We start from the raw sequence: 60,948 nt of genomic DNA, 5'->3' as shown, positions 1-60,948 counted from the left end.
ACCGAACTAACAGAACACCTGAACATGAATTCACTGGATATATATACCAAACTGCTTGGCTAATACTGTTGCCATTTTAAAAAACATAAAAGTTTTTCCACACTGGCAGTTGATCTCACTATGTACGGATCTAAGGATGGAAATACTTTTTGTTTTTTATTTGCAGTAAAAACCCTGCCATTTTGAGAACTTATGCTCCTTTCTGTATCATAAGAAGGTGATGGTCTAGGGTTCGAAGTATCACCTAAAAGAGAATAATAAAAAAATTACTTTGAGTCTAAACTCTACAACTAAATGTTTTATAATAAAATTAATTTATCAAACGTTACTTCTGGTCAACATGTATGTCTCAACTATTGTAATGTAGTAAATTGTTTCTGCACTACAATGCTACAGCCATTCTTAATAAATTCTTTAACAGATAATCAAATGACCCACCAACGTAAAAGAATAACCACATTTTGACTCATAGATATAACATTAAATTTCCTCACCTAAAGAATTGCTTTTACAGACAGTGAATAAATTTCAATTTTAATACATTAACTTCTGAAAGTTTCAGAAATTTGCAACAGCTTCTAAACTTATGTTTTTCAAACTTAGTTTTGAGTAGTAAATAGTGATAAAACCCTAAATGTAAACCAAATAGCTCACACTTTTTATATCTACTAATAAGACCCATTTCAGAATGCAGGCTTCTTCAAGAGCAAATGCATCTCTTTTCATATCTTTTCTAAAAATCCATGATACGGCTGCCATGGACAGTAGACACCAAACTCAGTTCAAAACTTCAATTGAATACTTTTTTGATGAGTGTGCATTTACCATTTTTTTTAAATTGCAGTAACAGAGTTAAATTTAACCCTTCTGTATAAAAAGAAATAATGTATAACTGAACTAATTTCTGACAGCTTGGAATTTTTTTCTTCTTTTAATGATATAATTATTTTATAACTTTCTCTTGCTCGGATTGTTCAGAGCATTAGAAATATTCCATGTAAAAATTTATCAATATAAAAAATTTAAGAATTACTTTAAAATTCATGGCAACTGTTCTACAAAACTGATATTAAAGAAAATTAAAAAATTAATGCTTGGTCAAAATCATCATCAAAGAATTTAAAATAAAAACAACCATTGATTTAAAAAAAATTAAATTAATTTTTTAAAAAATAAATTTAATCTAAAGCAAGGATCTAAACACACATACGCACTTAAGTAAATAATTTAAAAACCTTAAGTTTCCTTTAATTTGAAATTACAGCTGTTTAGTACTTCTGTTTTCTCATTCAATTTCCTATTCTACATTACAAGATTTTTGTCAAACTTTAAAATTCAAAATGTGCATTAAAAAAAGATGTATATATGTATGCATATGCATGTGTGTTTCAATATTTCTTCAGTTTGAGATTTAATTTTTTGAGTACTTCTGTTTTCTCATTTATTTTCTTATTCTGCATAACACTATTTCATGTCATTTAAAATCAAAACTTCCATTTTCTAAATCAAAACTCATTAAAAGTTAAGCGATTTAAAATGTACCCTTTTGCAAAATTTAAAAATATTTTAAGCAAGAGTATTTAAAATAAATTTCAATATTTAATGCTTTAAATATAAGAATATGCTAAAAGTTTCTTGATGTAAAAGTTTACTTTTTTTCAGTACTTCTGTTTTCACTTTCATTTTTGTGATTTCAAATATTAGATATATATTTCTTGATTAAAGAAAACTAATTTAATGCCACAAAACTTGAAATGCATTGAAAAATAACAAATGTAAATAACATTTAATTTTAAAATAATAGTGTGCAAATGCTGGCTATACATTTCAGTTTTGAAATCAAAATTGAAAATTTGCATGATTGTTACAAAACAATTATTTTATATTTAATAAAAAATGACTTACTTGCATCATCCGAAATGACTTCTGTTTCATGACATTTTTCAAGATGATCTTTCATCCTTTTAACTTGCCCTTCCATCTCACGACCAGTTTTTACTCTTAGCTCTTAATCCTTTTCTGGCTTCATTTTTGATTTCATCAAATGAAAGCCAGATTAGGTCTTTTTTTCTACCAGAATTAGACATTCTTTTTAAAACAATATGAGTAAGTAACTTTTGTAAACTGCACAGGTTAGCTAAGGCAAAAAGCAAATACCAAAATCCCAATTCCAATGAACAAAAGGGGGGGGGGGGGACTAAGAATTATCTGCACCCAATAGTCATAAAGCAGCATAAGTGTATAGCCAATCAAAATCTTTTGAGCACACAGAATCCAAAAAAAAAAAAAAAACACCAATGGAGAGTGTAGTTTATATGTGAAGATTTATATATTTCTCAATCAATTTTTACACATACATTTGCATTTTGTTCTGGGAATTTAAAAATTTATCTTTTAATCTTCCTACATTATAATATAAGGAACTATTATGTATCATAATATGAAGTATTAACTTTTTTTTTTAAATTTGATTCAAAAAATATTATTTGTGTTCACCTGCAGAACAAATCTTAATTTTTAGGTGTAAACAATTAAGTTAGACTGTTGATTACCTTACAAGTCAAAGTTAAAATTCCAGGAAAGTGCAAATAAATGGGCAAAAATGTCACACCCCTGCAACAGGAGTGAGCAATATAATGGATTGCATCTACAATAAAAGATTCAATCCTTAGTAAATCTTAACTAATCATGCAAATTAAGCATAATGATGGAAGTTGACTGAAATCTGCTTTATGGCACATATATGAAAATTTTTATATATTAATAATTTTTTTTCGATTAAAGCTTGTAATACATTTTGAAGAAGCAACTTTGCAATTTTAATATTTATCTCTGCAACTTAGCTAGGAACTTAACATAAATGGAATTTTACATTTTTCAATATGTGTGGGAAAATCAATGTAAACCTGTAAAATGGATTTTTTTTTGGCTTTAAAAAAAAAAAAAACATTTTTTTAAAAAACCGCATGGTTTAAAAAAAAAAAAAACAATTGGTTTAAACCATGGTTTAAACCAATGTGGTTTAAACCAAACAACCCTGAGAGCAGTGCTTCTCAACCTGTGGTGCTTGGACCACATGCGGTCCGAAAGCAGCTAGAGAGGATTAATCTTGCAGGACCGCCGAAAGCCAACACAGGAGGGACCCTTGTTAGTTTGGTTGGCCCCCCTACCCCCATAAGATTTATGCTATTCTGATTTCGAGCAGGGTCTGCACTAGACCTGGGACCTTAATTACCAATTAGACTGATATGACCTTTCGATCGTCCTCAATCTTGGATTTGGGAGTGAATATAAATGCACATGCACTTTTGGATTCATATCATTTTACCTAATATAATTTTTATGAAAATATTATTTCTATGGTATGTGGTCTGCATGGATTTGGGATGGTACAAAGTGGTCCTCGGTAGTGAAAAGGTTGAGATAAGACTGGTCTGGAGGAAAGGAAAAGACAGGCTATTTTTTCTGACAGACAGATCTGCTTGGTCCACATTATTCTTTGCAGTAGTTGGAGCTACTTAATCCTTCTCCCACAATAACAATTACAGATGCACTGAATATTCAGTTAGGATTCGGTACTGCATATTCGGCAGAGATAACGAATATTCGGTTTGGTGGACAGGGCCGCAGAGAGCCAAGGCGGGGCCCCTAGTTAGTTTTTTCGCCAAGACCTCCACCCCTTTAAAAAAAGAAAAGAAAAAGGGAAAACAAGAAAAAAATCAAAACTGCTTACTAGAAAATAAGTAATTTCATTAAATAATTAACGCTATTATTGTTATGCCACTACATTTAATGCCAGTGGAAGGGTAAATTTTACATCATCTTTACGTTTCCGATTGTTTGGAGTTTTTCTCCTTTTTCTTTTTTTTTTTGAGCAATCACGAATTGTTTTTTGTTTTCATTTGACTGTTGAATGGCGTCCGTGCTTTTTATTTTCCCCCGCTTTAATTTGCAGCACCACCGTCAACCGGACCCTCCCAATGCCGCTCCTCTGGTGAGCACTGTCTCCAGGTTGCGTCTCTATACTAAACACATTCGTACATACATACATACACACACATACACACGTGTGCACACAAATGAGCATGTTCATACAAACATGGCTACCCACATACACGCTCGTGATTGCAAAAAATATAATTTGAATTCAAGATGCCAAAAATTTAAATTATCTTTTTTTTTTTGCATCAGCGTCGCCAAGCTCTTCCCAGGCTCGGGCCTCTAGTTTCGGACTCGGCTGACATGGCCTCTCGTTGGACCTGTTGGTGGAGGAAGAAATTTTCACTTTCAAAATTGTTGAATAAACCTCTGGATTTTGAGTGAATGGATTAAATTTTTTATCCCAGTGATGATTATTCATGTTGATCATTTTATAAGGCATAACAACTGCTCCCATAGACTTATAACGTTGTACCCACCAATTATTTCTAATTTTCTCGTTCTTGTTTTAGCACGTTAAACCAACTCTTAGCAATTTTAATTTGCAAGGTCTAGAGTTTTGAATTATCAAGAGATGGTTCTTCGTATTATTCAATTTTTCAAAGTACAAAGATAGTTCATCTCTTTAAAACATTAAAAAGAAAAAAACATGCAATTTGGAACTACTAGCATGTGTGCACCAAAAAGCTACGACACCAAATTACCCTGTCAAATACCCTTCAAAACAAAACACATACAAAAGCATTCATCCTCCAATTTTATTTTAAAGAAATTCATGACTGTAAAATAGACAGACAAAAAGAGAAAATGCAATCATCAGTTATTTTCAAAAACAATCCTGAATTTAAACTATATTCAATAAATTGAAACTTTTGGTAATTTCAGTTTCAAAGTATATCCAGAGATAATTGTATTTGCTTATTTATTTATTTTGATTATACATACAAAAGAAAGTTAATCTCTTTTATGATCGTAAAGCAGATAAAAAAAATAACAAATAAAAAAATATGCAATTCCAAATAACTAAAGTATGGAAGCACCGAAAAGCTACATCAGAGGAATTATGAAACATGATATACCAAAACCAAATCTCTCTGTTGCATGACACTAACAAATGCATACAACAAACAAAATTGAATACTGCCTTGATATATTTCACACTAAGCACTTTAAAATCGATTAATGAAGGAGGAAATGACTACAAAGCGTGATTTGCGAAATGCATCTCTTACCCCCTTTTTGTCCGGCATGTTTATTTATCCCCAGTAACCCTAAAGCTGTTCAAAACGGCATCTCCAAGTATTAACCCCGACGTCACTCCATGACGTCATGAAAGAGAGTTACTCCAAAAAGGAGGAGTGACTCGGGACAGAAGTCTGAACGCAATTTTACTTGATAAATCTAAATCATTATTATAGCTATCAATAATAGATTTAAGTATTGTTATTGTAGAGTCTACATCATGTTTCTTGAACAAATAAGTATCTATATAGTAATTTATTGCATTTTTTGCAAATTCTTGTTCTATCTCTTGATTAGGAATCTTATAATTATGCATAACAGTTGATGTAGGTTGATCTGTTGTCTTTACAGGAGTTAAATAACCATGTTCAAAAATATATGAAAAGAATAAATTAATATAAGACTTATATCTTCAGCGCTATAATTAAGTACCTTTTTTAGCTTTGTATATCTTGTATTGTAGGAGTATTCTTGAATTGAAATGATATTCCTTTGTCTTTTATTAACAGATTAAACTTCTAATTTTAGTACATTTGAATAAATCTTTAACATATTCGATAGATCCACGTTGGCACCAATGATTAATGATTTGCTCTGTTTTCATATATTTCATTATAGACCACGGATTATAAATTTATAAGCTTTGCTCTATAATTTGGTAGCCATTATAATATTTTGAAAAAACATAAAGTTCATCATTTCCTATTAAACGTGAGACCTCATAATTATTAAAACCGTAATATCGTCCATATATATGGTTATCTAAGAATCTATGGACACTTACATTGTTCAATTTAGATGAAGATAAATTTTTAGCTTTAACTGATATACCAGTTATTAATCCTTTTTCAAGAAAAATATCATTATCTTTTAGTATGGCACCTAACAGGACATCTATAAAAACATTAGTACGTTGACAACAGCTCATCTGTTAAAGAACTGTGCATTATAGAGTAAATAGGCATATCATACTCATCTATTAATAGATACTTTCCGCATAAAATGATTATATAATAGTTCAGAAAGGAATTTTAAGCTGCTTTCAGTCTCTGCTTTAGTTGCATTCTCTGCATACTCTCGATAAATTTTTAAAAATTTGGTTAAGGAATCATTTGCTTTTTCTTGATCTAACAATGTTTTTGCATTTTCTGAGCGATTGTTAAGTACATTGATCATATACTCATGTTGTTGAAAAGTTATTAATTATTATTCTTGCTTTCTTGAATATTGATTCATAATTCCTGTAACATCTTTAAAACTAACAGAGAGAACGGGATATTGTCCTAGATGTTGTTTATTAAATTCTGTTTCCTTAGAGTTTAGTAAGTTTCGTTCTGCAAACAGCTTATAGTTTTTTCTATCTTTTTCAGGTGTTAGTTCTCTATTTGTATTAACTTCAATTTCTAAGGTTTTAATCATGTCCATATTAGTAGATTCACCAAATCTTCTAGGACATGTAATTAGTATTGCTATTTCACCTGATGTTGTAAAATCTTTTATAAGTAGAGTTTTATCAACAAAACTATCATTTTTTACTAATGTAGCGAAGCTAGAAGTACCAATTTGAATGTTATCTCTTCTTATAGGAGAAGATATCACATTTATTGTAAATGGAGGTACAGTAGCACTAGGCGTAGGTAGTTTAGGTTCTCCTTAATCCATAACATTATCCTGTACTTCAGCAGTACAGTTTCTTCTTTTTAGTTTAACTTGTTTTACGAAAAAATATTTATTTCAACATTGTTCAAAATCTTTTATATTCATGAAATTTGCCCCAAAAAAGCGACTAAAGGTCTTGGGTGGCATTCGAAACGTGGTCTCTCTAACTCCAAAAAGAGCAACTGTACCCCTTAAAGTGTAATAGCCGAGCTCTAAAAACATTCAATTTTGCTGATCAATTGCCTGTGGAGTAATTGTCTAATCCAGCTAATCCATCTCAGTCATCGATGTATGTGTGCGGAAATCATATCTACATTAGTTTGAAAATTTGAGATGCATTTGAATAAAAGTTTTGTTCAACAATGGTCTGATCAGCAATGAATTTCCAATTGAAGGCTCACCTAAATTTTGGCATGAAATTAGTTAAAAACAATTATATTTCATGTTCTAATTACCTTGGAACATTGGAACAAATTTTGTCTGATGCAGAAAAATTAAAGGTTTTGTAGATATTTTTAAATAATTTTTATGAGCATTTTTTAATGTTTTTTAAATTTTTCCTTTTTTACATTGTTGAATTTATGCCAAAATATTGATTAAAATTGGAGGAAACTAACAATTAAAAGAGTTAATTTGATTATAGAATATTGCATTGTCATCGGGTCTGAGGTCGCGTGCCAAATTTCAAAAGAATCCGATCGCAGGAAGTGGGCGGAATTTGAGCTGCAAGATTCCGTTACAAGATACATACATACATACATAATGGTGAAACTAATAAAAGCGTGTTTAATAACAAAAATCCAAAAAAGTTTTATTCTCATAAAAAGATTGGTCCTTTCTTCTTCATTTTCTTCAGATTTATTCTATACAGATTTGGCATTTAAAGGCTGTGGGAACTAAACTTTTAAAAACTAACAGGCACTTAGAAATAAAAGTTACTTTCAAAAAGCAGTCGTATAGCCTAAAGTTACAATGTGACGGTACTTCCCAGTATGGAGTATCTACGTATTTTTTTTTTTCTTAGATTCATTCGACATTTACAAAGAATGACGGAACTATACAGGCCCGGATCTGCGTACAGCCTACAAGGGGGGGGGGGGACTCCTTTATTGTCCTACAGATTTTGTTGCGGGGGGGGGGGGGGCAAAAATTTACGGGATCTGGGGCCTGGAACTATAGTTGTGTATATCAGTTTATGCTTTGTTGTGACAAAAAATCGCTTTGACTCAATTGTGAGAAAGTATTTTTTTGCAGTGACCAACGCTTGTTTTTCTTCTTTTTATCAAAAGCATCACATTGCTGAGGGTGTGTGTTTGTCGAATGAAGCCCCCTTCCCCCGCTTAAAGATAGCAATACAAAGAAGAAAAAATACTTAAAAGGTCCTCTTTCCCCCCCCCCCCCCCATAAAAAAAACTCTTTAAAAACTTAAACCAGATCGATTTCGAGCCGGGGCCCCCTAGTTTCCAATTAGACAAGTATCTGGTTACCAGGATATGCCAAATTCAGTTCCTTTTGATACATCCCGCGTAAAAAATGCAAAAATCATGATTCTCACGTTTTTATAGCATAATTTTTTAAGATAAATTTTTGTGATTGACTATGTTTCATGTCTTGCCATTTTTTTAATGTTGAGTTCAGTATTTTGGAAATTCTTTTGTTATTGCTTGTTTTTATCTTGCCCTTAAAGCATACTGTTATTATCTAAAGCATGATAAAAAATATAACATTTACTCTACTCTATTTCATTTTCTGCACTACTTGTGATTGAAAAGAATAATGTTTGTTTTGAGAAATATTTCGTTATTTGTTTTTAACTTAAAACAGGTTGTGTGTTACAATGTTATAATCATTTTGTAAGACTGTACAATCAACTTCTGGAAAGTGAAAATAAAGTGCTTTATATAACTTCAATTTTTTTCTCTTATTAAGAAAATAAAGTATGAATTATCTGAATGGCTCAAATATTACTCTTTCGTTACTTCTTACTGAAATCTCTACACTATTTTGTACAATTTTTTACTATAAGGCATTTGATGGAGAGAGAGGGGGGGGGAGGAATGTTGGGGAAACGATCAAAATCAAACTACACTGACAGCCGATATGAGCAAGTGACGATGTGCTTCTCTTTTCTCCTCTCTTTTTTCCCCCTCTGTCGATTAATGTCAACGATCTGTCGAACAAACAATTTTTATTTTGATTGATCTTCATTTTTAAAAGAATGCATAACCTTTAAAAGGTTTTGTTTGCCCACCTTTCTTTATATTTCTGTAGTCTCAATTATCCGCGTATAAGGCCTTACAGATTCTAAAATCTATTTTTCAAAAATTTTCCCGGGGGAGAAACCCTCAGAGCGCCTGAAATTATGGATATTTTACATCCCATTCAAGCGGCCACTGTCCTGTTATCTTTGCCACTACAAAAGGTGAATAAAAAATACTAAATTAAATTAAAAATAAAAACAGAGGAAGCATTAAAAAACGAGACAAAAACATGAGCTGTATCAGTAAAAAAGAAAAAACGTTGGAATATGGTCTGTTTCACCTGCGACAAGTGTCCGGACCGCAAGAGAAAAAACCTCAGCAATGTGATGCTTTTGATAAAAAGAAGAAAAACAAGCGTTGGTCACTGCAAAAAAATACTTTCTCACAATTGAGTCAAAGCGATTTTTTGTCACAACAAAGCATAAACTGATATACACAACTATACCTGCAGTAGCTCAGTGCCTTGTCAAATCTAAATCCGGCTGTGTAAGTGAGTTTAGAACTTTATGCGTGTATGAATGTGCGAATCCAGGCCCATCCCCGGAAAAAATTCTGGATACGGCTTTGTAGTCTTAAGACGCATTTTAGAACATTTTTGGTAATATTAAGGGGAGAAGAGCTTATAGAACGCTTCCCCATCTATTTCTCGTTTTAAAACTTAGAAAACACAATTGCTATCCTATTTTGATAAGGAACGAGGGGGGGGGGGCTTCTAGTCTATTGCCAGTTCGCCGCACCTCTTAACTATAGATAAGAAACCAGGTTCCCATGCCTACGATCTCAACCAGAAACTCGAACCATTCAAAGATGGATTATGGCGCAAGTTGCGCAGTCAAAATTTGGGGGGGGGGGGGGGATTTAAAAAATTTATTTTTTTTTATTTATTTTTTGTTTAAATTGTTTATTTTATTCCATTTATTTATTCAGTTTTATGTGTGTGTGTATTTCATTGGTGTTGCACATAACTTTTCTAATAAGACAATAAGAAAATAACATAAAATAAGAAAAAGAAGAGCTAAAAATAAAATTTGAATTTTGACATCTTGAATTCAAATTATGTTTTTCGCAATCACTTGTTTTTTTTTTTTGCATGTGTGTGGGTATGTGTGTGTGCAGACATGAGTGTGTGTGTGTGTAAGATATGGACGCAACCTGGAGACTGTTTTCGCAAGAGGAGCAGCATCGTGAGGCCGGCCGACGCAACGGTGGTGCTGGCGAGAAAATAAAATCAGTGTAACGCCAAAAACAGTCAAGTGAGAACAATAAGCAATCGTGATTGCTCAAAAAAAGGGAAAGACTGTTGAGATTTTTTCGGGGGGGGGGGGGGGATGGACACCCCTGGACAGGAAAATTACGAATCTACCTGTATCTGTGCTCAGTTTTCTGTTGTTCCCCAAGAGCAGCAATGACATAAATAGTCACACACAACAACTTTTATATATAACTAGTGGTACCTGCACGGCTTTATCCGTAATAGAAAAATTAAAAGGTCTTTTGGTTCGCCTGTATATTTACAAATGTATGGTGAATTTTCTCGCCAATTGGCTAGTACCCATGTTACGGTTCCACGTTATGATAATTTCTTATCTCGCCAATAGGCTTTGCCCATGTTACGGGTTCCACGTTATGATAATTTCGTAAATTACTCTTCCATTTTAGGATATTTTTGTTCTTAAAATTGTAATAGAAAAAGAACCACATGGAATTTTCGAAAAATCGCTTCGAGGTGCACACCCTCATGCTACAAACTAACTTTGCCAAATTTCATGAAAATCGGTCCGAACGGTCTAGGCGCGTCACAGAGATCCTGACAGACAGAGGGACATTCAGCTTTATTATTAGTAAAGAAGATAGTATGGTGTGGCTTTAATAATTTTAGCTGTGGCTATGACAATGATTGCCTATTTTTGGGGTAACAGGAAACAGAATTGGTGCTGAGTTAGTTGGGTTACTTTTGTAACAGTTTTGTAAAAGTATTCCAACTCAAATTCATGCTAATAACACGTCACTTCCACACTGAACGCCTAAAAAAAAAGTCAACATTGTCAAGGGCATTGCTCAACTTATCAGAGTCACTATATAGAAGTTACAGGAGGAGGGCACCAAATAAAGTTCATGCCCAGTGTTGTCAAAATTATTAATCAGGCCTTGCCTATCGTGGTTTACTTTGATTGGAACAGAGCAGGGCAAATCAATTATTATATATTTTGAAAAATGATTTCCAAAACATCCACACGTTGGAAAATTTGAATTTACCAGCGTGCAGGTCAACCTGTTTTTCTGGCCTGTCTACTGCTACGGTACATATTTTCACCTTATAAATCATTATGAAAAGAAAAATATTTATCTATTTACATAATTCTTCTGTTTAACAAACATTTTTTTATAAACAGAGGTCATTTTTAGATTTAATAAAAGTTCATACGTTCATGTATCTATCAACTGTATAGTTTTATTGTAAAGCAAAATATTCATACATTTTATAAAGGAAGGAATTATTGCTGAATTGAATTAAAAAAAAAAAAAAAATTCATAAAGTATTTTATTTGAAAACAAATTACAAAATCAACAACATAAAATTTCTGTAATTCAATAACTTATCTTAAGGAAAATGCAACACAATTATAATTCCTTTTCAGAACTCTACACAATGAAATGCAAATGACTGTTATCGAGGCATTGAAATGAACTGACATGTAAGATGTTTCACGTATCAGTTCTTGAGCTGCATTTCACAACTTGGATACAAGAACAATCATGAATGAATGTCTTTGACGTAATTAAGGTAGGCATCTTCTTCCATGAGGGTGTCAACTTCTTTGGGATCAGCAATTTTCATTTTATAGATCCACCCTGTAAATAAAAATGCACACAATTTGATCATGGTAGGTCTTAGATTCATTTTAGTTTGAGAAACTGAAGAGCTGGGTCATTTGTGGAACAAAAGCAGGAAATGTCCCAAACACCAAAATTTTCTCTGTTCACTATAGGGACAAAACTTTTTTTTGCTTGTCCAGCATAAAAGACATATTAGTTGATTAGACCAGTGCTAAAGTTGATGTGGGGTGAGGGGGGTCATCTTAAATTGAATGTTCAGGCTCCCAAATATGGATCCAACTTTCTATTAACCTTTTTTTTAACATTTGAAAAAATAAAAATAATAACACCCACATTATCTGGCATGCCGCAAAATTTGGGGGTCACCAGATTTTCAATAATGCTTGCCTGCTCCTTTCCGGCATGCCGGAAAAATAGAGATTAAGAAAAAAATACTATAAAAATATACATTCAGCTTAAAAATGAATATAAGTTCTATACATATCTTATTAGTATTTAATAAACAGTTTAATTTTGTAAAAATATTTACTAACAATGTCATTTGTTATTTTAACAAGAAAAAAATGTTTAATAACAAATGATTTTATAAAAATTAAATTAAAACTAAAAGCAAACATTTAAGCAGTAAGTTACCATCCCTAAACCAGTGCTAAAGAATTTACCATAGCCATTCGACATTTTTGATTTTCCAAATTTTTTTAATCAGAAATTTCTCACTACTAAGTAAGTTCAAAAGTGTTGAAATTTTTTTAGGCTCATACTTTTTTTTATGCACCATTTTAAGTTTGCTTGGTAGCCGTTTTTGGACCAAAAACAAGTTTTACGTAAATGCATCTAACTCTTAATTTTACAGCTATCAAGACAAAATAAAATCCTACATCATCAGAATGATCCCCTAGATATGACTTGCTTGCTAAATATTACTTAAATGGTAAGAAAGGTAAAGAAAAAAATCACAACTACAAACTAAAAATTAACATAAAATATGAGTTTTAGTACTGCAAAATTAGTAAAAGGAGAAGAGTCTCAGCTCTAATTTTTTTTCTTGTATAGATATAACAAAGGAGCACTTGTTGTAGCAATTTTAAGCTGGAGAACTTTGTACTTTTTTTTGCAAAATTTTTCAAAAATGGCAAAAATCATATTTTGGCAAAGTTTAAAGTAAAATATCTCAAAAGGGACAGAGTGAAAATTATGAAATCGATACAGGTAACACCTTTTTATGACATAAAAATATGATAACAGTTTGAAGACTGAGACTCAACTGGTACTAGAGTTATAGTGCATTACAGTTGGCCAAATATTGCATTTTCGCACAGTTGTAAAGGAAATATTTCAAAAGTGACACTCTTTCAACATTTTTGAACTCAATTAGAAGTAGAAATAATTAGTAAAAAAATTAGGAAAATCAAAAATGTTGAGCAACACGGTCTGGGTGATTTCTAATGGAGTGACCCAGGAATGATGATTGCTTCTGAATTGATTACTTGATTTTCATATAATTAAATCCATAACTACCTACCATAAATAACAGGTTCTAGGAAAAAACGTCCCCAGCAAAACGTCCCCGGAAGAAAAGTCCCTGGAAGTAACGTCCCCATGAAAAAACGTCCCGTTTGTCTTTGTGAATTGCTCCAACTCCCTACAATAGTACGGCTCTAGTTAACCAGCTAGCTAATAGATGGCGTCACTAAAATATTTTTTATTTCATGTGTAGTTTTCTTGGCACTTTAAGTTAAAAACTGAATTTTGAATATTTTACGGGAGATTTTTTCTGTTTTCTCTTATCGCTAAAAGTGAATTTCAGGTTTTAATATTTTAATGCTTTTGTGCGTCCCTGCTAAGGAAACTGTGCAGAGGAAAATAAAAAGCCGACGTTAAGTGCTCATACGCTTTTTTAAAAACTACATTTTTGCCGCCAAAAGAAGACTAGTGAGAGTGCTCTTCGTTGCATTTGACGACAGACGTTCATTGCTGTATTCTACCTCGTCTTCTAGTGGAAAATATTTTTGGAAATGCGAAATGCCTTTGACGTTTGCAAAATCAAATAAAAGTAGACATATTTTGCAAGATAGGGGATATTCCTATGCACAAGAAATTTCTGCATTTAAAAGTGCCTACGAGCCTACGAAAACTGCACTTTGTAATCTATTTTAGATAACCTCTTTAGCAATATGCCACTGTTGTAAACTAACAATTCATTTTTTTTTCTCACTTTACTTTATTTTTTCAATGTGATAGAGTTAAATTAGATTTTCAAAACGAGTTTGGTGTTTGAAATTTGCTAAATAGCGCCAAAGCAAAATAATTGTGTTGTCATCGTGAACGAGGTATTTGAAATATTCGGAAAACTATGTATTTTCGACAGTTTCAGAAATTTTACAATTTCAATATTGATAGCGAAACAATCGGCTCCAATACGAAAAACTACTAGGCATTTAAGAAAAATGTAATATTAATAAAATGCTTACGTGTGAAATGTGACAGTTCCTCCCTTGTCTCGTACAGCAGTAGTCTGCCATCTCGCACTTGTTATTTTGAATTAGAAATTCAACTGAACCAAAGTTTGGCAAACATGATTCCGTAGAAATCAATGACATGGAAGACGTCGTCTGCTACGACAGTCGTAAGTAATATGATTTGGTTTGTGAGCAATGAAAAGGTGGGTAAACACGAGTCATACAAAATCAAATTTATTGAATTCCAAAAAAGTGTCATTAGTACAATTAGCTATTAATAAAACAAACTTAAATACAACTTTTTAGAAAAAAAATTAAATAATGCTCTTTCATAAAAGATTAACCGCAAATAGCATCACTACAGAGACAAGCCATATAAAATTAAAAATTAAAATAAAACTCCGATTCAGTCGGAACTGTAGAATCAAGAGGGAAGATTGAAAATCCATTTAAAAGCCTTATACTATAAAAAATCAATTTCAATTATTTTATTTGCTAACTAATAGAAACTGGAAACAGATAAAAATTTTAAATCATTGCATTTAATTTCAATGTCGGCTAACAATGAATTCGGTGATCAATCCCGTGAATAAAGGCTTAGCCGTTATTAAAATCTGCTTCAAAAAACGTTGCAGGTTGAATTCTATGTAACATGGAAGTTCCAAACACATTCCATCAGACGCGGAAAAAAATTCTCTTTATTTTGGAATGAAATTTAAAAATTTTTAAATATGTTTTCTCTGCAAAAATCACGAAAAACCTTTTAGAGGTTTTTAATTAAAATCTTCGTTAATTAATGTCATCCTAAGACGCAACCTAACTAAGAACACTCTCGATCACTCTCGTTTTGAACAACATGGGCGGATTTATGGGGGGTCAGAGGGGGGCAATACCCCCCTCCCCCAGTTTTGGGAGGACTTTATGTAGTAACAACATATCTTCCAAAAAATTTTTTAAAAATCATTATTTTTTTTTTACTAGTTCATAAGGGCATGGGTGGATTTATAGGAGGGGTTGCATAGAGAGCAATGCCCCGCAGTTTTGGGAGGACTTTAAATAGTAACACCACATCTTCCAAAATCTTAAAACAAAATAATTATTTTTTTTTCTTTTTGGAATAGTTCAATGAAAATGAAGAGAATAGCGAATGTCCTTTTCTGATGGGAGAAAAAAAAAAAAATACAAATAGTACAGCTGTCACTGGGGTGCTAAAAATATGCCTCAATTCACTATTTTGGACTGAAAACCATTTGGGCAAGTATAAAAATGAAAATATACGCTAAACGAGCTATGCTTTCAGCTGTAACACTTATAATAATTGACAATTATTTTTAAATTAGAACCTAAAAAAAGGGAACCCCCCCACCCCCGTTTGCGCTAACAGAACGATCTACTTGTTATGATTTGTTTTCTTTCTTTTCAGAATGTTTATTTTCAATTTGCGTGATTTCAAAAACTAGATATTTTATATTGTTACAGACGAAAGATTTCGAAGAGCCTTCTGGATTCACACGTTCAGATTGGTAAAATTGTAAAAATCCTTTAACTGTAAAAACCGACAAATTTTCGTAAAAATTACAAAAATCTGCAGGCAAGAGTGAATTACAAATAGGGCCGGATTTGCCTATAAGATAAACAAGCTATAACTTCGGGCCACTGCTTTGAAGTGGATCCGTAACTCGTAAAAAATTGCATGATTTGTTCCTTAAAAAATGGAAAGTGCTTGGAAAAACAGACACGTCAAAATTATAACCCCCTTCCTTTGTGTGTCGGGGATTAAAAATGAAATCGATGCTTCTTTTTCTCTCGTAAAAGTTTTCAAACTGTGTAATACAGTAATACACCGACTTAGGACAACCCGAATTACACGAACTTTGAGTTTCGTGGTTTCTTACTTTTTATCACATGGCCAATACAGAATTTGTTCCACCAATGTTTTAGCGGCTTTATTTAGCTTTAATAAACAAAAAAAAATTTTTTTTTTACATAGTCTCAAATAGCCACCAGTAAAATTTGTTTACCAGGTATTAAAAGTATATATATAATACAAGGTTGAGTCCATTACATCAAAAACTACCAGTTTTTTTAATGTGATTAATATATATTTATTCTATTTGCTTGAACACTCGTGGTAGAAATTTCTTCCTGTAAGCAATGTCGGGAACATTCGTTTTCGTTCTGACAATGAATAACAATGTAAATGTCAATGGAATGACTGTTTACATGCTAGTATTCACGCACATTGATGCTATTTAATGACTAAAAAGCAGTGTTTAAACAAATACTGAACAACATGCAATTCATTAGTAGAAGTGGTAAAACACTTTGCACTCAATTTTGTTTATACGGTACGCATTTTCATCAGGGACGTTTTTTCCTAAGGGACGATTTTTCCTAGGGGACGTTTTTTCCGGGGATGTTTCATCCGGGGACGTTTTTTCCTGTCACCTAAATAACAAGCAATATGCAGGTTTTTTTTTTTTTTTTTGAAAGAAGATTACTTTTGGGATTTATTTATTTTTTTCCTTACAGCGGTTTGCTTTCTGATTGAACCAAATGGGGAAATTTACTTTTCTTTTGTTGCAAAATAAACCTCAAATTATCCGGCATGCAGGAAAATTCGAATTTCCCGGCATGCAGGAAAATTCGAATTTCCCGGCATGCTGGTTAACCTCGTTTTTTCCGGCATGCTGGATAATTTGGGGTAATATGGTACTATTTTCCGGTTTGGAATAAGTAGCAGCTGGCTCACTTTCCCTTTACTAATGCAAATCCAATCCCTTTTTATAAAAACTTTTAAGGGAAAGAAGGCCAAAAAGGCTTACATAATATGGTTGGAAAGTCAGCATTACCCACAACTAACTACTTTAACTATTTATAATGAATAACAAGACAAAACAAAAGGGGGTGATCAAACTAAAGAAGATTTAAATGTACATGCAAATAGTTTTAATAACTGAATTCAGACAATAAAATTAAAAAGAAATTGTAGAACAATATGAGGCAAAGTGAAATAGTGAAATATTTACTTTGCTTTTAGCACCACCTTATCTGGTAGTATTTTTACTATATGGTAATATATGTAGTCTATTGCAGTCAGGAAAAAGTTACCCCTGGAAATCAAAGCTACAATGAACACAAACAATTTTCAAAAATTGATACTCATATTTTGTTGTAAGTCAACATTTTTTTTTGTTATTATAAAACGATAAAGTTCTTATTAACATTTTAAATATTAATCGAGATCTAGTAATATTTAGTGGAGTATTTATTCAAAATACAGTTTATTTGTATATTTTGTACAATTCCTCAAATGCATGCAGGGCAAAGTGAAATAGTGCACTTCATTTACTTACTCAATCCTTTATCAAATCACACATCGTCGCCTCAGAGCAACAGTGAGACATCTAATCCCAGAAATAACACTAAGATTTCTTACTGTTGCTCTGTATGAAGCGAATACATATTTATTTATTCCTTTGCCATTCCTTCACTAAGTAATGCCCTTATTTATTCATTCCTTCAGTTAGTTTACTATTCATTCAGTTTTTTTCTCCAACATTAATTTGTCTATGTGTTTATTGTTTAAATTTCTTTTTATTTATTCATCCATACCCTTATTTACTTTTTCATTTTATCAAAAATATTTTTTGTAACCAAATAGATAATATTTCATGAGAAAAAGACTTGATTTTTTCACTTTGCCACATGGGAAAAAAAGTTAACCTTTTCCACTTCTGCTTGAAAGTTCAAATTTACTGCCAAAAATTAAAAATAATGTTTCAATGCAAATTTTTCTATAAAATATTGTTCTTTGTTCTTTTTTCCTGTACTGTAATTTTCAATACAAATTTACAAGTAGTTCATTTTGAAAAAGGTCAGTTATCTTAACTACTTCTATTTGCTCTACATTGCCCTACGTTTAGCCAAACTAAATGCCAAAACAGACAGCTGCAATTTGATTTGCATGTTTGTGCATTCTAATTTTAACATTGATATTACCATATTTATTTACGCATAAGTTGCCAACATTCTATTCCAACCCATAGATTTTTTGTTCCATTCTACTCACCTTTTCCATAACAGTCTTCGTTGATGGAGCCTGGCTTGTCCTCCAATGCCTGGTTCACCTCCGTGACTGTTCCAGCCACTGGGCTATAGTATTCATTGGCTGCCTTTACACTCTCCACAACACCTGCCTCTTCTAGAATACCGAAAAAAAAAAAAAAAAGATTAGAAATCAGTTTCAAGTCCAGTCATTTTCAAAAATATCAGCAGCTTTTGATTGACGTCGATGGCCTGATTAAGCCAAAGTGATGACCAGGTCCTGGTAAAATTTAATACCCCTCTCAAAAGAGAATTCACATTTTCAAAGTCCCCAAAAAAGGGAAGAAAAAATGAAATTCACCCTATTTTGGCGCATCTAAAACTAGGGCTCTAGGGTTCATGAATCTAAAACACTATCATTGAAATTTTTTTTTAAAAATGAGAAAACTTTTGATGATTTTAGATCAGGTCTTCCGGGAGCTTAAATAAAACGTGGAGCAGCAAACCAGCAAAAGAACATTCTAACAGGAGGATAAAAAAAAAAATTCCTCCAAGGTTCAATACTCTATTCAGATGAAAAAATTTCATGACTTTTTCATGACCTTGTTATATAAAGAGAACAGCATACTATTTAATGTCAAACTTGTCAATTTTTGGAAATGTTATTTAGCAAAACTTCTATAAGAATGCCTCTACCTCATCAAAGCACTTGTCTATGATTGAAAAGATATCTCAGTGCACACTGCAACAACTGAACTATTTTTATTTGTCTTCTTTATGTAAATTCAAGTTTAGTAAAAATTCAGTGATTGCAAAAAAATTAAGCTTAAGTGTCTATTTTTCTTCCTTTTAAATAAAAGGGCAGAATAATAAAGAGTAAAATAACAGAATTTAAAAAAAAAAAAAAATACTAAGCCCTTTTCATAATGCACTCAAAAGGACAAAATAACTTTTCTGAGTCAGAAAGTACATTACGTATTTAATTATTCCTGTAGTTTTCAATTATTCTAAGAATAATTGACTCCACAAACAAGAAACAGTGTGGCTCAAGTTACGTAGAGAATTTCTTAACCTTATCTAATTTTCTCTCAAAACTTTGAGTGTTGAAACATGCTTATTTTTCTGGGAAAGTTTGGTTTGAAATGACTTGAGCCACACTTTTCCTCGTTTGTGGAGTCATTTTTGTAGAATAATTGAAAACTACAGGAATACTTAAACTGTCCTTTCTGACCTAGAAAAGTTATTTTGTCCTTTTGAGTGCACTATGAAAAGTGCTTAGTGTTTTTTTAAAAATTCCGGTATTTTATTCTTTTTAGTGTAAATATATTTCAGAGTTAAACATTTTAAAGAAAACACAAAACATTTGTAGCAAAAAAAAACCCTGAAACAAATTTATTAATCTAATTAGAAAGCAGTACTGCCACTTACAAAAAGTGTGCCATGAGAAAAGACTTCTTGTTAGTGTACAATTAATTATAACTCATACTTAGCTAGTAATTAAAATTAGTTGTTCTATGGCCTTATACACTCAAAACTACAGACCCCCTCCCGCCCCCCCCCCCCAAAAAAGTTAAAGAACATACTTATAAGCAAAAAAATATTTGCTTATCATTATTACAAAACGGAGAAAAAAAAGAAAGATGCTGTAATTGTTATACAATGATAGATTATTTCTTTTTTTTACTTTCGTAAAATAAAAAAAATTTTTTTTTTGGGATTCGAGTGTTTTTAATTTAACGAATCAAGTTTTTGGGCACTAAAGTTAGAAATGCTTTCCTCAACATAAATATTTAGAAAAAAGTATCAAAGAAAAAAAAATCAAAGTTGTATTTTGAAGAAATAACTTGTTTTTATTAACACATCATGACAGGAATCATTATAAACTGATAAGTGTTTTCACACACAAAAAATTGAACTTAAAGATCTAGTTTAAAGAATAATTTGACTCTTAAGACTATTGCTGTGAGATATTTAAATAACAATAAGGATTAAAAAAAAGAAAAAGGTTCAATTCAAAAGGCAACTAATATTAGCATAAACTTATTTCCATGGGAATGTAGGGGGGGGGGGGGAGAAGGGACATCTGTTGGCGCGGAGGGGGCCCAATATTTTTTAAACTAGTGGAGAAATTTAGGGATAAACAATATAGAGGGGAGGCATGGAAAAGTCATTTGCGACAGGCCCGAAAATTTCTGAGCACGCCCATGGTTATTTCTAAGGTTTTTTACAACGACATTCAGAAACTTTTACTGATTACTAAATTTCACTTTTAAGGTTAATGAGACAAGCTTGGAGGGCACAAAAGAGATTTTACCATCCTTTTGGAGACTTCTTCCAATTTCAGGAAGTTCTACATACACAACATCACCCAGCGCCGTCTGAAAAGCAATTAAAACAATTAAACAATGAACAAGATATATTTATCCACGAAACACATCATAACAGGGTTGGCCGGATTGGACCCAATGGTTTTTTTTTGAAAAAACCCATTATTTAGCCCACTTTTGGGTTTTTTAAAATTTTCCAAGAAATTTTTAAAAAACTAATTAATTTAAATACTTTCACAATTTAAACTTCAGTAAATTACCGCCCTATAGCCCAGGGCTAAGTTAGAAATACATGAACATCACCGCCAGCTCAGTCATTTCCAGCCGAGGACTGCAGTTTCGTGCTTATTAGCACTCATCAGCATAAGAAAGTGACTAGAGGAGGGAACCTCTCACTCCTTAAGAGGTTTTCCATCTCCAGCTTAGTCACTTTCCTATGCCGGGCTGATGAGTGCTAATAAGCACGAAACTGCAGTCCTTGGCTGGAAATGACTCAGCTGGCGGTGATGTTCATGAATTTAAACTTCTTTTTTATTTCTTCTTCACCACAGCCAATGGACATAAAAAATGAATTTTGAACTTGAATAGTATTTCTTCACTCTTAACAGCATTAAAAAAATACTTCAAAGATTTTAAATAAATGTATTTAACTTTTTTCTTTAACTGGTCAATAAATAACTCAAATTATCTTGACTAAGTCCTGTCACGTCTGATTTTCTCAATATTTGTAAATTGTACAGAGGAAACAGGAAACTACTCTAGCCGAAAGGCTTTCGTATGAAATATTTTCTGGAAACCAGCACGTCACAAATCTCGAATAAACAAGGTATATTTTTTAGAAATTAACAGGTTTTACGAACGGTCGAACAGAAAACAGAATAACCGTATTTTCATTATCTTACAAAAAAAGTTTAATATTTCTTACTCTGTACGCAGAAATAGAAAAACAGGCAACATAAAATTCAAAGAAATATCTTGATAAGCTGGAATTCAGTAAAAAAGGATTTAAACTACTTGAGGTTCTACAATAATTTTGCATAACAAAATGAAATACAATAAAGTAAAATGCAAAAAAAAAAAAAAATGAAGTAATTACAAACAGTAAATTTTATTACTCGAGAAGTAACTTTGCCTTAACTATTGGTAATCATGGAATCTAAAAAATCTGAAACTTCACCATTCATGGGTTTTGTCGTCTTTTTTACTTTTCTTCAGAAAACGCTAAATTTTCCAGCCTTTTTTTACCCCAAGACAATTTTTTTGCTTTGTCCATATACTTACTCAACAATATGCTACAAGTACCCCACACTTTCTCTAAGAAAAGACAAAAAAACCCAGCTTTAGTTGGGGTTTTTTGGGGGGGGGGGTTATTTAAAAACCCTGGGTTCATGGGCTTTTTTAAAAAAACCTGGGTTTTGGCCAACCCTGCATCATAAGTATACAAACATGAGACTGAAAACCACAGCACAGTTAAAAGCTTTATTCAGAAACATGTTCACCAATTTTTCACTTGTTTTACTCAACCTGTAGGATGAACCTGACAACGAGAGAGACAACAGAATTTATAAATTATCATTACTAAGTACTTTCCAACAGCTTTACTAGTCCTCATACAAAGGGGAATGTGGGGTAAAGTCAAATTGTGAAATATTTACTTGCTTTTAGTGCCACCTATCTAGTAATATTTTAACTATGTAGTAGCATGAGCAGTCTATTACAGTCAGGAAAAAAATACATCTGAAGATTAAAACATATGATAAATCAGGCATTTTTCAAAAACTGATATTCATATTGTAATTATTTTGTTGTAAGTCAAAAATTATTTTTGTTATGAAATGATAAAGTTCTTGTTATTAACATTTTAAATATTAAGACCTAATATTCAGTGAAGTATTTATTTAGTTAATATTACGCTTATTCGTCTTTTAAATATTTTGTTCAATTAGTCAAGTATATGCGGGGCAAAGTGAAATAGTTATTTACTCAGCCAATCATGTACTAAATCACTTAGGTACGTATTCAGTTATTGATCAATTCATTTACTTTCCTTCATTTATTAATTCATTCACTTTTTTACTCAATCTTTTATTTTTCTTCATACATGAATTAATTTAATAATACATTTATTTTTTCAGTATCCTTTCATTTGTTTATTCATTCATTCAACCTCTTACTTCCAATTAATTCATTTTTAAAAAGATCAGTTACCTTAACTATTATACTTAGCCCCATGTTTTCCTATAATAGCCAAAATCACTGATCTAGTAATGCTCTGACCTCACCAGCAATGATGTTATTTATAAACAAATTACTTTGCAATTGGTAATGTTAATTGAATTCTGTATATATTTTTATGAGAAAGTAGCCGAGATTCTCGATATATCTGTTTTCAACTGTTGCCATTTTTTTGGCACTAAAAAGAGTTAATGTACTTAGACTTGGCTGATTTTGGCAGAAAGGGACAACTGCCTAAAATTATGCAACCCAAAATTTCAATGATCAAATATCCGTAAACAGGCAGTTGCTTCACTTAAATGAAGAAGCAATTTTTCACCGTCAAACCTTAATGGGCGATTTTCTAGTTATATAAATAATAGCCTAAATATTTTAATGATCCAGTAACCTCTGGTATTCTCAACAGTAAAATTCGTTTTAGTATATGCTAGAAAATAAACAGTTTTACTTTATTTTTGAAAAGGGGACCAGAAACTTAAATTTAAACCTTAAAACTTAGAATAAAATCAAGGATTTATTTTATTCTAAAAAGCAATTAGTATTTGAATTACTAGCCATACTCAAGCACAATGTCTACTCTTCAGCATTCTCTCTTTCGAGATAAAAAAATGCACCTTGCAGCACTAATAAATGCACTAATTTTAAGATGCATTTCAATGTTATTTGAATTTTATGCATTGAAAAAACTAAGTTATTCCAGAAGCATAGGTGAGCCTGAATGGGCCACTCCATCATGGTTATGGATGGGCCAACAAAATATAATTTTTCTTCCTTTTTTTAATAATTTTCTCTTTAATATGAAACATAACTTGCTGTCTTAGATTTATATTACTGTCTTATTAGAATAGTTTCATAGTAATTTCTAAAATTTGTATATCTTAACCCTAAGAAATATTAGCTATTTATTAGAAACATAAGTGAAATTCTATAAATGATTAATAAACTTTCCAGTTATTGACCAAACCTACCAGTATTTCACCATTTGGATTTGATATGAGTGATTCCATCCAGTATTTAATAAATAGGTTAGAGTAGAATTGTGTGCTTTTGCTTAATTGATTTTATATGATTTTTTGAAAATGTCCTATTGTTTGCTTTTGTAGGCTGGTATATAGTTAAATAATACTTTTTTAAAAAAATTACTTGTCTATTTGAAAATTTAAATAATAATTCTTATTTATTATTAACACTTTGTCAATAGTATTGAATTTTGTCAAAAGGAATAAAAGATTTAATTATTAAAAAAATATATAAAATTTAAAAGTAATTGTACTGAAATTGATAAAAATTTTTGTTTGTATATTTTTATTTATTTTTGAGAATTTAAAAAAAAAAATAATTCCACATGTTGTCATTGAATTCATTTAGTGGCCCATTCATTACCTTCAATGGCCCATTCAGCCCCATGGGTGGGGATGAATGGGCCAAAATTCTATATTATTATTTTCTATTATCATTCATAGACATTTTCTAATCCAACTTTAATGACTTTTTTATGTAACCAAATAAGTAAAGTAACAAAAGAGCCAATTCTGAGCTAAGAAAAAGTATTAGAAAAAATAAAAACCAAAAATTGGCCCATTCATTACCACTCTCAACTACTTACGAATGTAAAACAAGTTAGATATTACGTTAAAAAAAACTGATAACACTGTAGTATTTTACATAGTACATAAGGCTTTTGTAATCCCCCCCTCCCCCAACTACCACAAAAAAAGTGCTTCACACTGATGTTGAATTTAGTGTACATTTTGCAGATAATACAAGGTTTCATTCTCCTGAAAACGTAACTTTTGAATGCAAAATTTTTCAATTTCAAAACCTTTAGCTTTCTTTTTTTTTTTTGTTCTTACATGAAAGTGTTACCTACTAGAAGCAATCATAAACAATGGCCCAGTTAAGTTCCAATTATTTTACTAATAAATTTTAAAAAAAATGCCTTGTCCATAGAAATTAAAAAAAAAAAAATTAATATTTAAAAATAGAGACCAATTTAATATCAAAGTAGTAATTTTGTTAATTGTGCAAACAATCAGATATTTTAATGATTAGTGGAAATATAATATCAAGCTCTCTTCTTAATTAGTAGTTTCAAATGTATGTTAAAAATAGTATTTAGTAAATTTTAGGATATACTACTGGCAATTTACAATTTTGGTAGAATGCTTATTATTGATGTATTTCTCCTCCATCATTTATTTTCACCTCGGAAATAATGACATTGATAAGGTTTGTCACGGATGCGAGGAATTTTCCATTAATATAGGCCTAATACATTTTTCAGGGTAAATTTTTTTTTTTTTGTTGCTGCAATTTGCACATATTATGTATATGAAAACATGTTCTCTTCTTTTTTTGCATTAATTTACATCCCTAAGATTGAAGTTCACAGAGGTGAGAAGTCAGAATAACCATGCTCAGTTTTTGAAGCAAAATCTATCTTTTTGTTTTTCGACAAAAATCTCACTTCAACTATGGCTGAAAATAAATAAGGGGGCCCTTGTATCATGGAAAATAAAATTTGATGTCATTACTGCCACATGTTAATGAGGAATGGCATTTTGTGTTTAGGTAACGGAGGTGAGAATTTATGGCGTGACATGGCGTCTTGTTCTACTAAAACGAACTGAAACACAATATTAAAAAATTATATGTACTTAAACAATTAGTATTTGAGACACTTGTGAAAGGATTAATTAATAAATAGTATATACTTTTAATTGAACAAGTTATTAAGCAACATAAACAGCCACACAAGGTGTGTGACATGCCACAGAGGTGAGAATTCACATGTTGTGAACCAAATTATTAAGTTTTATTTACATTTACAGAAAAATGAAAATAATACAGCGGACGCTAGTAAATTGAATCAGCGGTTAGTTGAATTAACCACTTTAATGAATCAAATTGTCAAAAACAGAATGAAGTCCAGCTTTATTGAATCAGCCGCTTTATAAAATCAAAACTGTTTAGAACAAACGTGATTCATATAAGTGGCGGGCACTGTAATAAAAGACTGGATGCTATATGTTCATTAAATAATATCGTCTGAATATTGCAGTTGCATGCAGTGGCGGATTGGTTGAAAAAATCGGCCCTGGCATTAGGAGATGTAGCGGCCCCATAGCTCTTATAGATATCAAATTTTATCTAACGATTGGGATATCACTTAAATATGAGGAAATTATTTTTAACAACTAAATATGTTTTATTCAAACAAAATTTAACACATATGAACACTTCTGTGCTTTAATGGTGAACAAATTGATACAGTATTAGCTAAACCTTATTTTGGGGGGAAATTGTGATTGTAATTGTTCATTTAAGTATTTTTATAATGCCCGGAACTTGAGTGATTGGCTAGTATGTCCTTTTCTCCAGTCATAACAAGTAACTTAATTGCCCTGTTAATTACTGGGCCCTGTCATAAACATCCCCCTTTTTATACTACCATATCCAGGGCCACGCCAGGCCTGATTGGCGCCGTAGTGCAAATGTCTTTTGAGCACCTGTATGCACTGGCGTTAAAGCAAAATATAGTTAACTCCTGCAGTCAGGTTTTGTGGATAAATGTAATATGAAAAAAAATACTTTTGGCATTTAATTTATTAAAAGAAAAACAATTTGTAAATTTTCAATTTCGGAGCACAGTGTATGTTTTTACTGCACATCTCAAAGTTATTCGAGTATGGGCGGTTGTAAGGGAGAGACAATTGAAATTACTTTTGGAATCTGACTTTTTCTCTTGGAAACCGTGCATTGATCTGCCGTTAAAAAAGAGATTGACAGTTTCAGTTAATCAAAACTTTTTACCCCAACAATTTAAAAAAAGTCTTGGAATATGATTGAAATAATTATTGCTTGCAGCTTAAATTTCTAATATTTGATATACTGTCCTGAAAGCAAGATGTCTATTTCTGGACTTCATATTGATCAATATTTAAATTGTTTCTGAAGAAAATGTTTCAAAATATAGAGAATTGTGAAAAACCTACTTTACTGAGCAGTGTTAACACTGCTTTAAATATCTATCTAATTGATAAATAACTATTCAAAGTGTTATGTCTGTCAAAACATGACAACAGAGTATTGAATAGATTTCAAAATTGAAGTAGACATTATTCCCCTTAAAGCCTTAAAATCTGAAATTAAAATCACATTTCCGGTAAAATCAAAAATTCTAAAATACAGAACAATTACAAAAATCATTGAATTTAAGATCCAAAACAAATACATAGTCTCTCAAAAGTTTTTTTTTCTTTTCAATTTAATGCGAAAAAATTAACGAGATAAAAGAGGGGTGGGGAGGGGAATCGAGTAATAATGGACAACTCGTTAGTTTTTGGAACTAAAAAATTAACCTAAAACATTGTTTACAATACATAAATATTACGCACTTCTAAGTAATATGCAAATGTGCTGACCGTTTTTTTTAAATTTATTTTTTTTTTTATGTATGATAACATGAAACAGTGGAATTACAATGAATGAAAAATCACAAGAAGACTATGATTGCACCAATTATAATACAAGATATTCAGCGCAAGAACCAAAATGGGGATAAGCAAATTCATGCTCCTTGTATGCTCAACCTCGTGTAATATAGACATACCGAAATAGCATTCGCGGCTCCACATTAGGAAGGAAAATGGGCCGTGGTAGCCCGATCGGTAGAGTGTCGGATTCAGGGCCGGAGGGTCCCGAGTTCGAACCTCGATGGTCGAAGACCCACCGTCGTCATTAAATGGGGACTGGGCGACGTTAAATATGCTCGTGGTCTCAATGTCCTCCAAGTGAAACGATACCTCTGGGGGTGCTAGCACCAGGTAGCTATTAGCTCCTGGACTAGTTCTAAATTCTCATTAAGTGTTCGATCCGATGATGGTGCTGCCATCTATCGGTATATAAAATAATGGAGGCAAGGCACTTAGTATGCAGTCCTCGACATAAATACAGTTGTAGTCAGTTGTGACTCTGAATAGGATAGGAAGAAAATGCTAATGTATGCATTAATTAAGTCGCTTGTTTTCAGTGTAAAAGACAGCGCTTTTGAATAGCATATTTAGTCACAAGTCAATAATTTTTCCTTTCAGATTCTCTGCAAGTCGTATTAATTGTTTCAATTAACACTAAGCAGTATAATTTCACTTTTCACTCCAGAGTCCCGTACCTGCCACTATTTGTGGCTTAACCAGTTGAATGGGACCCTGAAGACAGCTCTGATATTTTGATCCAGACCAGAAACGAGCATTCCCTTGTCCAGCACCCCCAGAGGTATTGTTTCACTTGGAGGACTTTGCGACCACAAGAACATTTAACGTCCCCCAGTCACCATTAATGAAGACGGTGGACAGTGGGGACCGAACTCACAAGTCCGACGATCGGACGCTTTATCGCCAGTATAACTTTACTGTCTGTATAAAAGATAATGAAGAATTCCATTTTACTTTTGGTTTAGAGTTTATTTTTCCTCCATTTGAAGCATTTTTGATCGGTAGAGCTCGGCGCCTTTTTGGTTCTGGCGCCACCGTGCATCGCACGACCTTGCACATAGGGACGACACGACCCTGACCATATCCTGACGACCCCCAGACTCGATGCGAGGTCAAAAACCTGGTGGGAGGGGGTCGGGTACGAGTTTGGCAGACCCTTAATATTTTTTCAAACGCATGTATCAATACAAAGAGAGAAAGAGAGAGACCGATAGAGAGAGTGGACTTAGCTTTTCCGACTTCTGGGAGTCATTAAAGTATTAACAATATAAACTTAATGGAAAGATTAACATTGAGTCTGAAATAGGGGGGTCCCCCTCCCCGGAAAATTTTCGAAATTGTAGTCTTAAAAACTCAATTTTAGACAATATTTGGTGATGTTACGGGAACGTAGTTTCAGGTGTTCTCCTGCTCCAATTTTTCAGAAGTGGAAATCCAAAAACAGAATTTTAAATTATTTTCGAGTATATGGTATGACGAGTGGTTCCGAGGGCTCTCCTCTGAAATTTTTAAAAATATATTAGCTCTAAAAAACGCAGTTTTAGAAGATCTTTGGTGATTTTAAGTCGAGATAGATTCCAAGGCCATTCACCAGAAAATTTTCTCATAAAAGAATTTTTTAGTTAAGACTAGGACACCGGCAGTTACTTGAAAATTACGTTCCGAAAACGAAATTTTTGCTGACCTTCAGTGATGTTAGGAAAAGGAGTTTTCAGGAGGCTCACCCTGGAAAATTTTCGAAATTGAAGCACTAAAAACGAGATTTAAAACGTTCTTCATTGATGATGCCGAGAGAGAGGAGGGGACGGGGCACTTTCCCAGAAAGTTTTTGACACTGTTAATTTAAAAACAGTTTTAGACCATCTTTGGGAATGTTAAAAAAATGGGAGAGGTTCGAGTACTTTCCTCCAGCAAATTTTTGAAACTGGGTGCTCCTCAATGGTATTTTAAGATTGTATATTTTTAAATAATTTTACGGAAAAAATATTGTGTTACTTTAATTCCAATTGTTATAAACAGGGTCGCCGAGAGCAAAAACGGATCCGGGAAAAAAATGACAAAGGTCAATTTTTTCACAAACCTCCTTCGGTTGCATTTTACAGCAATTGTGAATTGTCATTTATAAATAAAAGCGTCAAAGAGACCAAATGTATTTTAACGTTTTACGACCGCTAAAGTTTCCTTTTTTTTATTTTAATTTATTAATTTATTTTTTATTATACCCCTAAAAATATATTGGCAGCCCCAGAGCCCGACTAACTAAAAGTAAGGCCCTAGGCCCACATTAGTTTGGAGGTCCCCCGAAAATAATGCAGTGTTTGATTTACATTTTTAAAGCACAAATGCACTTTTGGAGGCCTCTTTGTCTATTCACACAACTATGTATAAATCACTTATGTGCATTTATGAATCCCCTTTGGGCCCCCTCATAATCGTGGCCAAGTAAATTCGTTACTGACAGAATGATTAAAAATTCCCCCTTAAAGAAGTTTTTTTTCCAATTAATAAGTCATAATTTTTTATTTTTTTTAAAAATACGTGTATTTTTCATATCGTGTCAATGCTATGCATAATTCTTTAAAAAATGTGTTCTTTAAAAAATATGTCTTTAAAAAAATGTCCTTAGGAACATGGGGCCCAGGCCTAGTCAGCCTGTGTGGTAATCAGGCCCTGGGCAGCCCCGTTTCAGAAATTCCCCCTCCCCCCTCTTGTGGTGACGGCCCTACCTCCCTCCACCCGTAAGCTCTTTCTCATGCGTAAGGAGGAGCTGAGGCTGTGTTTTGCGAATTTGCGTTATTCTAAACACATGCGCGCAAAATTTACATTTTGCTGTTAGTAGACAAGCCCGAATGCTGTTAGTTGATCGGCCCCAAGCATGACCGGCCCACCGGGCAAATGCCCGGTTGCCCGCCGGCTGTATCCGCCACTGGTTGCATGGGGGAAAAAAAGGCAGGGTTGCCTAAAAAAGTTGGCCTGGCCCCCCATTAAACTATGCTCTGCTATTGAATCAGCATTTTTTAAAATGAAATTAAATAAGTTTGTTTGCAAAAGCTAAATTACTTCCTTCCATACCAGGAAGTATAAGGTACAAGGCTGTAATTGCAAATCCCCAAACTGAAACTATATTTGCCTTTAGAAGCTATTACTGTTGCTCATCTTGTTGGCAAGAAATATGCATTGAGTGCCTCATGAAGCCAGGAGAATAAAAAAAGAGGCTGTTTTACTTATCTTTTGTGATAAATAAGCACTAGCCCATTTTGCGCCTTTTCATGTAATTAAGCAGACTTGAGGGAGTTCAAAGTTAGAAAAAATCGACTAATGATACTTAAAGCTGCAGCTTTTTTTTTTTTACATCCATCGTATTTACATTTTAGTTGCTCTTAAGCTGAAATAGTAGGAGTTTTTTTTTTATTTTACAAAATAGTCATTTTTGTCTTAGTTTAGTCAAAAATAGTCGTCACAGTCGCCAACTCTTCAAAATACAGTCAATTTGCGATATCTTGGAGTTCGATAACTTGAATCCCTTGGTCTTTAATTCCATGCTAATTATTTTCAATATCTTGAATTTAACTTCCTTTAACTCGAAGTTTCTATAAAGATAACTTGAAATTTATTTTAAAGGAATGAAAAATAAAAGAAAGAAAAAAGTAATTCTATGAGAGAAAAATTCCTCACCTTCGAAAATCTTATAACATTGAAAGGAATCCAACAATGAAAAAGAAAGATATTGCACCGAACTATGGAATACCTCCAAATTCCTCTCTGTCAACAATATTAAAAGAATCTTCAAAAAACGGTATTAATCTACGAATCCGAATTTCAAACGAATGGAGATGTGCACCTTTCCTGATGTAGAATCAGCTGTATTCAATTAGTTCCAGCAGTATTGAAGTCAAGACCATGCCATTCCTATAAGTGGGTCTTTGCTGCCTGAGAAAGCAACAAATTTTACTATATTACTGAACATAAAAAATATTTCCAAGTTGGTGCTGGATGGCTGGAGAAGTTCAAGACCAAACACAACTTCACCTTCAGAACTCTTCGTGGAAAAACTGCATATTGCTATTAAAAACTTTTAAGTTCCGTAATTTTGTCTGTTATATGTACAGATTAATTAAAATATTTGATGGTTTTTAATATTAAAATGTCAAAAACTGAAACAAGCAGTAAGTCGAACTTCCGATAAGTCTAAGTTTATCGTCGATCCCTTTTAGATTCAAGTTATCGCGAATTGACTGTAGTTTGCTTTTTTAGTAGCCAGTGGCAGCCCTGCACTGGCCAAAAGAATTTCACTGGGAATGACAATGGGCACTCATGGGGGGGGGGCAGTGGGGGCTCAAGCACACCCCTTTACAGAAATTAGAATTTCCTTGCTTTTAGTATTTTTTTCTTTGCAAAATGTAGAAAATATTTCTTCTCTAGCCATTAATGAATAAATCATTGAAAATGTTAACTCTAATCTGTACTGAAATCGGTTTCCATAGGTAAAATATCCTGTTAAATCACTTAGAAAACTTCTGAACTCCCCTCCCTTAAAATTTTTGCATATATGTGCTGATGAGAATGAGTTCGAAGCTAGTTCCTTTTTTTTTACTGATGTTTGCCTTTCAGGCAAATTGATTGAGCTTTGAAATGATGAAAGAACTGGTTTTACAAACTAAATTTTGTGTCTCAAAGCTGACCCAATTTGGGTCCGAATCGACCCGAGTTAGTACTTATAATGAAAAAGTACCGAATTACTATATAAGCTACAAAACATTTGGATCTAATGTAATGTACCCCACCCTTGGCGGCTTTTTTCTGTTGGCGCCAAGAAAGTGTCACCAAGAAAACTACGTGTGACGACATATGTCGTACATCATTCTTAGCGATGCTTTTTTAACAGGAAAAATTCAGATAAAAAAACATGATCAAAGCACTTCAGAACACAGTATATATAAAAACATAAAACCACAACAAAAAACTTCGCGAATGTATGCTTCAGAAATACCAGAAACTAGAAAGCTTTTGTACACAAAGAACAATTGCTAGAAAGTATTTAAAATGCTTAAATTAACAAATTACTATAACAGCTTACCAATGAAATATGTACCAATAGAAATAAAAGCTATTTTCCAACATGCATTTCATCGAACAAAAACTTTTCTTATACTCTTTTTTTAGAGTATAAGCAATTCGAATTGAGATACTTAAAGCGGAGAACATTCCCAAAATCAATAACTATTTCAGCCAAAAAATAAAGCTTAGTTACTCAAACTTTGATGTATGAAAAGTAGAAATTTCTCAACAGAACATCCCAAACATAAATACAAAAATGCCATACATTAATTTGCTATCTAGACATGCTTTCACAAAATACCTATTATATTTTACATAAAATATCACCTTCATAATTTTATAAAATGCTAGAGTCAACTTATTTTCAGAAATTCAGTACCTAAAGGAGGCACGTTTATAGAATATGTCTAAATAATTCGTGACATCGATAAGAATTAACTTTTAGAATAAAATAACCGTACTATTTTTATAAAATTGATTTACATACAGCAAAAATAAAGTTAAAAACTACAAGAAACCCTTAAGATTTTGTAAAAACAAAGAATTTTGGAAGTGAGAGTTTTTTTTTAATTAAAAAAAAAAACTTGCCTTTTTATGGTATAAGTCCTCACTCAGTCTAAAACAAAACAACATATGACAATGGCACTTTACAGATACACACCAAGTTGGAGTTTACGGTTAATTAACGTTCAAGTTTGAAGAAACTGGCATTTTCTAACATTTATTCATCAAAACACAATTACTGAATTTAAACTAACACAAAATAAGCTTTCATGTAAGGTATATTGCACGAAAAAACACGAATCTCTCCTGCATGAAACCGATAACAAGTTTGAACAGATCTAAGATTGCCTTCGGGTTGCCAAACACAGGTTAGTTTCGCCAGCGATGCCATGCTTAAAAAATTATCGCCTCATTGGCCAGAAAAATATTTCAATTTTGTCCAAAAATCCGGGTATCGCCAAATGGGGGGGGGGCATATCACATCTGTATCAAACATTTATATTACAACAAAAGGGGGAAGTGGTTAAGACAAATTGGGAATGATTTTTCATTAGCAAACAGAAATCCTTAAGACAAGAAAATAAGTTAGAAAAAAAATGCACAAATGAAGAATTCGACTTACCTGAGCAAATTGTGAGACACCAACAGTTCCTGTACTGCCTTCAACAACCAACCACTCATGTCGTTCAGAGAACTTACGAGCTAAACAAAATTAAAAAAGAAAAATATTAATTTGAATTCTGAAATTTTGAATTCAAATTATGTTTTTCGCAATCACAAGTTGTGACAGGACCCTACTCATTGGAGTTGTTTCTAGAAACGGCTCCTGTCCACCCAAGCCTGCCCCTCCTCTGGGGCAGTTATGTGTGTATACTTGTGCATGTGTAGGCTTGTGTGTATGTGTAGACCTGAGTGAATGTATGTCGCTGTGTATGTGTGTAAAGGTGTGTGTGACTGCGTATGTGAGTGTATGTGTACATCTGTGCGTCTGTGTAGAACATGAACGCTACTGATTAGGATAAGCAGCTACTTGAGGAGCCACGCCTGCCGAGGTTGGTGGGGTTGAAAAAGGAACTGGAACATCAAGGAATGGCAAGTGAAAACAATTAGCAATAGGGTCATTTCCAATTATTTTTTTTTCTGAAAGAGCATATTTAAAAACATAGAATCTGACCATTTTTTAAATAATTTGACTAGTTTAATATTTTTTAAAAATTACTTTAATCAGAGCGCTTTTATTGTTTCTGCTTCTACCGATGACATCACAAATGATGAAATGCCATTCACAAATCACAAGATTTAATTTGCATCTTTACTCACAAGTACTGGCAACAATATAGTTGATAGCACAAGCGTAGAGCACAATATTTAATTCAGTTCTTGATTATCAGAACATGGAAATGCAGTAGAAAGAAGCGCCAAAGTGCATCATTTGTGACGTCATCAAGGCCTTGTTTGAAAAATCAGACATTTTAAAAGATTAATTACAAAATAACTGTTGGAAAAATGAAAGTATTTTCTGGGTACATGTTACTTTTTTTTTGGTTATTCTATCAATTTCAGTGACTAAAAATAATACTTTTAACTGAAGGAAACAACCTCATTGTGATTGCTCAAAAAAAAAAAAGTTAGGTACAGAATGATAAATTTATACAATTATATTTTTAGTGAAACATTTATATACAAATAAGAATTTAAAAAATGGAAATCTACATTTATTTGATGATTATAGTTTGTTAAGCATTTTCACTAAAAGTTGTTACAATTGTAATAAATTTGTAAAGCATCCTAGGTAATTCCTGATCAAAAATTTTAAATATCATAATGAATAAAAATAAATAAATCTTTTTAACACTTCCTCCTGTTGCATTCAGATTTTGTTCCAAATTTTAAGTACTGTCGACCAGGGGTGCCCACCTCCAAGTTTAATAGCGCATCTCCCCCCCCCCCCCCCGGTCCATTTTTCTCTAACCTTTTTTTCTTTTTTTAGCACTCTTTTCTATTTTATATTTGTTTATTTTTTTAATTAATTTATTTTTAATTATTAGAAAAGCTCTGTACTATGCCTATAACATACACACACATACAAACTAAATAAATAAATGAAATAAAATTTTAACAAAATAAAATAAAAAATTTAAATTAAAAATAAATCAATTAATAAAAGCATTTAAAAATCCCCCCCTCCCCCAAATTTTGGTGGCTCAACTTGCGACATAATCCACTCTGTGAGCACCCCTGCTGTCGACTGTCCATCAGCGAAACTTAAGGATTTCTCTTTGAAAGAGAACTAATTTTGAATTTGTGCGCATTGCAATAACACTAACTATTACACACACGGTTTTTATTTTGTCCTAAGAGAAGATCCATGGCGCATGTGGACTCTTACAAAAATGTTTTCGAAGACAAACCAAAAGAAGGATAACACCGACTCCTTCAGTTTTTATAGGTATTCAGCAATTTTCATTCTTTCTGATGTTAATTCTTTTCCAATCTACCGTTTGATCCATTTTCCATGGCATATAAAGGACTTGCAGAATGTCTAATTAATTTAAATTTTAACTTTGAAGTAAGCTAGACAAAATTCAAGGGCTTGGCGCAGAAATGTGACAAGCCACAAAGAGTGATTTTTTGATCAGAAGTTTTTTTTTCTCTTAACTAAAATTGAAATAAATATGACAATGGGTTAATGTCATTTGAAGAGAAACATACCTGGTTTTAGTATTGCAGGATATAGAATGTATAATACCTTTGAAAAATTCTACGAATGCTTTTTTATAAATTGGAAGTGGTCTACTGAAAAATTCACACTGTGTGGCATATCTTATTCTTGCTCCAAGACCTTCAATTCTTCATTCGTCAAATTATATCTACCAGATCATGACATTTTTGACATAAGCACAGGAATAAAATAACAAAAACTAGTGTTCTTGAACAGCGGTGGAATTATGACGCAGCAAGTCCTAATGCCATTCCAAGAGGTCCCCCCCAAAAAATATGTAAGAATTCATATGATAAAAGTTTGACACAGTTCTGTGATAAACGAAGAGCCTCTAAAAATGCATTGCGATGAGCTTTGCATTTGCTGTAAATCTGAACTTTACATTATTATTGAAATAGTGGATAATCCTATAGCAAGAAGGACAGATCTTATCTACTTGAGATCTCACCTACATTGACTTACTTGAAATACAATAAAATTCTATCTTATGCATCTTTAATGGGAGTAATGTAAAACAAGGTATATGAATAAAAATAATATAATGATATACCTGCAAGGAAAAGCCTTAGCAGCAAAAGACTTTGAAAATGAAATATTTAAATATTACTGTTCATATTCCTAATCCGAGACTTTTAGCGCCAATTTGCGCATTCGTCAGGTCTGCTGTGATTTTATCAAAATAAAGAGGGAAACCCGGAAGTAAAAGGTTCAAAATTAACGTGTTCAAAGACAGCAAGTGCGAGTGGTAAGTGCCCATCCTCAACCTATCACCCTTTTTTGAAATGGAATCTGTCCTGAGTGGTAGTCTTTGCTTTCGAAAACGGACAGTAAAACCAGTATATATCAATAACTCCTCTAAAATAATCTTTGCCTTTCCACAGTGGCGTAGCCACACTTTCTGCCGCCCGGGGCGGTTCCTCAATTTGCCGCCCTTTATGATGGGAACTAGTTGACACATTAAACAGTCAAAATTATTTGGGTAAGATTTTAATAAACAGGAAAATGTACTAATTTTTTCCCTTCTTATTTTTCTTACAGAAGAAAAACAAAAAGGAAGTCCCACCGAAAAATTCCATAAGTTAAGTCAAAATTCACGCCTTTTTAAAAGATGCTTGGCTCTCCCTCCAGATTTATTTATTTTTTGTTTTCAAAATTAAAATTAGTTTTATGCATTATTTGATGACGTTAGGGGGTCGGAACTTCAAGGAAATTTTCCAAAACTGAAGTGTTAAAAAAGTAATTTTAAGCTATCTTTGGATACGTGAAGATATTGCGGAAGGTACGGGGGCGCTGTCCGGAAAGCTTTCAACCGAACTGAATAACACGTAAATGTAGATTGTGTCTAGTGGTGTAAAGGCCTCCCCTAACTCTAACAAAGACTGGATTTTCCTCCTGAAATATTTTCAAACTTGAAATCAATTTTACTCCATCTTTGATAACGTCAAAGAGAATAGGGAATTTTTCGATGCCAGAGTATCAAAAACACAATTGTAGGCTATATTTGACGGCATAAGTTTCCAAAAAGTTTTTGAAGTCAGATGGTTTTTCCGTCTCCCCTAGAAACGTTTTGAAAATGACATCCTAAAGACGCGAATTCAGCCGTTGTTTGACGGACAAAGTTATGAGAGAGATTTCTGGGGGAGATTTACCACCCAAAATCTTTTTCGAAACTGTTGCTCATTTTAAGCTCTTCACTTATACTGATAAAAAAAAGGATTTTCGGTCTTCCCTCAGAAATTTCTGAAAACGAAATTTGGAGCCAACTGTATGACGTTAAGTGATTTCGTACACAGCTGGGGCCCCTACCCTAGAATTTTTCTTGAAGTTTAAGTTTAAAAAACCCAACTTTAAGCTTTTTTTTTTGAGACATTGGATGAGATGGGGATTTTAAAGTTCGAAGTTGGTATCCTAAATACACTTTAGACTATCTTTAATCATTATACAGGAAGGTACAGAGCTTGATCACCCTCAGGAAATTGTTGGTATTGAAGTTATAAAAACTCATCTGGATTTGTCAACATTAGGTGAACCGCTCAAGCACGGATCCGAAAGAGAGTTATAACTCCCTTTAGAAACCAAATTGACCCTAAATTTGCGTTTTTAAAACATTAAATTAGGAAAATTTCTCCGACCTTAATGCTTTTGCCTACTGTCACAAAGCTTAAAATGCATTTTCAGGATTTTAATTTCGAAAAATTTCCGGAGGAGAGCTAATTATCATCCCTTCTTCCCTTAATTTGGCCAAACAGAGCGTAAAAAATGGTTTTGGAGGTTGTATTTTTACTCCCTCCCCCTCATTTCACTGTCTAAAGTGTGTCAAACATAGCTTCAAAATATGTTTTAAGGATGGAGAATTTTGATCCACCGAAGAAAGCTTAAAATTGCACATTGTTAAACCCTCAATAAATGTCGTATTTTTCGGAAAGAGCAACCGAATCTTCCTATGCCTTAACGTCAACAAACAGCCCAAAAGTGCAGTTTTAGGCCTTGAGTCTCGAAACATTTCCAAGGGATAACGCCCACACCATTCAGGGTACGAGCAAGACTCTCCCCCAAATTTGGAAGATCTCCCTCAGTCTGTAGCTTCACCCAAAGGAAAAGAAAAAACAAACAATAGTGCTGAGATGTCCACAAGAAAAACACATGTTTTGTATTAGAGTAATTTTATTATCACAGTCGTACTAAAACCTTACAATTAGAAGACCTTTTTTTTCCTTTTTGCCTCGAGTAATAGAACAAAAACAATATTTCCTTATGGGGAAATGCGTGAAATTCTTTCGCATCAAAAGTGTGAAATGCTGCCCCCCCAAAAAGTGCCGCCCGGGGCGGACCGCCCCTTCCTAGCTACGCCACTGCCTTTCCATTAGAGAAGCTAATAGGGAATTTTCTAGGGCAGTCAGCTTTTAGTAAAACCAAAAACAGTAAGCCAGCTCTTTTTTTTTTAAACCACTGAAGAAAAGACCAGTATCTTCAGAAAAAGCCCGTCTTTAATGGCCTTTTAAAAATTTATATGCATAACAATTTACATTAAGACATACACATTTTCATGAATATATGAAAAGGTTTTGTTCTTCCAATGATGATTGTTTTACTGCAGGGATTTTCCTGAAATTAAAATCACTGGAAAATCCCTATCTTGGGCAATTTTGTTGTTTCGATGAAAATTCAGGATATGTTTACTTCATTAGAGTTTGGGAGAAGGCATAAAAACTAAGGAGTCTCCCATACAAAGTGGCACAGTTTGTAAGCAATACTACACTCCTTTTACAGCAAGGTTGGGCAAGACTAAATTATTCTTGAATATTTCCGAAGCAGAACATTTTTCAACTAAGATTTCAAAAAAATAAGGTGCTAGTAATGCCTAACTTGTCCAATGTATACATCTGAATTTCAAATTCTTGATAGTGTATGATCAGAAATCAACAGAAAGAAGTTGACAAAAAAATTAAGTGCAACAAGACTCCTGAAAGAACAAGCTGCCTCACGTAATTTTTTGAAAAAAGTCATCCAGGATTTGTTGGTCTCTGTATATGACAAACTTTTACAACACACTAAATTATATCCAGGGTGAGGGAAAGGATTCAACTTTCTGCCTCAGGTGTGAAATTGTTTAGAAAAATATTCACAGTAAAAACTTCATTTGAAAAAGTTTCTATTGCCATCCACTGTGAACAGTAGTCTTTCTAGAGGAGGTTGGGGGGGGGGGGGCAACAAATAAGTTATTTTGCACAGAAATGATTAAATAGTTAAATAATAATTTAATTGCATTCCTAATATCAAAATAATTTTCCCTTTAATGAAAGATAAAAAAAAAAAAGTTTTAAGAGCTTTTTAAAAAAAGTCATTTTTTTTCTAATAAAAGTCTGACTTTTCTTACTGGCTTGCACCAAAAACTGGTCGTCCGGCCTTTTTTGGTGTGGTTAAAATTAGAGTCCTGATAACGGCCAAAATTCCTAAAAAGCCAAGATAAATAACATGCAATTTTAAAAAGTAAAAGACACCATATTTTCAACCTCAATTAAAAATACCGATAGTTTAGTTTCTGCTACATGAATTCGTACAAAAATGTTCTTAATTTCAAGGTACATGCAACAATGCTTTAAGTACTAAGGATTTCGAAATAGACTATTGACGACGAAGTAAAAGGCATTTATTAGTACAAGCATTTTAACTGACTAGGCGAAAAAGCGCAAATGGTTCATTCAGCGTCAAGTATCAGTATAATACAAAAGCATAAGACACAAGAATAAAATGCATTGAGTTAATGTTAACCTACTATTATACACAGTAGTGCATTGGGAGAAACTTCTTCCCAAAGTCAGACAGCTTGTATTAAATATTTTCTTGCACTGAAGATAAACATTTTTGGTGATGAGCCTCGTTGCTACGGCCATTCTTGAAGAGTTCTCAAACTCAACAAGAAAGACTTCAAAACGGCATAACTAGATAAAATTATCTTCTTCAAACAAACCACTCACCTTCACGTAAATACAATTGATTACGAGGAGCTTTCGTCTACGGCTCCTCCTCTTCATTCTGTCATGGAGCAAGAATCGTAAGGAGTGACACCAGAGAGACCACTCCGTTTAACGGTCGAGTTCGAATAGGATAACATGTTTATTTATTTGCAGTTGAGGACGAGCTATCTCGTCCAAGATGGATGCCATTCATATGGTTGAGGACGAGATACCTCGTCCGAGCTAAACTGGTCTTATTTGGTAGAAGACGAGCGCCTGGATTTTTCAGAAATGTTTTCTCTGGAACACCATCGTCCCCCCCCCCCCCCCGAAGTATTGTTTGCTGCCGCTGTTGCTTCAAAAAGCTACGTTTGAGTAAATTCGGAACTCCAGCGCTCGAATACGCTACCTTGCGGTGATTTACAAAACTGCAAATGAAGCGTTCCACGTGTGTCTGTTGACGTAAACACAGGCAGTTTGTTCTGAGTATTTATTAACGCAATCGATGTGTCTTAGTTTGCTTTCAGCTACAGAAATTAATTCGTCCCTTAGTAGTATTCTCGAGCTTCTCAAAATAATGTTAGTTTTCATTATTTCCTTAATAATTGGTAAAAGCGAAAATACTGGATTAACAAACTTGGATAACGTTATACAAGGTAAAATTTTTTATTGTTTTGTATGAATTTGTAAGAATATGGGGTTTTTTTTAATCTTAAATTAATTAAACTTACCATATTTTACAGCAGCATTTAGTTGGAATGGACAGTATGCAAAATATTTTCTTGAATATATTATCATAGAACAAAATGAAAAATGTTTACCCGAGAAAGAATTTACTTTATTCCTTTTATTCTCAGCTGAAAGATATCGCCAAATTTGTTTAGGGTTATAGTTTTGGTATTGTGCGAGCAAAGTAGCCTTGGCGAGATTTCGCGTTTTTAGTTAAACCATTTTCAATTTTTATCATGAGTGGAATAAAATGGTAGTAAGATTACAGAATTCGATAAGTAAAAAGAAATAATTGTCCATCAACTGAAAAGAAAACTACCACCATATATCCGTGAGAATTTTGTTGATGATTTGCATAACATGACACAATTAAATCGTAACTCAGAAATTAGAAAAATCGAAACAGAAATTTTTTAAATTAACCGATTCGGGAATTCAAGAGAAATAACTCAGCTACAAATGGAAAACAAGTGCTAGCCAAAGCAAAGCAAAGAAGTATCATCTTCTTTTGGTAATAATTTGTAATGTCATATTAAATTTCCTAGCATTAATTGTTATTCTTGTCAGGCCACAATTATTATTTAGTTTTATCAAGAATTGATAAATATCGAATTCAACATCGTGAAAATGGCTGCTTAGAACTATGAACTACGTACTTTGCATTAATGTTTGACGTTTAGTAATGCTTCTTGAATTCTCATTTCTTTCTACGTGGGTCAGAATATCAACAAGACTTTGAAAATTAATTTAAAAAGAATAAAGCGAAAAAATCATACGTACGAACAAAAATCACAACACTTTCAGCATTTTCTTCGTTACCATGTGCGTTTGTTTTAGTTTTCAATTCCGCCATTAGACAGTGACTTCAGTGCCCCCTATAGTTCGTTGGAGTTGCGAATTGACTTAGATGGTCAGTTGTGAGGAAGCGCAGTTGTTTCGGCATGTTTGTTGATCTTTGAAGCGGCTTTTAAGTATGGACAAGTGTTTCTCCACTCAGGGGGAGGGGGGGGGGCTCGCAGGGGGCGGATTATGGCGCAAGTTGCTACTTTAAAGATTGGGGGGGGGGGGTTAATTTTTTTAAACTATTTGTTTTTATTTTTTATTTATTTATTTCTGTGTGTGTGTTTGAGCATGTCAAGGTGTAACACAGAACTTTTCTAATAAATAATAAAAATTAAAATTAAAAATGTTTAAACATAAATAAGTTCATAAATTAAGAATATTTGAAAATAAATCAATAAAAAATATTGAAAAATAAATTTAAAAATCTAAAAAGGATTAAAAAAAAAAAAACAGGACTAGAGGATTGAGTAAAATTCAGGGGTGGGGGATTAGCGACATTGAACTTGGAGGGGGGATGTGCACCCCTGTCTCACTTTACATCGTATGGAAATGCGGGTTGTTGATGAAAGTTTTTGTTTTACTTTTTATTTTACTAGCACACTACACAATATATGATTAGAAAACATGACTTAATAGGTTTTAATTTCTTAGTTAATCGTAATAGTGATATGTAAGATCAAATTTAGCAAAACATACATCTTTTTATATATATTCTCAAAGCATTAGGCGTGGTAATGGAGGAAAATTAGTTTTAAAAACGGAAAATTTCTAGCGAGAATAGTATAAAATAAAACTCATGCTCATGATAGTTAATTTTTATCGAACCGATGATAGTTTTTTTTTTGTAGCTTATGTAATAAAGAAATTATTAGATATTTACAATTTTTCTTCCTGATATCTAGTACATGGTATTTCTTCAGAAAAATTTAGCATAATAAATTCATTAACATAAGCATAGGTCTGGTATCCCTACCCAAACGGCTGCCCCGATTGCCGACTGCGCATTTCTCGTGATTTTGATTTTTGGAAAATGATTGAAAAATCTCAATGAATTAAAATTTTTATCTGTTGCCACCATCTGTTTGTAAAAAATTAAATATATTTGTAACTAATTTAAGAAAGGCTTTAAAATATTCAATTTTCGTTCTTTGCTTTACTTTTGAAAGGATCTATTGTGATTTTTTTTGCGTGGGGGATGGTGGATATTTATTAACATTTAAAACATTAAAATCATAGAAGAAAAGCAGAATTTGATATCAGCTTATACGTGAGCGGTTTATACGTTATATCAAATAATTCATAACATAGATATGGAAAAAAGTTTCGTGATAGCCACAACATACTACAGTCGAACCCCTCTATAAAGGTGCCGGGATATAGCTAACCTTTTAATTGGTCCGAAATGAAACCCTATGTCATTAATGCAATTTCATATGCTCATAACGATCTATAAACACATGAAAATCGGCTATAGCGATCTTCAAACGTCCAAAATTTCAAGCTTTTTTTTTTTTTTTTTTTGCATTTGTTCCAGCCAGTAACATTCTGTAGCAATTGTTCTCGCAGCAAACACCATCGGCTACCCTTTTTCTCGGGAATCCCCAATCCAAACCACATTCCTCCATTGTTCCATTGATAAGCAGCTGTTTCTTCAGAAGGAGGGTGGGGGGACAATATCCTTTGCCAGTTCCCTCAATTTTCAACTAGTTTTGGTCAAGGACAGGATGATTTTGCACTCATGCATTTGCTCTGATTTTTAATTTTCTATTCCATTGCTGATAATCATATAAACTTCACAATAGCCATGGCTAGTGAAAATAAACGAAAAACGTTTTCTGCAGATGCGAAAGTTCAATTTATTCGTAACTAATACTTAAATACATTTTACACACCTATTATTCTAATCAGCTGATAAATAACATTACATTTACTATAATATTAAATAATGTCGCCTTTAACCACCAATAAATGTCTATTTTTTATGCTTCATTCTTAGAAAATTAAGGGGAAATCATAATTCAACAATACTATGTGGAGTTAAATTTATTTCCAGAAAATCCCCCTCCCCCCAATACAGATCATTGAACAAAGCACGACTCATAATTGTTTTATTTAAAAGTGATTTTTTTTCCTTTTTTTTTTTCAGTCTTGTTTTCCAATAGAAAACAGTTAGTACTACAACACCGTAAACTAGCAATACAGGTGTTTATGAAAACTGTTCCTTTCATATGTCATATCTTTTAAAATGAAAAATATTTTTTCTTCACCTCTTCTCAAAACATTTCGATTTGTTCTACTAATAAAACACAAAGTACCTTTCTATCTGCGTCTGATCCTCGCCTCGGGTCAAGACCTTTTGGTCGCTTTTCATGAAATTCGGTACAAAGTAAGTTGAAACCTCGGCGGTATACACTTCTAAGGTTTTTTTTTTTAAATTTCGAACGTACTTTTTCCCCCCTAATTTAACCAATTTTCAGTGCCATTAGAATTACTTAAATATGTTTAAGAGATAAAAACAGAACAAAGCAAAGCTCGTAACCTAAAACTGAAATTTTGATCTAAATATTTTCTGTCAAATTGATACTCAAGAAAGATAAACATAGATAGGCACCTGTCTAAGAAAATATTGTGTGTGGAAAACGGCAAAACTTTAATTGATTAGTTGCAAAAAACTAATTAATACTAGTGTGCTTCCATACATATTCAAAATATAGTACATTATTCTAAAGAAACACTTTCAGTGCTCAGAAGTACCCCCCCCCCTCCCTTGTATGTAAAGAAATGGAAAAGAAAGGCTGCAAGTGCTTTTGATACTTGCTTTCATTACTAATTTTTGCATGACTGCACATTCGATCAATCTATTGTTGCTTACAAGGGTGACAAGTTCGTACCTCCTCCTTATACTTTGCACTTAGAGTATAAAAGGGAACTTCCTGTGATCGGGGAGCTCATATAGTCATCGAGATAACGCAGTTTGCTTTTCTACTTCTCCCAGTTCCAGAATTCTTTATTTCTTTAAAAAAAAATCATTGTAGCTGTATGTATTGAGTTCACTGAAAAACAATGGAAGATTCGGATTCGAGCTCCAATTCTGATTCCGAAAATGAATTTGAACTTTCGGACTCTGAAACAGATTCGGAAGACGAAATGTTGGAAAGTGCAAAACCTTGGTGCAAAATTAATATTAACGATTGTCCACCAGCTGCTCCACGCTTTCCATTTTTGTCAGATCCAGGAATCAAAAAGAATATACAGATACAACGGATCCCTTAAATTATTTTGAGTTGTATTTTGATCAAGAGCTGATAGATTTGATTGTAAATGAGACCAACAGTTATGCTGAATCGTATTTATTATCAAACAACATCTCTATGAATTCAAGGATGAAACAGTGGATTCCAACGGACTCAGATGAACTAAAAACCTTTCTAGCACTAATGATTCTACAAGGAGTAGTGAAGAAACCACGAGAAACCATGTACTGGTCGACGAAAGCTTCAGTGGATACACCATTTTTTGCAAAGGTAATGAGTCAGCAGCGATATAGCTTATTGATGAAGTTTCTGCATTTTGCTAAAGATGAAAACTTAGACGAAAATTCACATCCGAATTGGAAACTAAGAAAAATTTGGCCGATTTATAATTTTCTTGTGAAACGTTTCTCCGAAGTGTATGTTCCTGAGCGTGACGTAAGCATAGACGAGTCATTGTTGTTGTATAAAGGGCGCTTATCCTGGAAGCAATATATACCGACCAAGCGATCCAGGTTTGGCATCAAGCTATTTATGTTATGTGAATCATCTTCCCCGGCTACATATATAAGGAAATAATATAAACCGGTAAAGGGATTACATTTGACCCATCGTTTGCAGAGTACGGACTCTCAACGAAATCAGTTCTAACACTGATGAAAGATTTATTAGGCAAAGGGTACTGTCTGACTACAGACAACTTCTACACATCGCCAGAGTTGGCTGACATTCTCGTCGCAAATAGGTGTGACATTTTTGGTACAGTACGTTCAAACAGGAAAGGTTTACCGAAAGAATTAGTAACGGTTGGTTGGTTGGTTGGTTTGTTTATTTTTTATGGCGCAAGAGCCCTTCAGGGCTATACTGCGCCAAACGTTTTTTTGGGATAAAATATATAGATAAGTATAGGAGTAAGCGTGTTTTCAGGTGAGAGCTATAAACATACGTAGTTTAAAATAAGTAATAAAAAACAAGTAGACATTAAAAACATTTAAATAACGTATGAGATAATATGTTGGATAAAACACCTTGAATAACAAGAAAAAGACAAATCACATTTTAACGGCACAAACACTAAATTAAAAGGGAGAATCCAATCTCCTGGAGGAAGGAGTACAAATTGCAATGGGGTGGGTCCCCCAGCAACTCCTTCAAAGAGGGGTTAAAATTATTAAAAAATTTAAAACGTGTTTGGTTAAAATTAGGGCAGTTACTTAAAATATGTAACACTGTCTGATTCACATTACATGTAATGCACGTTGGAGCTGGTTCGCGACATAAGAGGTATTTGTGAGTGAACCTTGTGTGACCAATGCGAAGTCGAGCTAGTAATACTTGTTGTCTCCCGGTAAGTTGTAAAGATGTGAAACCTTTAGCCGAGGGCTGGATGGAATGTAATTTATTTTGTGTTTGAAGATTCCAGGACCGCTGCCAATGCGTGTTAAGACATTCAGAAATTACGTTTTTAATGTCGTCAAAAGGGACGGTGTCATCAACCAGGATACTTGCGGCTCTGGCAGCTGAATCGGCTGCTTCATTGCCTGCAATTCCCACATGAGAGTTAATAAGACTTGTTCTCTCCTGGTGATATTTAATAATCCAAAACCTCTAGTTGAGGGCTAGATCGAATGCAGTTTATTTTGGATTTCTGAATTCCAAGTCCCCTGCCAATACGTGTTGAGGCTTACAACGATGGCGTTTTTAATATCATTGAAAGGGACACTATTATCAACCAGGATACTTGCAGCTCTGGCAGCTGAATCGGCTGCTTCATTGCCTGCAATGCCCACATGACCAGGGATCCAACAAAAGGTAACTTGAAAATTATTTTGCATAAAGTTTTTGTATAAAAGATATGACTGGATGACTATAGGATGGCTATTATTATCGCAATGAGTGATGGCTTCCACTGAACTCTTTGAGTCAGTGAATATCACCCACTTTCTATGAACAGATTGGGCTATTGATTCTAGAGATGAAAACATAGCTTTTATTTCTGCAGTAAATACCGAGCAAGATGTGTTTAATTTTTCTGCCGTAACTTGATCATTAATTATTGTGGAAAATCCGACGTGATCGTTTGCTTTTGATCCGTCAGTGAAAATGTGTTTATAACCAGAATAATTGCTTTTGATCTCATGAAAGACTTGTTGATAAACTGTATCAGCAGTAGTTTGTTTTGGGAATTTTGAGAAATCATTGATTATAGAAGGTATGACTTCGCACCATGGTTCAATTAGTTTTATTGTGTTAACGGTTTTGAAATCTGATAGCTGCAGGTCTGAGAGTACCCGACGCATTCGGATCCAAAATGTTGGGGTCATCGAAGGCCGGTGTAGAAATAAAGCAACATTAGATGGATTAAAAATATGGAGATGTAGTGGGTGATTGGTGCAGGGTTTTGTTTTGAAGTAAAAATTTAAAGAAAGTTTGAGGCGTCTATTGTTTAGAGATTGTTCGTGTGCAAGGATATAAAGACTGTTGATAGGCGAAGTTCGAAATGCTCCTGTGCAGATGCGCAGTGCCTGATTATGTATTGGATCCAGACTTTTCAGATAGGTTTTTGCAGCGGAGCCATAAATTTGACATCCATAATCAAGTTTTGAGCGTATCAGAGCCCTGTATATTCTTAACAGAGACTCTGTATCAGCACCCCAAAAAGTGTTCGCTAAGACTTTAAGGATATTTAATTTTAGTAAACATTTCTTTTTTAACTCTTGTATATGCGGTATAAATTTTAGTTTATTATCAAATGTGAGACCAAGGAATTTTCCTTGATCTTTTACAGCTATTGGTTGATTATTGAGGAGGAGATTTGGATCAGGGTGAAGCCCTCTTTTACGGCAGAAGTGGATACAGAATGTTTTTTGAGCAGAAAAAGTGAAGCCATTTTCTTCCGCCCATTGGGTTACTTTATTGATTGCAATTTGAAGTTGTCTTTCAATGATACTCATGTTCGTTGATGAGAAAGAAATTTGAAAATCATCCACGAACATGGTACCTTTTACAGCGGGAGGCAATTGGTCAATTAAGCTATTGATTGCTATAATGAATAGAGTTACGCTTAGTACACTTCCCTGGGGTACTCCTTCTTCTTGAATGAAGGTATTTGACGGAACAGAGTTGAAGCGTACACGAAAAGAACGATGTTTCAGAAAATTTGAGAGAAAGATGGGTAAATTACCTCGCAACCCATACTCATGAAGGGTTTTGAGGATCCCATACCTCCAGGTACGGTCGTATGCTTTTTCAATATCGAAAAATACGCTCACAAGATGTTTTCGTTTAAGAAATGCTTCTCTTACTGATGTTTCGAGAAGCATTAGATTGTCTATTGTGCATCTGCCACGGCTAAACCCACTTTGATATGAGGATATGAGATGGTGTGACTCCAGAATGTGCATCAGTCTGGCGTTTACCATCCGTTCCATGACTTTACATAGGCAACTAGTGAGAGCTATAGGTCTATAGCTCTCAGGTTTATCTGATTGTTTATTTGGTTTAAGGATAGGGATAACTATTGCTTGACTCCAAGATTTTGGGAGTCTATGTTCAGAATAAATTCTGTTAAAAAGCTGCAGAATATTTTCTAACGAAGATCTGCTTAGATTTTTTAACATGCTATTTTGAATTTGATCTGGACCTGGTGATGTGTTTTTTGATTTTTGTAAGGCAGTATTTAGTTCATGAAGGGTGAATTTTGTGTTGTATTGGTTAAAAATGTTTGAATTAAAATCTAGAACTTTTTGTTCTTTGCGTGATTTGATGGTTAAAAATTTTGAGCAATAGTTATTTGCACTGGAGACTTCTGTCAAACAAGTCCCCATGCAGTCAGCCACCTCTTTGTAATCGGATAAAATACGACCATTATTCTCCAGAATGGGTGCACAAGATGTATTGTAGTTGCCAACGATTTTTTTTATTTTACCCCATACGGATGGGGTGGACGTCATAATTGTGCTGACATAGGTCTGCCACGAGTCCCGCTGGCTCTTCCGTCGAATCCTTCGAGCTTCAGCACGAGCTCGTTTAAGTGCCACGAGAGTTTGTGTGGTTGGATAACGACGAAACGTGTTCCATGCCTTTTTTTGTTTCTTATGAGCCTCCTGACAATCAAGGTTCCACCAAGGCTTAGGAAACTTGATCCTGCCTTTAGTGGTTTTGGGTATAGCAGCGTTAGCTGCGTTTAAGATGATGTCGGTTACTCGCTTTACCGCTACATCGATATCAATATCAGTCACGTCTTCTGATTTAATGTCTGCCAACTGGGTAAATGCTGCCCAATCAGCTCGATCAATGCGAAGTCGAGCTTGCTGATGCTGCTGATGGCCGCAGCGTCCAGTAGAGGTTATCCTGATCGGAAAGTGGCCACTGGAGTAGAGTCCACCCTCCACCCGAAAATCACAACGTGGCAGAAATTCTTTTCTGCTGAGCATATTACGAGATCGATGGCATGGTAAGATTGGGTAGAAAGATGAAAATAAGTGTTTTCACCGTTATTAAGGATGCAAAGATCATTGTCTTCAATAAAATTTTCTATTGTTAAACCTCTACTGTTGAAGCCTGGACTCCCCCAGAGAGGATTATGGCCATTGAAATCCCCCAAGATGACAAATGGGGGAGGAAGTTGATCAACCAGTGTCTGCAACTCCACGCTTCTTAAGTCATAGGAAGATGGGATATATACAGAACAAACTGTGAACAGCGAGTGAAAGTGAACGCGCGCACTTGCAGGGATGTGTTGATATTGAGCTGGCTAGATGCATAAACATTGTTGATTAGCAATGCCACTCCTCCACAACGACGGTCTCCTGACAAGCAGTCCTTGCGGTACATGTCAAAACCTTTCAACCTCGGTCTATCAGCAGGGGACAGAAATGTTTATTGCAGACAAAATATGGCCGGTTGGTAATATTCGACAAGATCCTTGATGTCCATGACATTATGCGAGTAACTCTGACAATTCCAAGAAAGAATGCTCAGGGCCATTGAGAAAAGAGGAAGGAGAAACGGCCGAAAGAAGAGGGAGCAGCTCATGAAGGAGGATGGTCCGTTCATCCTTCATCGTCGGATGGCGGAAGGTCTTCGAATTCGACATCCTCCTCCTCCTCCTGGGGAGGAGGTTGTTGGAATTTTTCTATTTGTGATTTGTTCAATTTTACTTTCTTGCTAGAAAGTAAAAGGTCCTCTTTTTTAAAGTTATAAAGTTTTGGGGGCCTCTGTTTAGAGGCTACCTCAATTTTTGCGCGCGTTTGGATAACTTTCTTTTTTTCAATAAGTTTTTTCGAATTTTTAGTGATTGGTTTGTTTTCATTAACAGTAACAGAATTTGTTTTTTGTATTTGTTGTTGATTACTCTTCTGAAAAGATTTGGGGCTATTATTCTGTTTATTTGATTTGGTTGTGTTTACAGTTTTGGCATTAGTAAAAGCATCGGTTTGGGTATCTGTTTGTGTGCTTACAGACTTCAGTACCTTTTTAACGGCTGAAGCATATGAAAGACCTGTTGTTGGTGTACGGGATTCAACTAGTTTTCTTGCATCTGGAAAAGATATTTTTTGTGTTGTTTTAATTATCTGAACTTCTTTTTCTGTGAGCCATTTTGAGCATTATCTGGAGTATGAAGGATGGTCCCCTTTGCAGTTTACGCATTTGTAGGCCTTGTTACATGTATTACTGTCGTGACCGGGTTCTGCACACACAGGTGTCAGTACCACGGCACGCAAATTTCGAATGTCCAAACCGCTGGCATTTGAAACACCGGAGCGGATTTGGAATATAGGGGCGAACTGGGCAAGAGAGATAGCCAGCTTTAACACGTGGCGGGAGGACAGGTGTGTTAAATGTCAGAATGACATGTTTGGTGTTAGTCATTTCGCCATTGCGTTTTATGGTGATCCTTTTTACTGCACACACGTTTTGTTCCTTCATTCCCTCCAAGATTTCCTCCTCGGGTGTAAAGAGAAGGTCAGGTTCCGAAATTATCCCCTTCGAAAAATTTAGAGTTTTGTGTTCTGTTACACTGACAAGATATGAGCCTATTTGTTTTATAGCCATTATTTGTTTTATTTGTTTGCTGTCTTTTATTTCTACTAAAAAAGTTCGCCGTTGCGTAATTTTCTGACAGATTTATATTCACCAATTAAATGGTTGGTTGGTTGGTTGGTTGGTTTGATTTTTATGGCGCAAGAGCCCTTGAGGGCTATACTGCGCCAGACGATATTTTATTATATGCTATTTATTTTTCATTAAAGAGTAAGGTAAATAAAAGCATATTTTGAAGAAGAAAGCATAAAACTTCAAGTGCTAGTGTTAAAAAGTGCAGCCGATAAAAACATTTAAACAATTTGAAGATAAAGACAAAATGGGCAAAACAATATCTTGAAAAACAAAGGAAGGACGAAATCACATAATGTCGAGACAAACACTAAATTAAAAAGGAGAATCCAATCTCCTGGAGGAAGGAGTACAAATTGCGATGGGGCGGCTCCCCCAGCAACTCCTTCAAAGATGGGTTAAAATTATTAAAATATTTATAACGAATTAGATTAAAATTTGGGCAGTTGCATAAAATGTGCAACACTGTCTGATTTACATCACATGTAATGCATGTTGGAGCTGGTTCATGACATAAGATATATTTATGAGTAAATCTGGTATGTCCAATGCGAAGTCGAGCTAATAAGACTTGTTCTCTCCTGGTGATATTTAATGATTTAAAACCTCTAGTGGAGGGCTGGATCGAATGCAATTTATTATGGATTTCTGAATTCCACGTCCCCTGCCAATACGTGTTGAGGCTTACAACGATGGCGTTTTTGATGTCATCGAAAGGGACACTATTATCGACCAGGATACTTGCAGCTCAGGCAGCTGAGTCGGCTGCCTCATTGCCTGCAATGCCTACATGACCAGGGATCCAACAAAAAAGAACACGAAAATTATTTTGCATAAGGTTTTTGTATAAAAGATATGACTGGATGACTACAGGATGGCTGTTATTATTGCAATGAGTGATGGCTTCCACTGAACTCTTTGAGTCAGTGAATATCACCCACTTTCTATGAACAGATTGGGCTATTGATTCTAGAGATGAAAATATAGCTTTTATTTCTGCAGTAAATACAGAGCAAGATGTGTTTAATTTTTCTGCCGTAACTTGATCATTAATTATTGTGGAAAAGCCGACGTGATCGTTTGCTTTTGATCCGTCAGTGAAAATGTGTTTGTAACCAGAATACTTGCTTTTGATCTCATGAAAGACTTGTTGATAAACTGTATTAGCGGTAGTTTGTTTTGGGAATTTTGAGAAATCATTGATTATAGAAGGTATGGCTTCGCACCATGGTTCAATTAGTTTTATTGTGTTAACGGTTTTGAAATCCGATAGCTGCAGGTCTGAGAGTACCCGACGCATTCGGATCCCAAATGTTGGGGTCATCGAAGGCCGGTGTAGAAATAAAGCAACATTAGATGGATTAAAAATGTGGAGATGTAGTAGGTGATTGGTGCAGGGTTTTGTTTTGAAGTAAAAATTTAAAGAAAGTTTGAGGCGTCTATTGTTTAGGGTTTGTTCGTGTGCAAGGATATGAAGACTGTTGATAGGCGAAGTTCGAAACGCTCCTGTGCAGATGCGCAGTGCCTGATTATGTATTGGATCCAGACTTTTCAGATATGTTTTTGCAGCGGAGCCATAAATTTGACATCCATAATCAAGTTTTGAGCGTATCAGAGCCCTGTATATTCTTAACAGAGACTCTGTATCAGCACCCCAAGAAGTATTCGCTAAGACTTTAAGGATATTTAATTTTAATGAACATTTCTTTTTTAACTCTTGTATATGCGGTATAAATTTTAGTTTATTATCAAGGGTGAGACCAAGGAATTTTCCTTGAAATTTTACAGCTATTGGTTGATTATTGAGGAGAAGATTCGGATCAGGGTGAAGCCCTCTTTTACGGCAGAAGTGGATACAGAATGTTTTTTGAGCAGAGAAAGTGAACCCATTTTCTTCTGCCCATTGGGTTACTTTATTGATTGCAATTTGAAGTTGTCTTTCAATGATACTCATGCTCGTTGATGAGAAAGAAATTTGAAAATCATCCACGAACATGGTACCTTTTACGGCGGGGGGCAATTCGTCAATTAAGCTATTGATTGCTATAATGAATAGAGTTACACTTAGTACACTCCCCTGAGGTACTCCTTCTTCTTGAATGAAGGTATCCGACAGAACAGACTTGACGAGTACACGAAAAGAACGATGTTTCAGAAAATTGGAGAGAAAGATGGGTAAATTACCTCGCAACCCATACTCATGAAGGGTTTTGAGGATCCCATACCTCCAGGTAAGGTCGTATGCTTTTTCAATATCGAAAAATACGCTCACAAGATGTTTTCGTTTAAGAAATGCTTCTCTTACTGATGTTTCGAGAAGCATTAGATTGTCTATTGTGCATCTGCCACGCCTAAACCCACTTTGATATGAGGATATGAGATGGTGTGACTCCAGAATGTGCATCAATCTGGCGTTTACCATCCGTTCCATGACTTTACATAGGACACTAGTGAGAGCTATAGGTCTATAGCTCTCAGGTTTATCAGATTGTTTGTTTGGTTTAAGGATAGGGATAACTATTGCTTGACTCCAGGATTTTGGGAATCTATGTTCAGAATAAATTCTGTTAAAAAGCTGCAGAATATTTTCTAATGAAGACCTGCTTAGATTTTTTAACATGCTATTGTGAATTTGATCTGGACCAGGTGATGAGTTTCTTGATTTTTGTAAGGCAGTATTTAGTTCATGAAGGGTGAATTTTGTGTTGTATTGATTAAAAATGTTTGAATTAAAATCTAGAACTTTTTGTTCTTTGCGTGATTTGATGGTTAAAAATTTTGAGCAATAGTTATTTGCGCTGGAGACTTCTGCCAGATAAGTCCCCATGCAGTCAGCCACCTCTTTGTAATCGGATAAAATACGACCATTATTCTCCAGAATGGGTGCACAAGATGTATTGTAGTTGCCAGCGATCTTTTTTATTTTACACCATACAGTCTTGGATGGGGTGGACGTCGTGATTGTGCTGACGTAGGCCTGCCACGACTCCCGCTGGCTCTTTCGTCGAATCCTTCGAGCTTCAGCACGAGCTCGTTTAAGTGCCACGAGATTTTGTGTGGTTGGATAACGACGAAACGTGCTCCATGCCTTTTTTTGTTTCTTATGAGCCTCCTGACAATCAAGGTTCCACCAAGGCTTAGGAAACTTGATCCTGCCTTTAGTGGTTTTTGGTATAGCAGCGTTGGCTGCGTTTAAGATAATGTCGGTTACTCGCTTTACCGCTACATCGATATCAATATCAGTCACGTCTTCTGATTTAATTTCTGCCAACTGGGTAAATGCTGTCCAATCAGCTCGATCAATGCGAAGTCGAGCTTGCTGGTGCTGCTGGTAGCTGCAGCGTCCAGTATAAGTTATTTTGATTGGAAAGTGGCCACTGGTGTAGAGACCACCCTGTACCTGGAAATCCCAAAGTGGCAGAAAGGAAGGTGAGGATATTGCAAGATCGATGGCATGGTAGGTTTGCGTAGGAAGGTGGAAATAGGTATTTTCACCGTCGTTAAGAACACATAGATCATTGTCTTCTATCAAGTTTTCAATAATTAAACCTCTGCTGTTGGAGGCTGGGCTTCCCCAGAGAGGATTATGGCCATTAAAATCCCCCAAGAGGACAAATGGGGGAGGAAGTTGATCTACAAGTGTTTGCAATTCCACGCCTCTCAAATCGTAAGAAGGTGGAATATATACAGAACAGATTGTAAACAGCGAGTGAAGGTGAACGCGCGCAGCTACTGCTTGCAGGGATGTGTTGATATTGAGCTGGCTGGATGCATAATCATTAGCGATTAGCAATGCCACTCCTCCACAACGACGGTCACCTGACAAGCAGTCCTTGCGGTATATGTCAAAACCTTTCAACCTCGGTCTATCAGCAGGGGACAGAAATGTTTCTTGCAGACAAAATATGGCCGGTTGGTGGTATTCGACAAGATCTTTGATGTCTGTCACATTATGCGAGTAACTCTGACAATTCCAAGAGAGAATGCTCAGGGCCATGGAGAAAAAAGGAAGGAGAAACGGCCGGAAGGAGAGGGAGCAGCTCATGAAGGAGGATGGTCCGTCCACCCTTCATCGTCGGATGGCGGAAGATCTTCAAAGGCAACATCCTCGTCCTTCTCCTGGGGAAGAGGTTGTTGGAGTGTTTCTATTTGTGATTTGGTCAATTTTACTTTCTTGCTAGAAAGCAAAAAGTCCTCCTTTCTAAAGTTATAAAATTTTGGGGGCCTCTGTTTAGAGGCTACCCCAATTTTTGTGCACGTTTGTAAAAGTTTCTTTTTTTTAATTAGTTTTTTCGAGTTCTGACTGGATGGTTTGTTTTGATTAACAATAACAGATACATTATCTGTATTTTTTATTTGTTGTTGATTTTGATTAGTTTTCTGAAAAGAAGATTTGGGGCTATTATTTTGTTTATTTGATTTGGTAGTGTTTACAGTTATAGCATTAGGTGAGTTCGGTATTTTATTGCTGGTTACTTTGTTTACTGGAGGTTCAGTTTGTGTGCTTATGGAGTTGAATACTTTTTTTACAGCAGCAGAATATGAAAGTCCAGTTGTAGGTGTACGAGATTGGACAATTTTTCTCGCGTCTGGATATGATATTTTTTGAATGGTTTTGATGATCTGTATTTCCTTTTCGGTTAGCCATTTAGGGCACTTTCTAGAGTATGAGGGGTGGTCCCCTTTGCAGTTGACGCATTTAAATTCCTTTGAGCATTCATTGCTGTCGTGGCCGGACTCAGCACATCTGGCACAGGTTCTTGTACCACGGCATGACAGCTTGGAATGTCCAAAACACTGGCAATTAAAACATCGTAGAGGATTTGGGATGTAAGGTCTCACTGGACAAGAGAGATAACCAGCTTTGACACGTGAAGGGAGGATAGGCGTACTAAAAGTCAGAATGATGTGCTTAGTATTCTGCATTTCGCCGTTGCGTTTGATAGTTATCCTCTTCACTCCACTTACGTGTTGATCTTGCATTTCCTCTAGAATTTCCTTCTCTGATGTAAATAGAAGGTCTGGCTCCGAAATGATTCCCCGAGAAAAGTTTAATGTTGAGTGTGCTGAAACTGTACAAAGGTATGGGCCTAGTTGTTTGATTGCAAGAATAGGTTGAACTTGTTTAGGATGTTTTATTTTGACTAATAATTCACCTGTACGTAATTTTTTAACCGATTGGAACTCACCGATGAGATTTATTAAGGCTTTGTTAATTAAGAATGGGGAGACAGCAGTGAATGTTAGGTTTTCATTCCTTTTGATTATAAAAAATTTTGCAGAGCTAAACGAGTCTTTCTGACGCTCCCCACAAGGGGGAGAAGTGTTCTTTGAGTTTTCATCCATAAACGAACCAGAGAACTAGGGGGAAAAGATGGGGTCTAGCCCCTGTGTAGCCCCCCACACAGAGGTAAGGCTGCGTACGACAGGGTTCGCCTGCTATCCCTGAAGTCTCCCGTTTGAGGCACCGACTACCCCCGGTACCACGCAGCCATCGGCACGGTTGACACGCCTTGGCTTAGGGGTTTTCGTCCGCATTTGGTAAGTGTGATGAGGGAAGGAAGGGAGAAAAATCCCCTCCCGCCGATATTCTGTTTGAGCAACTGGGGGTTCACGACTCCTCCCAAGAGCTCGCCCTGAACTCACCACACCGCAAGCCCCCCCACCACGACAAGGTAAACGGACACGGGGGGGCCAATTAAATGTGTTAGGGCTTTGTTTATTAAGAATGGAGAAACTTTAGTTAAATTTAAATTTGGATCATTGCGCTTTATTATAAAAAACTTAGCAGTGCTAGACAAAACATTCTGACGCTCCCCACAAGGGGGAGAATGGTTATTTACGTTATCTTCCATAAATAAACCTGGGAACTAGGGGGAAAAGTGGGGTCTAGCCCCTGTGTAGCCCCCCACACAGAGGTAAGGCTGCGTACGACAGGGTTCGCCTGCTATCCCTGAAGTCTCCCGTTTGAGGCACCGACTACCCCCGGTACCACGCAGCCATCGGCACGGTTGACACGCCTTGGCTTAGGGGTTTTCGTCCGCATTTGGTAAGTGTGATGAGGGAAGGAAGGGAGAAAAATCCCCTCCCGCCGATATTCTGTTTGAGCAACTGGGGGTTCACGACTCCTCCCAAGAGCTCGCCCCGAACTCACCACACCGCAAGCCCCCCCACCACGACAAGGTAAACGGACACGGGGGGGGGGGGCTCGGGTAATGGAATTAGAAGAAGTTAGCAGTGCTTGGTGCACCTAGTTTCGAAAATCCCCTATAATAATTACTTATTACCTATAACGTTTTCTAATTTGGGGAGGATCCCGGGGCCCCTGGACTCCTTATATATATGCCCTTGTCCTTAACCGATCTTTAACTGTTACTAACGATCCTTTTAAAGTATTGATTATCTTTGCAAACACAGGCCATCCACATTTTTATTGTTATACCTATGTTTAAGCAAGAACTTCTTTGTATACAACATTTTTATTTATTTATTTTTTTTCTGGTGCTAAAATTATTAAGCTGCTTGATGAACAGACTTTGGAGCAAGCTACATAACATTGGCCGTGTGAAAAAAAAGTCTTCTCTTAAATCGATCCCTGTTACTTTTAATGTCTGTCCTTGTGACTTATTAATGGTTATTGCAAAGCAAACTTTAACAGGAAACTGCACTCTTCTAAATTCAAAAGGATAGTCCGCCTGTGATAATGTTCTTAAAAACTTTGTTTCTAGTTTTGAAAAAACGAAAGCAAAAGACAGAAACATTATGATTTGACTTGAGAAAAGCCTCGAAGAATCACGTGAGAAACAAAAACAATATCAAATTTATAGTTCGCTACGACCAAAAGTTGAGATGAAGTACTGAATAATGATTTGAATGGAGGAAAGCCTTCGAAAATAAGGGATTTGAATTTCAATGACAGGTTTTAATTTCGCAGAAATTAAGGGGTTTTAATTAATTTCTCCCGAAGTAATTGAGATTTCGAAAAATCCTTTCTTAGTGGTTACTTTCGTAATCATGCGGACATGTCTGCCAAATTTCAAGTCTGAAGCTTCAGCGGTTTCGGCTGTGCGTTGTATATATATATATATATATATATATATATATATATATATATATATATATATATATATATATACACAATATATATATATATATATATATATATATATATATATACACAATATATATATATATATATATTGTATGCAAATAAGTCCACTACATGTCCCGACGTCTTTTAGATTTCTTGGACGACTATACAATATTCAAAATTATCCATATCAGGGATATAGATATTTTTCAAATCCAGTGGATCTCCAGACTAGAACGTTTCTTAGAGATGGATATTTGAACAGCATATGGGTATCCATGTATATCCAAATCATGGATGTACATTTTAGCATGTATTCTAGATATCCAAACAGGTACTTATTTTAGATATAGATATTGGGACAGCTTATGGATAACTGCTTGATAACCCGCGTATTGCATTAGAAATATCCATATGTGTCTACTTGGAGATGTTCCTAAAATATTTATGCTTTGAATATTGCTAGATTTGTTTATTTTTTGACATCTGCTTTAAAAAAGTAGTCTTATTTATCAGTTTTGTAATTTTCAACTCATAAAAAGTTTTTCAATTTATATTGAATGTGTACCAAACTGTTAATTAGCTGTAACTTCCTCGCGTGATACCTCGTGCTTACGGTTTTATCGAGTTACAGTTACAACTTGCGTGTGAGCGGTTGTTTCTCCTTATTGCCGTGTTCAATGTTTTGAGTTTGTATTCTTTAACTTATTTTTAAATCATTTCTTCATGTTCTTGTATATATATTTATTGATATAGATTTGATTTGCATTCTAACAATTTTGATTTTTAGCTTTAGTTTTATGTTGTTTGCAAGTGTTATTCTTTTTAATCGTGATTGTGTGTTATTCCTTAACGATGATTTGTTTCAGCAAAACTAAGCATAACTCGTTTATTTTAATGTTTTAGTTAGTATTTTTTAAGTTTTTTTTTAATCATTTCTTCGTGTTACTGTACACATATTGATGCATATTTGATTTGTGTTTTTAGCTGCGATTTTCGGCTTGTTGTTAGCTAGCGTTACTCTAGTCTTTTCAATCGTGATTGTGTGTTGATAACGTAACCATGATCTATTTCAGTGAAACTAATTTAAGACCGATGACTTTTTTCTAGCATAAATTGTTTATTGTTTAATCTTAACAGTTAGCATAACTTATTTTTCAGTTCATGTCTTCATTATACTGTACATATATTTGTTGATATATAGATTTGATTTGTATTAAAAATAATTTTGATTATGGCTAGTGTTACACTATTCTTTTCAATCGTGATTGTGTGTTAATAACGTAACGATGATCTATTTCAGTAAAACTAGTTTAATAAATTTGACTGATTGCTTTTTTTCTAGCTTAACTTGTTTCTTGAACAGCATAAATTATTTTTCAGATCATGTCTTCATTATACTGTATTTGTTGATATAGATTTGATTTGTATAAAAATGATTTTGACTTTACTTTGTTGGCTAATGTTACACTATTCTTTTCAATCGTGATTGTGTGTTAATAACGTAATAATGATCTACTTCATCCTAACTAAATTATTTGAACTCTACCAATGACTTTTTTTTCTTGCATAACTTATTAATTTTAACAGTTGTGGCTTTTAGCTTAACTTTAAAATAAACATGTTCCTATCTAGAGAATAACCCTATTATGAAAGGCGAGATTTTACTTGTTAATATATACGTTCAATCATGCCTAAAATAAAAAAATACATGCACTGGAGAGCGTATAGAAAACTTAATCACCTCATTCATGATGTGACTAGTAGAGCTGATCAGCCATCAACATCAAGCAATCATTCAGATCAGACAGCATTTAACAATGTTTCAGAGCAGATTTGTGTGGCTAATGTTGATCAGCTATCAACATCTAACAATTATTCAGATCAGAATTTTTCAGAGCAGCATTGTCTAGATTCAAGTGATGAGTCTGATGTGTGTTCTGCAAATGAATCTGAAAGCTCAGATAGTGAATGTTCATGCAGTAGTTATCAAAATACTGTGCGCGAGAAACCTCTTGATTTTCAGGAAGAGTTGGCACAATGGTCAACTTCTAACAACATAACACATACTGCAGTTAATGGTATGTTGAAAATGCTGAAAGAATTTCCTTTTGGGTCTGATCTGCCAAATGATGCAAGGTCATTGTTACAAACTCCCAGTTCTATACCAATTAAAAATGTATCAAGAGGTATTTACCACCACTTTGGTGTTGAGAATGGAATAAGAGACATAGTGTTAAATGTTGGTAGCAACCTTTTAAAGCATTCAAACATTGAATTGCTTGTCAATGTTGATGACCCCCCCCCCCCATTGCTAAAAGTACAAACAGTCAGTTATGGCCAATTTTAGGGTCATTAAGCTACTCTATAAATGTACCTTCTGTGTTTCCCATTGGTATTTATCATTCTTCCGAAAAACGCGAAAGTTCCAATGATTTTTTGAGTGAATTTGTAAAAGAGATGAAGCATCTCATTGCCAATGGTACAGCTATTAGGGGAGATACGGGCAAGATGGGGTGGCGGGCAAGACGGGGCACCCGGTCTATTATAACCTTCTAGTCGCGCGAACACGTTCAAACTCGCACAGACGATGTGGCACCACGACGGCTTCCAGTGCACTCTCGTATGTGATTCGTGCGACACGTATTTTTTAGGTTATCGAAACAAAAGTGATTTC

At 34.3% G+C, this 60,948-nt stretch overlaps 1 protein-coding gene and 1 pseudogene across 1 annotated transcript; both read right to left on the bottom strand.

The window, feature by feature from the left end:
- Positions 1–240: 240 nt before the first annotated feature.
- LOC129230316 (uncharacterized) lies at positions 241–8,361 on the bottom strand (annotated as a pseudogene).
- A 3,235-nt stretch (positions 8,362–11,596) lies between these two features.
- On the bottom strand, positions 11,597–40,280 carry LOC129229887 (glycine cleavage system H protein-like). The gene is made up of 5 exons (XM_054864269.1): positions 40,061–40,280; positions 33,685–33,764; positions 20,760–20,823; positions 18,471–18,602; positions 11,597–11,954 (listed from the first exon to the last, which is right to left on the bottom strand). The coding sequence occupies exons 1-5, from the start codon at positions 40,176–40,178 to the stop codon at positions 11,857–11,859; spliced, it is 492 nt and encodes a 163-aa protein (XP_054720244.1). The 5' UTR covers positions 40,179–40,280; the 3' UTR covers positions 11,597–11,856.
- Between the last annotated feature and the right edge of the window lie 20,668 nt (positions 40,281–60,948).

Source organism: Uloborus diversus, chromosome 9 (assembly GCF_026930045.1).
Source record: "Uloborus diversus isolate 005 chromosome 9, Udiv.v.3.1, whole genome shotgun sequence".
In the NCBI taxonomy this organism is placed as follows: Eukaryota; Metazoa; Arthropoda; class Arachnida; order Araneae; family Uloboridae; genus Uloborus; species Uloborus diversus.
This window is presented reverse-complemented; position numbering and strand designations above follow the sequence as displayed.

Coding starts and splice junctions, on each gene's coding strand:
- LOC129229887 (XM_054864269.1), bottom strand. CDS start 40,178: ATGGCCGTAGCAACGAGGCTCATCACCAAAAATGTTTATCTTCAGTGC. Junction 18,603..20,759: donor AAGAAGTCTCCAAAAGGATG/GTAAAATCTCTT, acceptor TCGGTATTCTAG/AAGAGGCAGGTGTTGTGGAG. Junction 11,955..18,470: donor CGAAGACTGTTATGGAAAAG/GTGAGTAGAATG, acceptor TTTTATTTACAG/GGTGGATCTATAAAATGAAA.